The sequence below is a fragment of the Mauremys mutica genome, chromosome 23 (genome assembly GCF_020497125.1).
Source record: "Mauremys mutica isolate MM-2020 ecotype Southern chromosome 23, ASM2049712v1, whole genome shotgun sequence".
NCBI classification, from domain to species: domain Eukaryota; kingdom Metazoa; phylum Chordata; order Testudines; family Geoemydidae; genus Mauremys; species Mauremys mutica.
The window spans coordinates 5,345,397-5,417,485 of NC_059094.1; positions in this window are offsets into that span (position 1 = coordinate 5,345,397).

Genomic DNA, 72,089 nt, shown 5'->3' on the forward strand with positions numbered 1-72,089 from the left:
CCCTCTCCCCTCAGAGCATCGCTTATTATAAGCTTTCAAAAATGAATACTGCATAATGTGGCATTGTTCATTAGCGTTAATACAGGGGGGTCAGAGGAGATGATCACAACGGTCCCTTCTGGCCCGGGGGAACCTATGAGCAAGGAGGAGGCTGAGAATGCCCCCAGCTCGCAGGGTCTCTAAACGTTCCCAGGCTCTGAGGACTTCGCCCTCCGGGGGGGACTCAGGGGCATGGAGGGCGGAGCCGGGCTCTCCCAGGGAGCAGGTGAGGATCTCCCTGGGGATCAGGGCCGGCTCCCCGCATGGGCACAGTGCCATGGGGGGCAGGGGGTAGTCGGTGTTTGGAAGCGGCACCTGCGCCAGCCCTTTCCCCTCCGTCTCTCTGTGGGGTTTAGTTTCACTTTCCCTCACCCCAGGAGGCAGCTGCGCCTGGCCCCAGGCGCGGCGCGTTGGAGGGCGAAGCTCACCTGAGCTCAGGACCGCGTCCTGCCTCCCCCGACGGCTCCATCCCTCGGCCACGCTGGTCGCCGCGCCCGGCCGGCTGTCTCCTCCTTGCTCCACCGCAGGCTCCCACTGACTGTCCTGTGCGGTGCCCCTCGCTGTGGGGGCGGGTTTGTTATGGAGGCCTCGCTCCCCACCCTACCCCACCCAGCTGACTCCTGTGACGCCGGACACCGGTGCCCCCAAATCTTGGTGCCCTAGGTGGCCGCCCAGTTCGCCTAGTGGTTACACCGGCCCTGCTCTTACCCCTCCCTCTGTCCAGTGCGATAGCTTAGGCTGTTCCCGGGCTGCGTGCTAACCCAGTGCACAGGCAGGGCGTGGGGCCAGAGGTGTTAACATAACCCAGCCACAGTCCAACATCCACCAGTGTTAAACAAGGTCTGGGGTTTGATATACGGAGACCGCAGCCTGCTTGGTACCATGGCAAAAACCCCAATAAAATCCTTTTTAATCTTTTACTAAACAGACAAAAAAGAAGGAAAAGAGTGAAATCGTTTGCAACGTGAAGCATTAAGTGAGGCTTTCATTGTAACAACATTTCTTGTTCCCTTTCCCTGTAGCTGGAGAAGTTCTGGAAGGAAACCTCCTGGTCTGATAATCTCTTCAACGGTGTCCTTTTGGGGAAAAGAGAAGTTAGTTGAGACGGGCTGGAGATGCTGCTGGTGCCATTCCTGTCTCATACCAGGTGGTGCCTGGGATTCAGCTGGAGCTGGTAGTGGTCACATGGGACCCTCTCTCTGGCCCAGTCTGGTCAGGACACCTCAGGATTAGGGTAATGAAGGATTCAAGGAGATGGTGTGGGTAGCAGCCATGATGGTGAAGCTCACCTCAGTAGCATCCCTCTGTTCCTCTATCTGCTTTTTCCCTCCCCAAGTCTCTCTCTTTAAAGACCCAGCAGATGCGTGATGGGTGGAGTAGCCCATCCTCTTATTACGGTGCCCACCAATTAGGCTTAATATCTAACACACCACTTTTGGTTCATTAAATTCTGGCACCATATCATCTGTTTTTAACATGCATAATTTCAACAGTTTTTGGATTATATCAATGTGGCCTTTTTGGTTTAGACTAATCCAGTTCCTCTGTCTGGTTTCCTTGCATCTAATCCCATCAACATCTGTTATTACAGTTGTGACATTTTGTGAACATGTACTCACTTTTTAAACCCACAACTAGGGTAAAGTTGTAGGGCCACTTGTCACAACAGGGATCACTCCTCCTGTGTTCAGTCACCCAGGGTTAGCCATGTAGAGAGCTGAACAACTACACAGCGGATTAAAATGAAGGGTGAACTTTTCAAAGGTGCCTAAGTGATTTAGCACTCGAAGTCCCATTTCCAAAAGTGACTTAGGCACTTAGGGACTCACAAATGCATTCAGGTAGTTAAAGATGCAGATATTCGGGTTTTCAAAAGGGCCTAAGAAGATTAGGTACCTCCCATTGGAAATCAACAAGACTTAGGCTCATAAGTGCCTATGTCATTTTTGAAAATGATACTTAGGTTCCTAAGTCACTTAGATGCTTTTGAAAATTTTACCACAAATGCATTACATGCAGAAAACCTGTGCTGGCTCAAGGACAGTTTTCTGGGCTGGCTGTAGGAATCGCTGGGTGGGAACTCTGGCCTGGATTCTGCAGGAGATCAGACTGGGTGAGCAGAATGGTCCCTTGAGGCCTTGAAATGTAGGAATCTCTGTCATTTAATAAACTGATTGCATGTAAAATACAACTCTCACTCCTGAAGGCAGGCTAAGGTGCTGAATTGCTATCAGTTCACAAGAGAATATCTCCTAATGGTATACAGGGCTAGCGCAGTTTGTTTATGTTCTGGAACATGCATTTGGAGTTTGGGTTTTTTTCTTTTAATTTAATTGCACCTGATTATGTATTCTTCTTTTAGCTTCTAACAGTGAAGAACAGCAAATTTCTCACTAAAATACTGCTGTTCATTGACACACATTACACAAAGCATGACTATAAAAGTGCGTATTGCACTGTTGCTATTATATTTGATTCTGGTTTCTATGTGACCTCACTGGTCACTTATGCAGGACAATTATGCTGGAGCAACCTTTGGGACTCAATTCAATATTCAAATAACCAGTGTGGAGTGGGATTGCAGGCAACCTAATTGGACAGATCAGGACCATGTGACTCTTATGCACATAGGCAGATTATGCAATTACGTGATGAACATTTAACTGGAATACACAATAATTTCCTGGCTGGTTGCATTTTCTTGAAGGGAAATGAGTGAAAAGTGGGTGGATATTTTGCTAAAGGATCTGCTGTAGTAATTATTTTGGGGCAGGTCTCTGGCCTGAGCTATACAGAAGATCAGACTAGATCATCACAATGGTCCCTTCTGGCCTTGGAATCTAGGAATCTGATCAGCTGACTGAGAATGGGATCTAATCCCATTCACCTCTAGGTCAAACCGGCTCAATTCCTCTTTGTAGTGATTGGGCTTGTTTACAGGCCAGAAGTTCACCAGTTTCATTAAAATCAATGTAGTGTGAGCACTTTACAATTGGCTTATACTGACTTAGATCAATGATGTAACTTTTTAGACCAGGTCTAACTGTTGTTTCCAAGTGAGAGGAGTCGTTATCGGAAATGAATACGCAGGTTTCCCAGGCCAGTTCCCAGGAGACAGAAGCCTCTCTCGCAATCCACCGGCCACGCTGACATGGATTGTCACCCTGGCTGACAGCCTCAGCAGAGCTTTGAGCAGGGTTTGAATAGACTTGGAGAACAGACATGCTAAAATACATTTGTTAGTCTTTAAGGTGCCACAAGTACTCCTGTTCTTCTTTCAGCCCAGGTAGGCACTGATTATGGAGGGGACACTCAGAGCGCCATGAAATCCACACACACAATGGACCACTCCCTAGATTCATGGACTCCCAGGCCAGAAGGGACCATTGTGATCATCTAGTCTGACCCCTTGCCTAACACAGGCCAGAGACCTGCCCGGCAATAATCCCTAGAGCAGAGCTTTTAAAGAAACAGACAATCTTGACTGAAAAATTGTCAGTGATGGAGAATCCACCACGACCCCTGGTAATCTATTCCGATAATTAATCATTCTTACTGTTACAAATCTACACCTTCTTTCCAGGCTGAATTTGTCTAGCTTCAGCTTCCAGCCACTGGATTGGGTTAAACCTTCCTCTGCTAGATTGAAGAGCCCAGTATTAAACATTTGTTCCCCATGTAGCCATTTATATAGTGTAATCAAGTTATCCCCTAACCTTCTCTTTGTTACGGTAAATAGATTGAGCTCCACCAGTCTATCACTAAACTGATGGCCTCCCTTTACTCACAAATCTCCTTTGCCTGACGCGTCAGACACTGACTGGGAGGACCCAGCAGACTGAGAATGCTGAGGATTGTCCCAGTTGTATCTTTCTAGCAACACCGTGGACCCATGTTTTCTCCTGCAATCTGCATAGTCCTAGTGTCATCCAATGCCCAGCCAGAATGGCCTCTGGTTCGTTTGTGCCTGGACTCATTCCTGAGCTAGATCTCCTGCTTAGTATATCGCATACTATTGCTAAGCTAATGTTCAGCCTTTTCATTACTTTCCTACACACCCTCGTGTGTCCCCATGACCAAATCCACAATGCGACCATAGGGCAGGAGCTACTGCGAACTCCTATTTATTATTATTATTATTATTATTATATACACAATTGCTAGGAGAACCTGAAAAGGTCTGGCAGTTCTGTTTAGATACACACTCAACTGTTCCTTAGAACCTTCTCTGGATCTCCAGTTACACACCAGACTGGGCAGACTGGATGCTCTTTGGGACAGGAACTGTCCTTTTGTTCTGTGTCTGAACAGCACCTAGCATCACCAGGTCTTGGTCCAGGGCTGGGGCACCTACGTGCTACCATAATTCACCTAATAGCAATCCAGGTGTACAGAACAGAACAGAATGGATTTCCTGGTCCATGACTGGAGCTTTATAGGTCCTACCACAACAATGAGGATAGATCACTCTCCCCAGTGAGCATCATAATTGTTTTATAATAATAATAATAATAATTCACTTCTATACCTCTTGTGTCCTGAACATCTCAGAGTGCTTTACAGCATCAGTTGATGAAGCCTAATGACCTGGAAATAACTTTACAGGAGGGGAAACCGAGACAGAGAGTAAGCAAGATTTGCCCAAGGTGTCACAGCAAACAAGTTGCTCGATCTAATCTATCTATCTATCCTCCCCCACATCCCTCTCTTCCTCTTCCTCCGTCTCTCGCTTGTGCCCATCACTTGGCAGTTAGGTGCCTGCTGGACTAGCTGAGCTCCTAGAATACCAGCGCTCTGTTTCCCAGGCCTTGATCTCATCTCTAGAGGATGGTATCCCAATTTTCAGTGCCCTGTTTTCTGGGGATTTTCCAGGTTATCCCGAGGCCTCTGCCACCATAACCAGAGCCTCTGAGAAGCAAAGCCTGGCTTGGCATCCTTGTACACCAGGGTCTCTGCTTGTCTTGCCATTGTCCACCTCTTGGGGCCCAGAGATGGGAGGCATCACTGGGGCGGTGGGAGGGATTCATCGGCACAGTCCATCGCTACTCATTAACGGGGGACATAGCATCACCTTTGCTTAATGCACCAAATGGCATTTGTGCTTGTGTGTCTTCCTAGGCTCAGAAATGAAGCTGTAAAGGGGAATATATGAGGATGGGAAAGAAATTGCCTCAAGCCTCTGCTCCCTGCCTCTCCCCCAGCCTCGGTGATTGATGGCTGAAACGGTTAACGAAGGCTGAGTCAGCTCCCAGGTGACCTTCGCAGAATTCTTCCAGGTCCCCAAATTCCCCATCTGTTGCTCAGTGTCACTCAGGCTCAGCAGATTGATGGCAGCTCACGGTCAATTTCTCTGATGCACTTTAGCTGAGAGACACTCGTACGTCTTCCTGGTGTCGTCTCTCCATATCTGAGGTCAGGCTTTCAACAGGCAAGAAATGTTCCGAAATAAATCACCAGCCGTCCCCCTCCGAGGGCTCTGCTGGCATGGAGAGAGAGCAGCTCTGTGTGGGGAAGGGGCACGCAGAGGGGGGCTAGTGGGGAATGGGACCCCAGGCATTAGAGTACAGGACACTGCAGAGCTGGAATGACACTGCTGGATCTGAGACTTGTGCAGAGCATGAGACAAGTCCCCAGCGAGGGTACATCAGCAGAGCTCCAGTGTAGTCACTGCAGCTAAACTGATTTCCTCCGTCTGGGGATCTGGCCCTGTGTTCCCAGGGGTTTCTCCGAGGTCCCTCACGTGTGGGATGGGGCTGAGCTAAATGGCTGGCGCCACTCTGGGGCCAGCGACCTGGGGCCAGGTTTTCACACGAGCTCAGCACAGAGGGTGCATGAGGATAACCTGGGCCCCAGTTGTGGGTGCTGAGCCCTTGGCCTGAGCTTAGTGCCCACAGCTTCAGTGATGGAATATCCAGCCAGGGCCTCCACTTGGCATATTGCACCCGGCCACTCCCTGCCAGTCCCATCCAGGGTGTTCGTCACTGTGCTTCTGTTCCCTGCTAATGAAATGTTGGCTGCTTCTGAAGTTCTTCTACCAAAGTCAATGGGCCGGGGCCCTATTTGCCTCCTATGGACCCACAGTCTCATCACTGGCCCCAGGAATTCAAAAATCACGAGTCAGGCCCCCCAGAACGTGGGTTTTTTAAACACAGTGTGTTGGGGGCTCTTTGTATCTGCCTCCAGGTCCTGAGCTCAGGACGCCTGTTCCAGGGTGACTCCGCTGACACTGCGCCTGATTCACAATGGGGTGAGCAAGAGGGGAATCCGGCCCTGGGGTTATTCTTCGCCAAGACCTGATGGCAACCAAAGGGCCTAACACGGAGAATTTCACTGCGTCTTACTCTGCTTCAGGTGCTTGCACGGTCATTAGGCCAAGTTCATCAACGGCCTGACTCCACTGGCTGCACTGCTTCCTGATTGTCAGTGAGGGATTCAGATTTCTGCCCTAACTCCTGTTGCACAGCCCTGGGCTATCCAGTGGCCAGCTCCGGAGCGCGCTAGCCAGACAAGATAAACCAGTGGAGGCCCCCCCCCCCCGGCCCTCTCCCAACCTAGAGATGGTTGGCTGGTGTACGCTGCCCTCCCCCACCCCCCAGGAGGGCCAAAGCCAGGAGTCAGCTGCTCCACTGTGCAGCCAGGAGATGTCCCAGCCAGGCCAGATGGAGCCACTAACTGCGGCTGCTTGTATCATTCTCGGAGCCCCTCCTAGCGCCCCTCCCACCTGCTTCTGTCTCCTTCACTGGTGCTGCTTCCCCCCTCGATGATAACAACAGCCAGCGCAAGGGCTGCCACATGCACCATCTGCCTGCCAGCCTCTGCCTTTAGCTGGGTAGGTGTTTTCGAATGGGTCCAGCATCGTGGCATCTTGGCACCTTCAAAGGGTGGGTGTTTGTGAAGGCTGGCGCTGGCCCCCCGTGGGAGGCTGGGTGCTGGGAACAGCGAGGGGTGCTGGACATGAGAGGTGTGGGGACAGGAAGGGCAGAGGACTGGCTGGCAGCGTCTCCCCAGGAGAGGCTGAGCGGGATGTAGCCCCTCAGGAAAGCAGCCCAGGGCAGCTCGGCTCTTTGGGGACAGTTTGCTGCTGTCTGCATTTCTGCTGGAGACGCCTATGTACTATATTGGCTGAAGATGGACAGGCAGCCTCAGCTGGCACCAAGCCCCCTCCGACATCACTCCCCCTGCTCTGCGTGTGCATCAGGGGGGTCCTGCCCCCCCCAGCATACCCCAGGCATGTGCAGTAATTTGTGAAACTTTAAGGAAAAGGAAAAGGAAAAGGACACCCCCGAGAGCTGCCTTCACTTCACGCCGCGGCTCCAGTGCTGGTGCTGCTGTCCCAGTGGCTGACTGTCCTGCAGCAGGAACTGTTCTCCAGCGGCGCACCCTGCAAACACTCCCAGTCCCGCGGGGCCTGGGGCTGGCTGGAACCCAGGAGTGACCAAGAGCAGTGCCCATCAGCACAGTCCAGCCCAGAGCCGTGAGACGAGAGCGTTCAGGAGTCTCCGAAATGGCCCCCGAGCACACTGTCTCCTGCAGGCGCACAGGTTAGGGCCCGAGCCTAGGACAAGGGAGACGGGTTGAAGTCAGCAAACGGGGGTGGGGTGGCACTGCCCTCCCTCCCTGGGGTGCTGCGAGGCTGCGTGTCTAGAAGATCGGCAGGTGCCCGGCTGCACTGGTGTAAGTATGGTGCACGGGTGTGAGATGCGGTTACTGGGACAAGCAATGTAAGGCATGAACTCCAAGGATGAAACACTGGCTCCCACGGGGCTGTTCCTTGCGGTAGGCTTGGCACCTGGCAGTAAGTGCCCGTGGGCTCAGCCCCAGAAAGTAACCAGTACAGGAGGCCTTGTCTCTGTATGTGCTCCAGAGAGCCTGGGCATGTTTGCTGCACTGTCTAAACCCCGACCAACACTTTGCAGCATCTGAGCGGCAGAAGCTGGCTGATCTCCACTCATGGCTGGGAGTCCCAACGGGAGCTACTGAGTTTAGGGAACGACGCCTGTGCACGCAGCAAGGGCGATGCATTGCAGCCCGCATTTTGCTCAGCGTTAGTCCCAGTGGCTGGGGTATGCTCAGAAAGGTGCTGTAGTTTTTGTTCGGGAAGGGGAGGGAAATCTCAGTGCCAGGAGACCATGTGGCTTTACTGCCCATTAAATCTTTGCTGAGCAGCGGGGAGAGGCCACCAACCCGCCCTGTGGGTTAGAAGGCGGGTGGAGCAGTGCATTCACTCGGGTGTTTAAACCAGCCTGCGGGGCAATGATCCAAGCCCGTGGGATTAGCATGGCGGGACTGCAGGCCTCTGGTGCCGCTGCCATGGGCTGCGGAGGTAGCTGGGGAGTTCCAGCGGCACCTGTTGCTCTTGCGCGTACTCTGAGCCTCAGTCTCTTCCCACCCCCTCCACGTGCATCTGGTTGTTTTGACGTGGCAGGTTCTGGGAAACTCTGTGCTTTAAATCACGGGCTCCTGGAAACCTCCGGCATGCGTCCTGCACTCAGCCCTCCGCTGCCGCTGCACTTGCAGCTGCCTGCCCTTTTGATACACTCACAGTGCCCCCTGGTGGGGCCAGCTCAACACTGTTGCTTCTCCTGGGCCCAGGCAGCTGGCCCAGGCTGAGTTTGCTCTGAGAGCAGCAGCTGGCCCAGCTGCGGGATTTGCCTTCGTAGTCTGTGCTCTGGGAGCTCATTTCACCCCAGCCCTGCTGGCTGCCCCTCGTCACTAACCCCCCTCCCGCCAGGGTGGGAGGCTCAGCAGCACTGGCTGCTGTCTGCAGTGGGGCCCAGACAGCTCGTTTGCCTCTGGCTGGCACCGGGCAATGCTGTATTACTGCTCCATTGCTCCATTGCTGCAGACTTTTATTTGGGGGTGTCTGGGGGTGTCCATCTCACTTCTCCAGCGCCTCAGGGCAGCACCCGTGTGTCTCACACCCTGGTCTGAATAGCCTCTCTCCACCCCACTGCCCCCCTTGCACCCGTTCTCCCCCTCCTCTGAAATCCCACAGTGCTGGCTCAGGAAACGCCTGCCAGAGCCCAGGTGGTTTGTACCAGGACTGGATCCGAGAGACAGCTCCTCAGCCAGGTTCCTACTAGCATTGCCTTTCCGTACTCTCCTGCCATAGCAATGAAATCTACGACACCTGCACTCGCTCTCCCAGATTTAGAGAGTGTCTACGGCCCAAGTGCAGGCTTAGGTGCTCACTCCATGGGTGCTCCGGGGCTGAGCACCCATGGAAAAAAATTGTGACTGCTCAGCACCCACCAGCCACAGCTGTTCGGCGATGCCACCAAACAGCTGATTGGCAGCTTGGGGAGGGGTTTGGGGGAGGGTGGAGAGCAGCGAGTGGTGGACAGGTGCCTTGGAATGGCCGGAGTGGGGTGGGAAGAGGCGGAGCGAGGGCGGGGTCTCGGGGGAAGGGGCGGAGCGAGGGCGGGGTCTCGGGGGTGGTAAGAGGCGGAGCGAGGGCGGGGTCTCGGGGGAGAGGGCCGAGTGGGGTGGGAAGAGGCGGAGCGAGGGTGGGGTCTAGGGGAAGGGGCGGAGCGAGGGCGGGGTCTCGGGGGAAGGGGCGGAGCGAGGGCGGGGTCTCGGGGGAAGGGGCAGAGCGAGGGCGGGGTCTCGGGGGAGGGCGGAGTGGGGTGGGAAGAGGCGGAGCGAGGGCGGGGTCTCGGGGGAGGGGGCGGAGTGGGGTGGGAAGAGGCGGAGTGAGGGCGGGGTCTGGGGGAAGGGGCGGAGTGAGGGCGGGGTCTCGGGGGAGGGGGCGGAGCGAGGGTGGGGTCTGGGGGAAGGGGCGGAGCGAGGGCGGGGGCTCGGGGAAGGGGCGGAGTGAGGGCAGGGTCTCGGGGGAGGGGGCGGAGCAGGGGCAGGGCCTCGGGGCCTCGGAGCACCCCCGGGGAAAGCTAGAAGTCAGCACCTGTGAGTGTGGGTAACAAGAGCAGTGAGGACGTGGTGGCACGAGCTGCGGCCTGAGCTAGCCGCCCCAGGACAAGCCAGTAGGGACCCTCGGGACGTACTCTGGTTGCTGGTCTGTGCTGGACTCTGTGCCAGCACTATTGCTACGCATGATTAAATTACTCATGCTAGAGTAAAGCTATTGTGGGCATGCCGCATCGCTGTTGCCAGCTCTCATGATTATAGCATGAGTCTTGCAATATTTGCTGCTTTTCATAGAGCTGCTGGGATCATGTGATCGCAGCAGACTCTCAGCTTTTATTTAAAAGAAGTCACTCCCTAGCCCTCCTGGTTATGGAGAAAAGCTTGGAAATGTGAAGCGAATGAGACCTACCAGCTCAGAAACCCAGGAGGCAAAGGAAAAGAACACAGCATTGAGTCTGTGTTGTAAAAATCTCATGATTTTTAAGCCAATCTCATGATCTTTGGGGCCTAACTCCTAGTTTCTGAATGCTGGGTGTTGGCCATAGAGTAAGTGGAGCCTTTCCTGTGATTTGTAGATTACAGCCAGGCAAATTGTACATCCAGCAATTTCCCCTCTTTTCTGTTATCATCAAAACAGCTAATATTATTCCCAGGTGGATTCTATTACTATCAGCCTTGTACCCGCTGAGACTGGGGCCTCGTGGTGCTGGATGCTGTGCAGAGTCAGCCCCTGCCTGGAAGAACTTACAGTGAGAACACAGACACAGGGTGAGAGGGGAACCAGAGGTTCAGAGAGGAGAAGTGACTTGCCCAAGGTCACTCAGGAGGTCAGTGGCAGAGATGGGAACAGAGCCAAGCTTTCCTGACTCTTAGTCCACCTCTCCTGGCAGTCAGTATTATCCTGTGAATAACAAGTGCCCTGCAGATCATCCACAAAGCAGCTCATTGTGAATATTTGTTCACTGAAATTCGAGCTTTGCTGGTTAGTTTTGCCTGGATACAAAGATCAAATGGCATAGTTCTGTTTCTTGGTTGGATAAGCATAACTCATAGGTTTAAATGTCTGGCATGAGTGCTGTGTAATGGTTTGACACCATCTGAAGTTTTTTCTTGCATAGGTATAACCTGTATGGAACAGTTTCTAAAAAGAACTGTACCGCAACTAACAATCAGTGTTTCTCCAAGGCCTAGCTGCCTATATGTTCAGTTATACAGAACGGGACTGTCTGTAATAGTGCCATCTGGTGCCTACAATAATATTACAGAGTTGAATTTACAAATTGAAGATGTATTTTCCTTGTACTATGTTCTCCAGCAGCTGTGGCGCCGGTCGGTGAGCAGTCCTGCCTGTGAGTCGCTGGCTGGCATGTGAGCAGAGGGCAAATACAAAAGGGACACGAACACCATCAAAGTGAGATTGTTCCAATAATCTCAAACAAATGTGCAGAAAACACACTGCAGCTTTTGCCCAGCTCTGGAATCAGAACAGGCCAGACATGGCTGATGCAATCGAGATTCTGTTAATGGGAGACTCAGACAACTAGAATCTCTCCACGAGGTTGCAGTGCTAGTAGCAGCTGTTTGTTTAGCACACAAGAGGGAGCGAGCTGAGAAGGCCCAGGGGTGCCATCTAGGCAGAGCCAAGGGGTAGTTGATACCAGAGACACTTTTCTGTCTATAGCCTTACAGAGAAGGACACAAGGACTCTGTGTCTGCGGGGGCGAGAGGTGCTTCTCGGAAATCTCCTGAGGGGCTTCTCTTCAGTCAGCTGGAGGTGGGATGAACTGGGGAAGGGCTAGTCACTCCTAATAATGGCTCTGAGCTTGAGTCGAGATACCAGCAGTGTATGGCGAGCAGTCGGCGTGCTGTCCTTGGACGCCCCCAGGACAATGCTGGCGTCCTTCGCATGTTCCCGTCAATTGGTGTTAGAATTAATGATCATTTGCCCTCTCAGGGCACCTTTCACCCAAAGATCTCAAGGCACTTCAGAGACATTAACTAACGACTCCGCCCCATTTCCCTTTGAAGTAAGCAAAGGTAACAATCATCAGTGACGCCAGCCACTAGCCCCGTCAGAAGACAGAGAGGCAGTGTTGCCCAGTGGCTGGGACTCAGAGCCCTGCTTCAGTTCCTGGCTCTGCCACTGATTTGTGACCTTGGGCACGTCACTTCACCTCCGTGCATTGCCCCTTTGCTGGGGATCCAAGGGAAGAGGCAGAGGTGGGCTCCTTCCAGTCAGCTGGAGACGCAATGTCTAGTCACTCCTAACAATGGAGCTGAGCTTGAGTCAAAATGCAGGCTGTGTGCGGAGAACGACTCACCCTGCGCTGCTGAGCTAGCTTAGCCCTGTCCCAGAAGACGTGGCGGCGTGGCCTGGTGGAACGAGCACAGTGGCAGGAATTGGGCTGGCCTCAGTTCTGCCTGGGTGACTCGCCTCATTTCCCCATCAGTAAAATGGGGAACCTCCCAATCCCCTCCCTTCCCAGGGTGTTGGGAGGGTTCATCTGCACAGGGCTTTGAACACGTGGAGGCTTTCTGCCTTCTGGGGGGTGTTACTAAGAGAGGGAGGAAGCAGTGTCCATACCGGCGTGGGCATAAGGCCAACTCTTCTCCTGGCTGGCTGTGCGCAGCTGCTGCTCACTCTGGGACTCATCCTTCCCAGCTGTACGACGCCGAGAGTCCTGCTGGTGACGGGGGCTCCAGCCAGGCACAGAAATCTCATCCCGTGGGGGGAGCTGTAAAAGGGTGGTCACAGAGCCCGAGATACCAAGGCCAGAAGGGGCCACTCTGACCATCTAGTCTGACCCCCCTGCATAGCACAGGCTGCGACCTGCCCCACAGGCATTCCTAGAGCCGAGCTTTTAGACAAACATCCCAGCTTGATGTAAAGCTGGTCAGCGACGGAAGAGCCACCACAAACTGAGTAGGTTGAATTTTAAGAGTTAGAATTGTATTTTATCAGCAGTTTTAAAAATGGTTTTCTCTCCTGTCTATCACCCCCCCACACACACCCCAAACTCTCAGTCTCCCAGAGGTAGGAGCGCTCTGCATACTCCAAACAGGGCATTCTTAGCATCTATTTGCTAGAGAGCTGATCCCAGAGGTTTTATCAGTGTCCCACAAAATGTCAAAATCTCTTGTTGATTTTCCATTCCCTTATCTGGCTCCCATAGTACATGAGCACCTCACAACCTTTACTGTACGTATCCTCACACCAGCCCCACGAGGTAAGGCACTGCTATTCTCCCCATTGTACAGATGAAGAACTGAGGCACAGAGAGTCTAAGTGACTTGCCCAGGGGCACATGGAAAGTCTGTGGCAGAGCAAGGACTTGACCCCAGGTCTCAGGATAGTGCCCAACCCACTGAACCACCCATCCTTAGCATGCTCATACAGTCCAGGACAAAATGAAAGCCTCCTTGAAAGAGTGCAGTGAGGCTACCTCCTGTATAACAGACTGCAGCAGCTCTGAGAACAACATGGCAGCTGGGTCTGCTCACAGGAGAAGCGCTCAGCAGGGTAAAGCTGCATGGTACAGTAAACAAAAGGTTCATACACCCAACCTAGGGTGACCAGCTGTCCTGATTTTATAGGGACAGTCCCAGTTTTTGGGTCTTTTTCTTATATAGGCTCCTATTACACCCTACCCCCATCCCGATTTTTTACATCTGCTGTCTGGTCACCCAACCCCCACCTAAGCCTGCTTGTATTGGGCACGTCTGAGCTGGTTTGGCTGTGAGCACCAGGACCCTCTGCTGGATGGAATCACACAAGGGCGAGAATCGCTTTGGCTCTCCTGGCTGCAGGCCAGCAAGACGGTACTTCCAGAAAACGGGAGGCTGCTGCAGCTCAGGTGCAAAGCTCCCGGGCTCCGTTTGCCATCCTGCAGGCTTCCCACCCAGCTCGCGTCTGCGGATAAGCAGCCAGTGACTGTGCTAAACATGCCAACAGCACCATCGTGGGGGACCCCGGCTGACAGAGCCAGGACTCTGCCTGCTGAGGCTGATTCCCAGCCCATTAGGCAGTTCAGGTCGGGGGACATGCTTCATTCTCCCAGCCGCTGCTTGAGACACGGCTGCCTCTGGCCCCCTCCTGTGCCAGGGGCCTTCAGCGCAGGATCACTTACAGCCGCTTAGCTCTGCATCGCCCCCCGCAGCGGGTGGGAAGCAGCAATTGGATTTTCTTGAAGTCACCGTGTGAGGATGAGGGGGCAAAGCACCGATCGATAGTTATTCTGGGATTGATTATTCCGCTCCCAGGCTGCCAATCTCTCCCCGAGTCTCTGGGCAAAACGGAATCAAATAAAAAACAGAAGCCCCCCAAACCCCCAGGGTCTGAAGGGTCCAGCCCCACAGCCATCCACTGGGTGCTAGGAAGATGCTGGCCAGAGTGCCATCTAGCGGCTGGTCCTTCCCGGAGGGCCCACGCCGCTCTCCAGCAGAGAGGCGCCAGGCACCCCTGAGCCTTCGCCCATCCGCCAGAATTTTAACCAGTCGGAGGAGGGTTTTGAAGTTGGTTCAGTGAGACGCTGTGTCTCAGACCTTCTCTCAGGGCCTTATTAAAATGCAGACTGCAAATTCAGATACTGTAAACAAGGTCACTGGAGAATGAAGATCAACAGAGTGCAAGCACAAGTAATGCAGAGTATTAATATTCTGATGCGCGAGCCCGTCCTAAATATTTTATCAGGCTAAGCTTTTTTGTATTGAGGCATCCTTCCCTGGCTCTTCCTCCTCCTCCTCCGGCTTATTCATCTCTTTTCTCTCGCATTCAGCGCCATTTCACAAAAAGCACTTTGTACTTCGGCTAAGGCTTGAAATGTATGCAAGTAAATAAATAAATAAATAACAGAGAATAAAAACCCTACCCCTCTTCCAGTGGCGGGGGAAGAGTTCCTGATGGGATTTCTTTTGTTTGTGTCAATGTCTCAGCTTTTCAGAGGGCGAAGGGAGTGGGACAATTTACTGAACGCTGTCTGTGTCTTATTGCCAGTGCCCTTCCCTCACAAACTGCAGGGATCCCGCCAGTAACACAGAAGGCGTGTGGGGCACACGTCCATTGTGTTTGCATGTCACTGTTAAGGAGGGCGAAACGTTTCACATTACAGTGAGCTGCGATCTGCTCTATGTTATTTTGACACTAGGTGTGATCCAAGATTCTGTGATCTGGTCTCAGGTCATGGGGTCAGAGTACTTAGCCCAGCTTTTAACAGTCATTAAAACCCCAACGCTTCAGAGGAATGTGAAAAGAAAATCCCACCTGTGCAATAGTGTGCAGAGTGGGGAAAGGGTCCTTCCTGACCCCTGAAATGATCACCTTGTGCCCTGAAGCATAAGGTTTGATTTTCCTTATCACTTCTTTAGCTGCACAGGTACTAATGTCAAATGGTCATGAATTTATCTTTAAAAATCCAGCTACAATGTTTGTCTCCATTCGCTATGGGCCCAAACTGGGAAACGTGGACCTGGATTTCAATTCCCCCTTCACTCACTGCAGGTATATGGGGGAGTTTAGGCTCTAACAGTGCTCCCTGTGTTACCATTTGATTCACAATATTTCCATTCAGTTTGCTGTGATTAGTGCGGTTGTGTTATTTGCTGTTTGCGGTTATTCAGCTGGCGGCCACGGAATCGTGAAAATGTATCCAAAGTCTGAAAGTTTCACAAATTTTAGCCTGGACAACTTGATTTATTCATCAAACTATTCCATCAGAAAGTGTATTCGTCCTTATTTGCTGGTCACTCTTCATTAGTGTCTCTTGTTAAAAGAAGACTATTGTCCAGTCAGGAAGCAGGACTAATCCCATATGATTTCAGTGGTCAAAAACACAACTCAGTACACAGTCAAGGGTTGAAGTGAACAGTTTGGGAATAGCCAATAGGTTGAAAATTATTCATGCAAACTATATGGTGAATTCCTACAAATATCAAATGCATTCCAAGAAAATAAATGCATTTATGTAATGTTAGTTAGTTAGTTAGTTTAGTTTAGTTTAAAAACATAAGAAAATGATTACTGGGACTAAAAATTGCAAGATAATTAAATCATATATTTTCCCAGCACAAGTTTCCAGAAAAGTGGTAACATTTTCCCCATAGGTGCATAAACTGGGTTCCTGTTGCCTGGAAAGGATCTCTTGTGCATGAATCAGAAAGGAGAGTTTGGCCCAGAGTGAGCATTTAAAATGTAATTTGGATTTATGGACTGGCTTTTTAATAGGTGAAATGTTGGAGCCTGTACAAATTGACCTGGTCGATCATAAATAATCGTACACATTCAAAATCGGTTTATAATTGAAATGTCCTGGATATATGAGTTTCTTTTCAATGTACAGTGTGGATGTGTTTTTTTAATATAAAAATAATGTGTCCCAATAACATCCCCAACACCTGCTCAGGATGGTGTACAAAATACACAAATAAACATAAACATAAACATTAATAATAATAATAATAATAGCTTCAATCTGACACATTCATCCCCAGGTCTATGGGGACCATATGGTAATCTGTGTTTTGCACTCTGACACCTCAGCACCTATCACAGGATTTTTGTACATTTTTTGGGGTGAGCATTTCTATAAGTAGCATGTTGATGAGCATAGTATACAGGCTAAGTAAATAAGACAGACAGACAGATAGATAGATAGATAGATAGCAAAAGTTTTCAGAAGACGTATAGTACAATGAGAGAGCTGCCAAAAGGGGGACAGGACTCATGCAGGCACTAGGAAAGGGGACGTTTTCCAGACCAACTTTCAGTCCGGAGGAGCAGATGTCAGTTTTTCTGCTACCTTCTGTGTGCAGCCAGTGCATTCCAAGTTCTCCTCTCTCAGCCGTATTTCCTTTCCAAACTTCCGTCCCTTGAACTTTGGAATCCAGATTGTCATAGCAGCAATGACAGCTAGCCGGCCAATCTGATTGCTTTGTCATTCAAAAGCTGTCTGCCAGCTGGGCACACAACTCCCTATCTAGCTCTGAGACTCGCTGATATTGGGATGGCTCCCCTAGGGGGAGGGAGTTGTCCTCACAGGAGGCAAATTTTCAAATACAGGCACCTAAGTTGTGCAGTGAATCATGCAGGTACAGGAGCCCAGAGGCAAACAGGTGTTTACATGCACAAAACCACAACCCTCTCTCTCAATAGGCTCCCTCTCCTTCCCCAAACTTTGGGACAGTTTGGATCCAGATCTGGATCCAAATTTTGCAATCAGAGCTCGACTCATCTTATTCTAGGGAAATACAACTTAGATGGAGCTACCATAAGATGGGTGCAAAACTGGTTGGAAAACCATTCCCAGAGAGTAATTGTCAGTGGTTCACAGTCATGCTGAAAGGGTATAACGAGTGGGGTCTCACAGGGATCAGTTCTGGGTATAGTTTTGTTCAATATCTTCATCATGGCATAGAGATACATTTATAAAGTTTGCGGATGATACCAAGCTGGGAGGGGTTGCAAGTGCGTTGGAGAATAAGATTAAAATTCAAAATGATCTGGACAAACTGTAGAAATGGTCTGAAGTAAATAGGATGAAATTCAAGAAGGACAAATGCAAAGTGCTCCACTTAGGAAGGAACAATCAGTTGCACACACACAAAATGGGCAATGACTGCCTAGGAAGGAGTCCTGCCGAAAGGGATCGGGGGTCATAGTGCAGGGTTTCTCAAACAGGGGTCGCCACTTCTGTAGGGAAAGCCCCTGGGAGCCGTGATCGGCCAGACCTGTGGACGGGGCAGATAAACACACCGGCGTGGCCCGCCAGGGGCTTTCCCTACACAAGCGGCGACCCCTGTTTGAGAAACCCTGTTCTAAGTCCTATGTGTGTTTCCCTCAGCTCTACCCAGTGTTTTTAAAGGGAAATGTAAGAAGCAGCATGTACTGATCTGCCACCACACTCAGTGGGAAGCCACATGTGCAGACACAGAGGCCTGTTTGAAGGAGATTCTTGCTCAGCTTCTAGGATGACTAGGCATGAAAATAAAAATCAGGCAACTCACCCTTTGCCAGAGGCAGAGCGAACTCAAACTTCCAATAGCTTGAGCTTGCTTCAGGAACCTGAGTGCCCCCCATTCTAGAGCTGGTGCTAATTCTTTCAAAAACAAATCTCTCCTTCCTTCCTTTGCTGCCAGAGGTAAAAAGTGTGACTGAGACTCCCCTTTGTTCTCCTTTGCCGCCAGGGCGGCTTTAGGAAGCACGGGGCCCAATTCGAACAGTTTCCGCAGGGCCCCAGCAGGGATGACTTAAAAAAAAAGTGTAAAAAAACACCTGGGGCTTGTCCTCACCGGGTGGTGCTCTGGGTTTTCGGTGGCACTTCGGCGGCAGGTCCTTCACTCACTCCAGGTCTTCGGCGGCACTGAAGGACCCGCCACTGAAGTGCCGCTGAAGACCCGGAGCGAGTGAAGGACCCGCCGCTGAAGACCTGGAGTGCCGCCAGGTGAGTAAAAATTAAAAAGGCTCCTCTAGCCAGGGAAGGGATTCTCACTGGGCACGGGGCCCTCTTAGGCACGGGGCCCGATTTGGGGGAATTGGTGGAATAGGCTTAAAGCCGGCCCTGTTTGCAGCGCACTCAGAGCTGGCTGGAAGGTGCTGACAGGCAGCTCCTCTATTTATCCACAGAACTCCTACATCAGCGGTGGGCAAACTACGGCCCACGGGCCATATCCAGCCCACAGGACCCTCCTGCCCAGCTCCTGAGCTCCTGCCCTGGGAGGCTAGCCAAAATGTTTGCCTGCCCCTGTGCTACATCATGGGTAATAGTGCAAGCTGCTCACACATGCCCGCCCCCTGAATGCATTAGCTGAAGCTTTTTGGACTCAAATAAAGTCTCCTGTGTCCCTCTCTCCTTACATCATGAATAACCCTGAGGGCAGACGGGGTGAATTCAGTGAAGGCTGCACAGATTCAAAATAAAGAGTGTTAAAACTACAGCGTTTCTCTCTACTTGAGCACCTTTTCTTTGGCACATGTGTGTGCTGGGGTTCCTAGGAACGATACAGGTGGGGGAGTTCGCGTATCACGTTTGCCAGCCACAGGAGTGACATTGGGGCAGTACAAATATCCAGTGGTCCTGTACGTCGGACCGGTAAGGTGTTTATAGCTGGGACGCCGAACTGGAAAGACACAGGAGGAGCAGAACGTGGGGCCATGTGAGACTCCACACCAGCAGCTCCTCCGGTGCGGCTGTACCGCCCGGCCCAGCCCTGCCACGCAGCTGCATCTCCTGAGTCCTGTCTGGGGTCTGTACAGCAGCCCCCCCCCCGGAGCACAGGGCTGGGGGTGATACAGCCGCACTGGAGGAGCTGCTGGCGGGTGGCCCCATGGTCTGCTCCTTTCGCTGCTGCAGTAGACGTCTCTGGTGCAGTGGGAGGAGGACAGAGACCCCCCCCCAGGTAACGGGGTGGGGAGGAGTCACATGGGGGGCCCCTGGGGAGCTCACGTGCCCCCTGTTTTAGCTGGTGCAGCCCACCGGTAAGAAATGAATTCTACTTGCACCACTGCAAATCTCTTGTGGTGCATTAGCATTCCAGATAGATAAGGGCACATCACAACCCGCGCAGGGCAGCTAAGTGCCGCAGATAGACGGGAAAGGGCGTAGACCCGCCATGCTCAGCGAGTGCTTGATATCGGAGTCCAATTCAGGCTGCTGTCTTCATACAGGAGAGTGCCCCTTTGATATACTATCCCCCGGAGATATGATATACACCTGTGCTTATCCTGACTCGCAATCCCATGTCATGCGCTGCCCTGAGCCGGCTCAGCGAGCGGCAGCATTATTTATCGGGCAATAAACAGCCTTCAGCCTGCAAGCCATGGGCTTCGGCGGGGAAAGTAATGGGCGGTTTCAGCTCAGGTGAACCTGGCGGGGAAGGGAGCGTGTCCCCGGATCTGAGTGAGAGATGCCCTGTGACTCCTGCCAAGGGTGCTCTGACAAGACCACGGCAAGGACATGCCAGGCTTGTTCTGCTCTCACAGGAGCAATGAGCCAGCCGCAAGGCTGGACTGTTTCAGTGCTGGGCTCATGCAGGGACTGTCCTGCCCCATGGACCGCCAGAAAGGGCCACCTAGACTTTCTCTGGGCACAGGAGCTGTTAGCAAGGCCCGGGACTGGCCTCCCCCTCACACTTTCTCCCTTTGTCCCTGTTCTTTCTCCTCCTGGTGCCCTTGCCCCTTGCCTGAGCTTCCTGCCCCTCCACCTGCAGCGTGAGAACTGTGTGTCCTGCCCTGCAATGGGAACTTAGTGGTAGCAGGAGCAATGTGAGCCAGGTTCCCTCCCCCACGGTCAGACCTGCCAGGGGCTGGGCAGCACCTTAGGGACCCTGGGAATTGCTACGGGTGCATCGAACTCACTCTGCTCCTCGGCACAGGAATGAATTTCACCCAGACCTGCAGGGTTTATTCACCCTGCCCTGGGTGGGTCTGGGATGACCAGGCTTGGTTTTCAGCAGTGAAGGGGTTAACACCAATGTACTCTGGGGCAGGAGGCAAGCGGGAGACTTGGAAATCATCAACTGATGGGCCATTGTGCCATTCCCCTTCTGCAAAACCGGGCCAATGGTACTGACCTCCCTTCACTGGCCACAGATGAAACGGGCTATCTAAGAGGTATCGTACTATTACTAGTATTCCCTAGTCAATCCTTCCACCTGGGATTGCTGCACAATGGAGCTGCTGGAAAAATGTTTCTTTTCTAACCACAAAGATTGGCTTTTTGACTAAACAGAAATTCTTGCAAGAAAATTTCCATTTTCATTGACCTAAGGTTTCCAGCTGAAAACTGAAACACTTTCCATCCCCCCCAAATGTTCCATTTTTGGGTTTTCTTGTTTAAAAAAAATCCACAAAAAATTTCAAGAAAAACAACCCAAACCAGGTCATTTTCTCAGGTGTGAACAACCAAGTATGATTTTGACCAACTGTACTGGCAAGGAAGCCAGAACCCCATGAACCCACCGGAGAGGGGTGACCCAGCTCAGGGGACAGAGGAAATCACCCAACCTCCACCACTTCTGGGGGTCTAGGATTGGTCAGGTGACTTTGCTCACTTGAGGAGAAGGACGATCTGATGGCTAATACACTTGCCAGGGGATCTGGGTCCTCTTCCTGACTTTCTGGGTGACCCAGGCTAAGTCCCTATCCATGCAGTGGTGAGAACAGCGATTACCTTTCTCATAAGGCACTGGCAGGGTTAATTAGAGTTGGCTCAGTGCTTTGTATAGGTAAAGTGCTGTCTAAGTGCAAAGTGTTGTGATTAATAATACCCTGCCTGCTAAAGCAAAGCACTTAGTGGGATTCCACAAGGGTTAGACATTCGTATGAATATACGGAATTGCTACAGTTAAAAAGTTACATTAAATAGGATAAAAATCTGCGTGGGATTGAAACCCGCATGCTTCAGGGCACTAGCTGCCTGGGGTTAGGAGGAAACTTCTCTGTGGGCAGGTTAGTGCATATCTGTTCACCCTGTTCTAAGAAGCACCCAGTGCTGGCTGCTCAAGGACAGACCCTGGCCTAGAGGGACACCTGGTCTGACCCAGGTGGGCAATGCCTTTGGTGCTGTTATGTACATTGGTACCTTCCTCATATTATCACAAAACCCTTCCCTGCTCTTCTGAACACATCCACCCAGCACTCACCATCACGGCCATTCACCTGCTCCTGTAGCCCGTCACACCTCCTTCCCCAGGCCGTTCGCTCGCCACCCTCCCACACGGGTGCCACTGGGGGGCACTGCAGCTGCCCTGAGAAAAGCCCCCTCTCACTGCCAGCCGGCAGATCCCATGCTGACACTCAGTGCCACGTCACCAGGCCCAGCAGTGCTGGGCCAGGAGACACACGGTCCTGCTGTGCCTGAGGGATGGACACTCCTTTCCCCATTGGAATGACAGGCCAGACTAAAACAGGGAGCCCAGCCCCTTTCTCCCACCCGCACCCACTGCAGCTCTCAACAGCGTGGGTGGACGCTGGTGCCTTTAACACATTGCAGCATCTGTAAATCACTCGTGCACTCACGTTGTTGCTTAGTTCGGAGTCCATCAATAATGATGCCTGGCTGCGTTGGTATAAATACCCCCTCTTCTCCGGGACTGGGTGCATCGCGGGCACTCATTCCTATCAAAGAGCGAATCTTCCTGTCAGGACCTGGCCCTTCCTGGACACACCCCTTGACCCCTCTACATTTCCTCCCAGGACACTTGCCTGTAAACACAAGGCGATCCTGGCTGCTGAGCCTGGCTCTATTTCAAGGACCCTGCCGAGCTCCTCAAAACCCACCAACTGACTTGGCCTCTGCCTGCTGGGTTTGAAAAGCCCTAAACTTATAACAATAACCCTCCCCTGCCACTAGGGAAAGCCTGACCCGACAGAGCGCAGCCGGGTTCCCTTCCTGATCACAGCCTCGCTCCCCAATCCCCGCTGTGATCCAGCTGCCTCTCTCCTCAGGACGATCGTTCCCACTGAACCCACACCCCGAGTTCCAGACGAGCTGTCTGGGTCGTTTCCAGCCCGGAGTCCCAGCCCCGGTGTCTCCATGTGCCCAGCTTTGGTCCTCATCCCACAACACATCCCATCAGACCGTTTGGCGTAACACTTATCCTATCACGACAGCTCAGATTAACCAATTTCAGGTGAATGTAGTCCCCTCCCCACACTGTCTGGTGAGTCATTGTCTGCAAGACTTAAGTAGTGCTGAGGCCTGGTACTGGGCCTGTGTCCAGGGGTGACTTTCATGCTGATTGAGTAACCCTGGGTCTGAACATTGCAAATCTGGTGAAAAAAATCTTAAATTTCTACATTTTTGACAAGCAAAGGGACTCCCCCCCCACCTTGAAAATGTGCACAGGAAACATTCCCATCTTTCAGCTAGCGCTAGTCTATTGTTTGCCAGCAGTTAGCAGCAAATGCTCAATATTCAATTTTTCTTCATTATTTTTACTTTCTCGCCTCTGCATTTCCTTTTGGAAGTGAAAATGCCTCAGGAAAGGCTGAGGTTTATGCTGGTTGGTTTGTGGTATTTTGAGCCCACGTGGTAAGCAGGAAATACCCAGGGTGGGGAGATTAGCCAGGTCATGACACAAGAAAGTTAAAGACAACACATTTACAGTTGGTAAAAGGAACTGTGTTTTTATACCCTGTGTTGTTGGCCTGTGGAACTCATTGCCACAAACCATTTAAGAAAGGTTAGATACATCTGTGATTATCATCATCTGCAGTTACCCTAGTTAAGGTTAAAGATCAATGAGGCACGTCGACGCTCATGCTTCATGACACAGACTGAGCACTAGCTGCTTACAAAGACATTTCCCATGTCAGCATCATATTGCAAAATTGACCATGAACAAGCCTCCTCTGAAGTATCTGGCACTGGGCACCGTCAGGGACGGTGATCTTCTAGGGCAATTCCTACATTTCTGTGATGTCTACAGCCCAGTTTTTGCAGGCTCAAGAGGCTGGTATAAGCACATGGGCCTACATTTCCAAAAGCGCCTAGTGATGTGGAGTGCCTCTGTTTCCCTTGAGGCACCTTTACAACAGCCTGCTTTTCAGAGGGCAGGCGCTTGGCACTTTCGGAAAACCAGGTCTCTTTAAAGTATCTCATGTTGGACCCCAGAACATAGAGGCACCTAGAACCACCCATCACTGTTGAGCATTTAGAGCGAAGCCCAGAGTGAATTCAGATAGCTCTCTGTGACGGGGACATCTGCCCTGCAGCTGGGAGTTGTAATTCCCAGCTTGGATAGACACACGCACAGGCTTGCCCAGCTCCGTACCTGCGACTTGGGATGGGATTGTACTCAGGTAACTAGCCCAAGCGGCTGCCCGTGCTGCTGAGGACACATTGTTACTTTTACAGCTGTGAATCACACCTCCAGCTGCAGCACAGACACACCCTGAGGATGTATTTCACCCCTACCGGCCCCTGCACCCTCCTGCCCTGCTCTGAGGGTTTAAGTGGGACTTAAGTGGCACATAGGCCTCGTGCTGGTGAATTTGGCCCTCAGAGCTCACTGCCCCTTCAGGAACAGGGGCTCATTGTCTCTGGACAAAGAACCCAGAGTACGTGTGTCCTCCGTGTATTTCCCCTTTGCTGCACTCCTTATAATAACAGGGGTGTATTTATTCACAGAGAAAGAGCGATGCCCAGTTCGTGTCATTATTACAATGGAGACTGGGCAATCCAGTTAGATAATGGCAGAAAAGGGTGGGGTCTGATTTCACTTGACTTTCCTTGCTCCTAGTGAACACACGCGCAGTCACAGGCTGTCCTGTAGATGTCCCGAGGACTCCCTTTGTGATGCAGCATCGGTTAAGTACTGGTTAATGTGCACTTAACATAAAGTGGTACCTGAAAAGGCTCCTCAGTAAGATGGAGTAGACACAATGCAGTATCATTTATTTCTTGAGAATAGCATCCTTCATAGGCATTATAACAGCACATTTTGCAGGGAGACAATTGTGAGCTGCAGCAGAGAGGAAGGGTTTAAGAGGAGATTTAAAGAAGGGAAGCCAGTGAGTGTCAGCAAGGAATGGGAGACGAGAAAGACCTGCCCTTCAGCTGTGCAGGGAGCAAGGGGAAGAAGGGAGCCCAGGATTTAGGGAAGCCTCAGTCTTCATGGCAGATATTCCCCTTTGTTCAGGGGGCTAGCAGGGGGGGAGAGGGGGCGTAGTTTCAAGATGGGTAAATTTATCATTAACCAAGGGCTGATCCCTCTTCAGGGACCTTCCAGCAGGTTTATATGAAAACTGAAATAAGCTCTACAGGCAAACGCGTGGCTTTGCTGGTATCTGCCGCGCCTTGCCGGTATAGTGTACCCGTATAACCACATCAGCAAAGTGCTCCTCGTGTAGAGATTTGGGCTAGCTTCCTAGTTTGGCTTGTGGGTACCATTCACCCCTGGGCAAAGGCCTATGAACCACTCCAGTGCCACTTGAACCCTCAGTAATAACAGCCCACTGTCATATGGCAGCACTCTGTAGATCTCCGGTGTTGCATTAGCCTGCTGATGGCCCTTGTAAAGGCCTGGATTTCCCTTTGAGTGGGTGAAAACATCGGGGCTCCTCAGTGTCTGTAGTGACAGCTGAGTGTGAAGGCCTCCCAGCCTATTGTAGAGAGGCCACCTGTGGAGGCTTAGCCGTGGGTGCCTTGCTAAGCAAGCCAAACGAGGGGCGCTCTCGAGGGCACTCAGCGTGTCTCCGACAGAGCGACTGATGACCCATCTCAGTTTATCAATGGCCAGGCAGGCAGGGCTGGGCCAGCAGGTGACAGCGGGGCTGAAAACATCAGCAAGTGTCCAAAGACCCTGAGGAGCGCGCTGGGGAGAGGCCTAGGAACGGTCGATGAATTTCACTAGAGGACAATGCAAAGCGATGTCTCACCTTGTGCCCATGCAGCCCATTGCAACCCTCATCTCAACATACTCGGCTTCCAATGGCACTTACGCCACTTTGACACCATCGTTACCCCAACGACTTCACTCTCAATTTACACCACTCGGAGGGGAGAGGAGAACCAGGAATTCATGCCAGAAAACCAGATGAGGAGAAGGAACCCCCCACTGTCCCCATGTCGTCTCCCCTCTCCTCATTGTCCCTGTGCACAAAGCGGGTGCTGAAAGTGTCTGGTAACCTGCTGCTCCCCTCTCCTTCCCACCTGGCAGGAGGCAGCCGCCACCAGCGCAGCTAAAGCCACACTTATAAATCCTCTTTGCAATTTCATTCATTTCAAAGCTCCCTGTTACCAGCTCTAGCCCTTAATCTCACACTCCATAAATCAATCAGCCAGGGAGCTGGGTGGAATAGGAAATCAGCTCCCTTTGCCCAGAGCCCTCTTCAGCTGAGCAGAGCGGGGCAGTGAGTGACAGCGTTTTGTGTGTGTGTAGTGGGGGGGGGGGTCTCCTACTGCCACAGCCCACCCTTTATGAGAGCTAACAGGCAGTGGAGAGGGAGCAGGGGCACGTGCAGCATCGCTAGAGAGCGGGAGTGGGTTTCTCCAGTCCCCAGAGCTAGCCCTGGAGTTGATTTGCTGAGACTAATTAACTCTCCCTGCTCTTGAAGTATTGATAATTGGAAGGCACTTAGTCATTTTTAGTATAAATTCCATCCCAGCTGAGGTGCACAGGCTGCAGCGTCTCTCCCGCCCGCGAGCAAGGCTGAGCATGCCCAGCCATCAGCCTCCAGAGCTCACCCTTAGCGCTTCACACTTGCTGCGGTGATAGATTTGCTCCAAAGGAAAATGCCCCTTTGGCGCCCATTAAATAGACACATTGTTTAGATATGTGCTGAGGAGTTTTACAGCTAGGCTGGGGCTGGCAGGGAAACAGGGCTGATGGACTCGGTGCGGCTCTCAGAGAGGAGAGGCCAGGTGATTTTTGCGAGTAATGCACAGGGATGTTATTGCAAAAGGGCAAGTGATTCAACGCTCCAGCTGTGAGGGCAAGGCTCACGGTTCCAACAGGAGCACGAGCGGGGCAGCGATGCATCCTCTGCATGTTTACTGGGGATGTTCTAGGACATACATGGTGACATACATTCAGCCACAAACATCAGGCACAGGAGATGGTATTTATCTGCAGCACATATGAGTAAGGGGCTCAGTGTTTGTGTTTCTTGACTCTTTGTAATGCTTTCTCTGCAGTGCTGGAATCACCATGTAATTTCTGAGGCTTTGTAAAAGACAGGAAACCCAGTGAAATGCAAGGAACATCCTGCTTGCTAAGGACAAGGCGGGTAGGTCGCACAGTGTGGATGGCTGCAGGCCGCACAGCAGGAGCTCTGAAAAGGCTCTCGGGGTCATGGCGGGTAACAAACTGAGCACTGTGAGCTCCCAGTGTGACCAGTAGGTCTGCTACTATCCATAGCTGTATCTCAAGCAGCAGTGGGGAGGTGGTGTGACCTCTTCATACAGAATGAGTGAGACCATCCCTGCCTCCCGTGCCCAGTTCTGTGCCCACACTTCAAAAAAGATTTTGAAAAACTGGAAAGAAGTTGAGAGAAGAGCGACAAACACGATTCAAGGTCTAGAAACCTGCCTCCGGCGAGAGAGACTGGGAAGCTCAATCTATTTGCTTGTCAAAGAGAAGGACAAGAGGTGAATCGATCACGGTCTGTAAGTACCTACCTGGGGAGAAGGTTTCTTACTCTATCAGTGGCTGGAAGTTGAAGTGAGGCAAATGCAGACTGGAAATAGAATTCAGGTGTTTAGGAGTGAGAGTGATTAGCACTGGACCAACGTAAATGAGGCTATGTTGGCCTTTCCATCCCTTCGAGTCTTTCAGCCCAGGATGGACGTCTCTTTCTGAAAGATCTGCTCTAACTCAACCAGAAGTTCTGGGTTGGACGGGAATCAATGAGTGACGCCCTCTGGCCTGCGTTATAGAATCAGAATCATAGGATTGGAAGGGATCTCATGATGTCATCTAGTCCATTCCCCTGCACTCATGGCAAGACTAAATATTCGGAGTTATATAGGAGGCCAGACCGGGTGATCATAATGGTCCCTTTCAGCCTTAAACTCTCTGAATCCAAGAAAAGACAAGACCAGTTGCTCTGCTGGTCATGGAACTCACCAGTGTCATGGAAGCTGACTCGGGAAATGCATCTCTCCTCTTATCTCAGTCCCAGTGTTTATATTGTGTGTGCGCGTGTGAGACACGCACACACATCTGTCACTCCCACCTTCACCTACAACACGATGGTCCAGAGAACAGTGCAGCCAGCCTGCCTCCATCTCGCAGGTTTCCCGTGCACAAGGTGTTATTGAGGAGTGCTGCCTCGGAAGCACCGTCTCTATGTTACCATCTCTGTGTGAGCAAATGGCTGCCTGGAGGTGAGTTTAACGCCTGTGAGCGCCGTGTCTTGTGCTTGTGCAGCCATTTGTGCCACACCCAATGAGAAAGGGAGAGAGTGTGATGGGGCGGGGGGGTTCTCCTTAGCGGCTAAAGGAGAAGGGAAATGACCTGCCTAAGGGGTATTCAGATAAATCCTGTCTCTGTTGTGTAACCTGCCAGTTTTCCAGCCCCCAGGACACATACACAGAGCATTCATATCCCCAAGCCCACAGCAAATGGCTTCTTGCTCACGTTCACATGAATAACTGGGCATGAGAAGGGGCATCACTCTCTTGAAGCTACCAGGGAAAAACAGGCAAGGACTGAGCTTCCTGGATCTAGGCAGAGAGCGTTGGAGTCCATGGCTACCCACTGCTGCCAGTACTGCAGGGAGGAGAGGAGGCAGCACTGGCTGAAGAGTGGAAGAGGAGATCAACTGCGGGAATGGAGCTATTGAGAGGGGAGGCTGCGGGTGAGGGGAGATCTTGTTCTGGGTCAGATTGGGCCAGGCACGGCCAGCCTGTATTGGGGACAGCCCTGAGCACAAGGCTGCTGGTGCTGCACCAGCTCTGGAGAGTTGTGGGGAAGGCAGGCATGGCCCTGGCTCCTACCCACCCCTCTCCTCTGGGGCGGCTGCCCTGGAGCTCTAGCAGGGAGCAGTCCCTTCAGCCCGAGGCTGGATTGTGCCTTGCTCCTGCAAAGGGGGTGCAGAGGGTGAAGGGACCGTGTGGCCTTTCCTGCCTCTTTACACATCCACGGGGGAGCTGGCCAAGCGCTAATCATGGGGACACTGAGCTGCTGACAGCGGGCGGCACAGCAGCCACGGTGGGTGGCCATGGGACAGAGCTTATGGCTCCACTGACCCACATGGGAGCTAACCACGAGCATGAGGCTGAGACGTCACCTGCTGCCCTCCCCTGGCTGCTGATCCCTAAGGGTGGCACAAGGCTGGAACCATCCTCCTCCCACCCCCCATCCTTATAAACGAGCAGCTTCCCCCAGCCTTGTGTTTTGCAGCCTGGTGCCGCGTGTCCTGTAGCAACGCTGCATATATCATCCTTGCCAGCCGCGCTGCTGCACTCGGCGCGCCGATCTGTTCGAGGGAGTTACAGCGCGGCGGCCGCAGCTCCCCCACCCGCCTGCCTCTCGGAAGGGCTGAGCTGGAATTACGCTGGTGCCGAATCCCAATTTCAAACTTTGCACCTGGTGTCTGTGATGCGCTTCCTGTGACTGGCTTTGGTGCTCCCTGCTCTCCGCAGCCTTCCCCCCACCCCCCATTGCCTCTGCAAAGTGCTCCTGCCCTGAGCTGCAGTGTCCTGGCTAGTGCCGGGGGAGGGGGTCTGGTCTGGTCTGGTCTCCTGGTCCATTCACCAAGGTGGGCAGGGGACCTGTACTGGGGCCGCTAACTCTTCCGCCCTGGCTCCTGAGAAGCCAGGAGGAGGCTGCAACTTCCAGTCCCGCCCAGCGTGGGATGGGGATTGAACTGGTGACCTGGAGACGACAGGCCCATCGCCCATTCCCAGTGCCTGAGTGTCGTGGATGCAGAGACCCTCCTCAAACTTAGCACAGCAGGTGGCATTTGGGGGATGTGTCTGCTCGCTCCTGCTTCGCATTATCCACCCATGCTGTGGGGACGTCTACGCAGCCCTGGCAGCGGCTGCCAGCCTGGGAGGAGCCTCGGCTAGCAGGGCTGGTGCCAGCGCTCTGAAAATAGCTGCGCAGACAGCGCTTTGAAGTTCCAGCTGCGGCTGACCTCGGGCTCTGACACCTGGGGCTTCATGGCTCAAGCTCCAGCCCGAGCTGCTCTCCCAGGGCTTTCTGCTGGTGGCCTAAATCCTGCTATTCTACCCTAGGCAAATCTTTTCTCCAATCCTTGCTGGGAGCAGAACAGCCAGCAGGCATCGTGGCCTCCCTCCCAGCTACCCATGGCATAGGCAGCTCAGCCCGTCCACCGCCTCCACCACTGGCCCAGTTCATGACACACCCACGGGCCCTGGTGTCAGACTTTCTCCACCCACTCCTTTGCCATCCCTCCCCACTCCCACTGCCGGGGGTCTCCTTGCCCCCAGCCCTGTGATGATAAGAGGGAACTGTATTATTGTTTATATTGCAGTAGCATCCCGAGGTCCTAGGCAGGGCTCGGGGACCTGGGGTGCTGGGCATTGTACCAACATCTGCTGAAAAGGCTGCCCCAGGGAACTAGCAGGCTCAGTATAAGATCACTGCTGACACCACCAAGTCACTAGAAAATATTCGTTGGAAAAGTTTCAGACCTTCCCAGGCTGTGATGCTTTTCTCGGTTTTGCAGCATCTTGCCTGTACGTGTTAAATGCTGGTTAATAAACAGTTTGCTTTAACAAGCCTCCAAAATACCCCATGCTGATCTGTGGCTGGGGAGTGAAAAACAATCCTTGCTGTGTAGTCTGCACCTACCCTTTGACCTCCAGTTTCAAATCCGCTCTCACTAGCAGGACACGTCATATCTAACTGCTCTGCTCTGCCTGGGGAGGCTGGGAGGTTAATTATTGCTATTGCTTTTATGACTCCCGTCCAGCTGTACTAAAGGGTTAAATTCAATATATGTAACGGCATCACTTACTGCGCTAACTTCTCTTTGGGCTCTAACTTGCTTTGGCTGAATATGTCCTTGGCACATACCAGATGGAAACAGCTCGAGATAGCAGTGTTGGAGCAAGTCCTGAGGGTGGGAGTCACTTTCTTGGGAGATGAGAGGTGATGGACTGCATGCCGCAGACTCTGGGCAGCACGGCTGGACAGAGGGGTAGCGCTGCAGCAGGGGACAGGCAGCTACAAATACGAGCTCACTGAGCTAAGTAAAATAGCCGGCTTGTGACACAGAAATAACACGCTGCACCTGTGACAGCTGCCATGTTGGATCCCGACTGCCGAGGCAAGGCAAGCTACGCATCCGCCTGAGAAGTGTTCATTCTGTCTTGGAGTCTGGGCAGCCATTAAACTATTACACGTGACCACCCTCTGCTTTATCATTCCCACTTCCCTTATGGCCAGTGCAGCGTGCAGCTAACCTGAGCAAAGGCGGGATTTTGTGCTTTCCCCCTTTAGTCACTCACTCACGGCTGTCATCTTCCTGGCCACCCACCTGTGGCCTTTCCCCCTGAAAAGGAGGCTCTGTTCAAATGCCAGCAGCAAGGTCCTTCTGCTGCCCAAATATGTCCCAGAATCCTCTACAGCAGCGCTTCGAAGGAGTTTGGGCAAATGATTCTAGGGTGTGTCTGTAAACAGGTGCCCACCATACACAGCTGAGCAGAGAGAGAGCAGGCAAAATTCGTGCCCCTAAATGCAGGCCCCAGGACCTGTTTGCTGGGGACTGAGTAGGACAGTTCAATGGTTTGATGAACGCACTGAGAGGTCACATTGGAATATCTCTTCCTTGACCGGATAAGTGTAACACTAAGGTCTTGCTACACAGGGAATGTTACCAGTCTAATTACCATCCAGTGCTGGTCTGATGCTGCCCCCTTACGTGTGACACCTGGCTTTCTGTGTGCCTAACACTGTCTCTGGTGCTCTCACCTCTTCCCCAGCAGGGAGACAGCCAGTCAGGTGGCATTTTTTCATCAGAATATTTTTTTAATGAAAATGAAAATTCCCACGGGGTCCTGAGGGTCTGGGTCATGAGTGTTCTTTGGGGTCCAGAGGAACCTAGGGCTGGATAAGGAAGGAATTGAGTAACTGTGTGCTGGGAGGAGATCCCGCAGTCCGGGGTGGGGTTAGCCCACCCTCAGACTAACCATAAATCAACCAGCAGCCCCCGTGTTCTCGCTCCTCATGAATGCTCAGTTGTGCCTCTCATTTGCAGGGAATGACTGTGCATCAGACGTCTCCTTGCCCCTGGCTCCCCTGTCAATCTGACATCTTTGTCCCTCATTGGTGATAGGGATTCAAGTGCAAAAGCTCTTTGGGTTTTTTAAAGGTTTCTTTTGCAGTAACCCTTCTTTATTCCAAGGCACTGAACCACCCAGCTTCTAAATCCTGATTACCCTGGCTCAGAGACTTTGCCTGAAGTATGACTTTGAATTAAGGATCTCAAATGTGCATTCAACTTCAGTTTAAAAGGGGTAGTTAACACATTTTATAGAAAGAGCTATTATTAAATATGTTCGCTGAAGATTAACAACTGCTGAGTGTAATGGATACATGTCTGAGCACTATGATATATACTGAATTTCCCATTATATAGGGGCTGGATGTGTGTCTGCTAGAACAGAGCTAAGAATTCACAGCGAATAATTTAGCAGCTGAGTGGAGCATGTCTTTCTGCCTGTGGAACTGTGTGGTGCCCTCAAATGCATTCTGCAGTTTTCTCACAGAGACCCAGCCATGCATGCTGGGGTGTAGTTGGCTAAAACCGCATCACACAGGGACAGCCCTAGATGTGAAGACTCCTGCTCCCAGGCCTGTTGAGCATCATGACCGCCTTCATCCTGAAAGATCAAAGCTGCCCCTGGTGTGGTGCTTCCCCTTTGAATTTGTGTATGTCTCTGACCCCTTCCTGCAGAGACGAGCACCCTGACCCCCTGCTGCCAGGACATTGCTGCATCTCTCTTCAAGCCCAGTCTGCCTGGAGCCCTGTGTTTCAGCTGAGTGAATATGTCAGGGACTGAGACATGGGGGGTCTGACCTTGTGGTTAGAGCCAGAGCCCGACTTAGTGGTTACAGACAGGAACAGGAACTGGGAATCAGAGCCAGAGGCAGAAATGGACCAGGGAGCAGGGCTGGCACCGGGCAGGAACAAGGCAGACGCAGGTTTGCAGCAAGGCTGGGAATAAGGCAGGCACAGGAGAAATCACAGCTGTGGGTGGAAGCGTTGACAATGACCTGCCACTGCTGCTGCGCTTAAATACAGACCTGCCGGCTCCTTGAAGCCAATCAGGTGGATGGGCCGAGCAGGCGATTCTGCTGCAGCCCAGCTGGGCTCACTAACCGGGCCTGCGGGTGAGCTGGTTAGTCCGAGGCTCGGCTGAGGGAACTCTGGCACAAGGTTCCTGACAGAACAACACAAACTTTTCCCCTTCTGATTTTTATCTAAATTTGCTTCCTGGTGCTTTGCCCTTTCTCCATTTGTCATCCGCGAATGTCTTGGCAATGAGTTGGTTGCAGGGAGTTGGCTCATTTGAAAGGAATTTTGCAGGATGTTTGCAGAAAGCAAACTCTGAATTAGCATCCCAAGCCTATGCATGGAAAACCTGATTCTCAGGGCTTGTCTCCATAGAGAATTTTGCTGTTATAATTATATGGGTATAACCCATTGGGGTGCATTATACCAACAGAGTACACTCTTACTCTGGAATAACGGGAAGTTATATTGTTTAATTACAGCAGCTTAACTACACAGGTATAATTATAATGGTAACGTTCCTTGTAGCAAACGCTTTGAGTTACACTCAGCCAGTCGGGGAAGAGATACATGCATGTTACCTACCTGTGCAGCCAATCGAATCAGCTTGAATTTCAGATCTGGAATAGCGCCGAGCTACAGGTCACGAATTATCCATATAAATTACTCAGCGAACGTATCTGTGTAAAACCAGGAAAACTGTAGCATGTTGGTGGACAATTTGCAAAGAGATAAAGAGATGCTGTGGCTGAATAAATTGCTGTGAAATATTTGCCCAGTGTGGCCTCATACATCTTGTTTTTCACAGTAAACCTGCATTGATTTGTGAGGCCTATGGAAAAGAAACAAATAATCCATCAAGCACCTTTCTGGATCGAGCACTTGGAAACCTGACCCAGATGTGCCTGACAGGGCAGAAGGAATGACCAGCAGTGTCTCTAAAAAAGGAAGCTTTCTACTCCTGTTACTGCAATGGCAGGAAGCCAGGTCTGTTTGCTAAGCTACCCAAAAACAGTGCCAGGGGCTGCCAGACTCATGGTGGGTTGATTTAGCTGAGAAATCAGTTCCCTTTTTTGTTTTGTGCAACCTCAGATTATCTTGCTGCTCAGTAATTTCTTCCTCTCCTGCTATCCCTGGCTGGCTTTGGCAGTTTCTAAGCTCTCCAATGGGTGGGTGGGTTGGGAGGATGTCTGACAGTTTCTAAAAGCAATTCAGAGATGCCATCGCAGCTTAGTGGGAACATAACACGTCTACCAGGTTTGGATAGTTCCTTCCAACTGGAGTAGGGGAAATAAAATACCCACTTCTCTCCCCCCCCCCACAAAATAAGACTTAAAAAGGATTTCAGATTAAAATAACTAGCTCAGGCGGGTCCTCTGTACTGAGAAGATCAAGTGCTAACGATGGTTCTGGCGTGTCGGTGACAGTTTTGTCTGTTGTATGTATATATATTTAAACTGTGAGACCACATGGGAGGTTCTTTATGCAGGCGAAGTGCCTACGACAGCCGCTGAGAACACATTGGCTCCTTTCTGCTGGCAAAAGGCTCATCCCATTAAAGGCTGTCGATACGGGGAAGGGAAATGACAAGGGTGCTTGGGAAGGGAGCGAGGCAGCAGGAGGAGACAGGAGCTGCCACCACCAATGTCATTACCGGGAAAGAGAACGAGCTTTGGCATAAATGTACCATGTGTTTTCATTAGCGGCAGCGGGGAGTGAGCCACTCGGAAGAGGCAGTATTTATACCACGGAAGGGAAAAAGATGCCCTACAGTATCACGTGGACTCCAGAGGGATTCACTGGCTCGGCATGTGAGCATAGTCCAGTCCCCTTTTTGTCCCAGGCCCGGGGGCTGCTGCACACCTAACCTGCGGGGGAGAAAGCTCCTGCCAAGCTCCAGGCCATCTCACGGGAAAGCACCTTCCTGACGCTTCGCTGTCAGCACGACCTGCCAGCATGGAGACCTCACATTCAGGCCTCACGGGCTACTGGCTCAGGACGTAGATTGTGCATGCGCTTGCTAGGCAGGACTCTCCCAGCCTGTGGCTGGGCTGAAGCGACAACTCGTCAGAAACAAGAGCTGGTCCGAGCTCTGGAGACGGGTTTTTGGCCAGGACTTGCGTAAAGGCAGTTCTTCCCGGAAACAGTCTGATTCCCAACTCCTGCTGCGACAAAGACCTGGCTGAGCCTGTCAGCCAGCGTGCACAGATCAGGGTCTCTTTCCTCACACAATCTATTTATTATTGTTGTTGTTGTTATTGTAAGCCCTGTGGCCACAAGCCTTAGAGAGTAGGGAGTTCACTATTGATTGTTGGTGAACAGGGGGAAGAGCAGCCCAGAGCTGCTGCGAATGCCAGATGGGCATAGGCAATGGAGCTCTCTGCTGCCATCTGTTGGTGAGCAAGGGGAAGTGAGTGGGCCAGGCCTCATTTGCATTTCAGTTATGTGACAGTTTGGGCATGTTGATCAAAATATAGTTAAGTTTTGAGTTTGGGGATAATAGAACATTGTCATCCCTGTTGTGTAAGGACAGGGCAAAAGAACTCCACCAACTGTGCCTAGGTTAAAGGGTCACCCTGACCATGACAGTAGGCTGGCTTGGTTGGGTAGCAGAGCAAGACACATAGGCAGGAAGGATGGACTGCACTCATAGAATATCAGGGTTGGAAGGGACCTCAGGAGCTCATCTAGTCTGTCTCTCTGCCATGCTAAATGCAGGGTCAATACCCAACTAAATAATTTCACCCAGGGCTTTGTCAAGCCTGACCTTAAAAACCTCTAAGGAAAGAGATTCCACCACCTCCCTAGGGAAACCATTCCAGTGCTTCACCACCCTCCTAGTATAATAGTTTTTCCTAATATCCAACCTAGATCTCCCCCACTGCAACTTGAGACCATTGCTCCTTGTTCTATCTGCCACCACTGAGAACAGCCGAGCTCCATCCTCTTTGGAACCCCCCTTCAGGTAGTTGAAGGCTCCTATCAAATTCCCCCCTCACTCTTCTCTTCTGCAGACTAAACAATCCCAGTTCCCTCAGCCTTTCCTCATAAGTCATGTGCTCCAGCCCCCTAATTGTTTTTGAGTCTTCCATGTCAACGATCTATCTCTGAAAACATTACAAAGAAGTAGCTTTTCCTGATGCCATAGGGGGCAGTAGTGCAGCTGAAAATTTCTAGTGAGCCCCCTTGCTCCCATCCAGCCATCTATAATACCTGCAATTATTACGTCTGGGTAGGCGGTAGAGTCCCCTCAGCAGAGCAGTCAGTGTTTCTCATGATCTGGCGATAGAGCTGTCTGACCCCTGACTCTGCCAACCCTGGATGACAGTGAGTGGGGATGCAGAGTGGTAGGGGGAAGTGCCTGTTGCAGGAACACGTTGCTGTACGGAAGGACTGCGTTTAAGACTATTGCCAAGACACCTTGGGGCATGGTGTGGGTGGAGTCTTACTTAATAGATATACAGATATTGTTGGTTTGTAATTTCTGGCTTCCCCAAGTTTATTCTGTGGGCCCTTCTTCCCCCAGTAAAGTTTTTTTTTTGGTTTTGTACAATGGACTCAGTGCTTGCTGGAGGGGAAGCATTGTCTGGCAAGGGCACCCAGGGGGTATTTCATCTTCCCAGGTTTCCGGGTTCAAGCCAATGTTATTTAAGTTCTCAGAAGGGACCCCCTAGGTAATTGAACCCAGTCCTTTTAGCCATCAGCAATACCTGGCCAAAGGGTGACATTATTATTACTGGTATCAGAGGGGTAGCCGTGTTAGTCTGGATCTGTAAAAGCAGCAAAGAGTCCTGTGGCACCTTATCGACTAACAGACGTTTTGGAGCATGAGCTTTTGTGGGTGCATCCGACGAAGTGGGTATTCACCCACGAAAGCTCATGCTCCAATACGTCTGTTACTCTATAAGGTGCCACAGGACTCTTTGCATTATTATTACTGGTAGCTTTGACCAGCCCTAACTGAGATCAGAGCCCCATCGTGTTGAGTATTGTACCTGTGAAAGAGACAGTCCCTGCCCCAAAGAGCTCACATTTGAAACAGACAGGAAGAAGAAGTAATATTATCCCTCTTTTACTGAGGGAGAACATACTCGCTGTGGCGTTGCACTCCATATGATTTTATGAAAATATGCTAATCATAGAATCATAGAATATCAGGGTTGGAAGGGAATATAATGTAACTGGAAAATGCTTCATGCAAAAGGTCTCTTGTAAGGTATCATTACAAAGTTTATAATCTACTGAGTGTGTTCATCCTATTTGTATAAATGTACCACTCTTGTATCTGAAACTAGAAATATGAAATATAACTCTGAGGCCTATTGTAATTATGAAAGTGTGGGCCATTAATGGTGGTTTGGAATCTTGATGACTCCCATCAGCCAGGCCAATGGACTGTGGATGGCTCAGTTTGCAGGCAGGCCTTCCTGTGAGTCAGGCTGGGAGGAATATGATGAGGTTCAACAAGGACAAGTGCAGAGTCCTGCACTTAGGACGGAAGAATCCCATGCACTGCTACAGACTAGGGACCGAATGGCTGGGTAGCAGTTCTGCAGAAAAGGACCTAGGGGTTACGGTTGACGAAAAGCTGAATATGAGTCAACAGTGTGCCCTTGTTGCCAAGAAGGCTAATGGCATTTTGGGTTGTATAAGTAGGGGCATTTCCAGCAGATCAAGGGATGTGATCATCCCCCTCTACTCAGCACTGGTGAGGCCTCATTTGGAGTACTGTGTCCAGTTTTGGGCCCCACACTACAAGAAGGATGTGGATAAATTGGAGAGAGTCCAGCGGAGGGCAACAAAAATGATTAGGGGGCTGGAGCACATGACTTATGAGGAGAGGCTGAGGGAACTGGGATTGTTTAGTCTGCAGAAGAGAAGAATGAGGGGGGATTTGATAGCTGCTTTCAACTACCTGAAAGGGGGTTCCAAAGAGGATGGATCTAGACTGTTCTCAGTGGTAGAAGATGACAGAACAAGGAGTAATGGTCTCAAGTTGCAGAGGGGGAGGTTTAGGTTGGATATTAGGAAAAACTTTTTCACTAGTAGGGTGGTGAAGCACTGGAATGGGTTACCTAGGGAGGTGGTGGAATCTCCTTCCTTAGAGGTTTTTAAGGTCAGGCTTGACAAAGCCCTGGCTGGGATGATTTAGTTGGGTTTGGTCCTGCTTTGAGCAGGGGGTTGGACTCGATGACCTCCTGAGGTCCCTTCCAACCCTGAGATTCTATGATTCTATGATTCTATGAATGGAGGCTTGGGGTCTCACAGGAAATGTGACCATGTCACCTGGTACTGAAATCCATCTTAAACCTGGGGTTTTCTATTTAGAGGGGGGTCGGGTGGGGACCCCGAGAGATAAAAGATTCCCGCCTTGTGCCAGAGCTATATAAGGGGGTGGAACAGAACAAAGGGGGCTGCAGTCATGAGAAATCCCCGAGCTACCACCTGAGCTGGAACAAGGGCTGGACCAGGGGAGAGGATTGTGCCCAGACTAGGAAAGCGTCCAGTCTGTGATAGAAGCTTATTGAAACATCTCTGAGGGTGAGATTTTATCTGTATTTAGTGTTCTTACTGTATTAGCCTTAGACTTGCTTGTTTTAGTTTATTTTGCTTGGTAATTCACTTTGTTCTGTCTGTTACTACTTGGAACCACTTAAATCCTACTTTCTGCATTTAATAAAATCACTTTTTACTTATTAATTAACTCAGGGTATGTATTAATACCTGGGGGAGCAAACAGCTGTGCATCTCTCTCGATCAGTGTTATGGAAGGCAAACAGTTTATGAGTTTACCCTGCCTAAGCTTTATACAGGGTAAAACAGATTTATCTGGGTTTAGACCCCATTGGGAGTTGGGCATCTGAGTGTTAGAGACAGGAACACTTCTGTGAGCTGCTTTCAATTAAGCCCACAGCTGTTAGGGGACGTGGTTCAGAGCTGGGTCTGGGTTTGCAGCAGGCTAGCGGGTCTGGCTCAAGCCAGGCAGGCCACTGAAGTCCCAAGCTGACAGGGAAAGCAGGGGCAGAAGTAGTCTTGGCACATCAGTTGGCAGCCCCAAGGGGGTTTCTGTGATCCAACCCATCACACTCGCCCCTTCACCTGGTCTCATCTATGCTGAAACTTGGAATACAGTGATTTGGGGGCATGATCCCACTGGCCACCATCATGCTGGAAACCAAATTAGTCCCCCTTTGGTTGAGTCTCCCCAGGGAATTGGTGGACAGCCTATTGCTTGAAGGGTCGAAAAGCTTCTCATATTCTGCAATGGGAGAATGTCCCAGAATGTTGCAATTTTCCAAGTGGTAGAGAAGCTAGAGGAATGGGGGGAGGGGAGGATTTGGGGTGAACTCAGTTAAGGGCTCTGCATGTTGTGATGTCTGGGAAGCCCTGTTTCCTTTCCTGCTAAGCTAAAGTTGAGTCCACAATTTATTTATGAGCCCTAGGTGCATTCACCTAAAACCCCAGGAATCCCCTTGGGCAGCAGGGGGTTCTGACTTCCTGGAGTGTGTGTCGCTGTCAGCCATGGAGCTATTCGCTCTGCTGTGCCTGCACCAAGGCTGAATGACAGGAGCGTGCACCCAGGCAAACTCCCTTTCCTTTCCCTTCCCCCCGCTCCCCAGAGATGAATTTACCTAGTTTTTTCTGCCCCATGGCCCTCTGCCTCTTCATCTGAGTCCTGCTGGCTCCCCTATTTCAGTGGGTCATGTAGGAATTGTGGGGCACGGCTGGCATCTCTGGATCCCCATGGATTTCAATTTCCATGCTTATTTGGCTCTAGAATCAGCCCTCTCTATATGTTCTTTATGTGCCTCCCTGGGGGAGCAGAGGCCCGTTCCTGCTCCCATTTAAATGGCTAGGAGTCTGCCCCTGAATTCAACGGAAGTAGCTTGCTCTGTTGACATGTGAGGCACACATCTCCCTAGATCCATAGATTTTAAGGGCAGATGGAACCACTGAGAAGATCATCTAGCTGACCTCCTGCATAACAGGCCATTGACTGTCACCCAGGAATTCCTGCTAGGGGCCAGGTCCAGAGTATCCTGAGAGGATGATATAAAATCAACATATGACTCATTAAATGGATTAAAAATTGGCTAACGGGTTAGGTCTCAACATGTGATTGTAAACAGGGAATCATCATTGAACGTTTCTAGTGGGGGCCCACGAGGATCAGTTCTTGTCCTTACACTATTTAATATTTTTATTAATCACCTAGAAGAAAACATAAAATCATCACTGATAAAGTTTGCAGGTGACACAAAAATTGGGGCGTGGGTAAATAACAAAGAGGACAGGTTACTGCGCTCTGGATCACTTGGTAAGCACAAGCCAACCATATGTGTTTTAATAGCGCTAAATGAAAATGTCTACATCTCGGAACAAAGAGTGCAGGCCATGCCGACAGGATGGGGGACTCTATCCTGGGAAGCAAGGACTCTGAGAAAGATTTGGGGTGGGGGTGGATAATCATCTGAACATGTGCTCCCAGTGCAACACTGTGGCCCAAAGGACTAATGCGATCCTTGGATGCATAAACAGGGGAATGTCATGTAGGAATAGGGAGGTTATTTTACCTCTGTATTTGGCGCTGGTGCAACCATTTGTTGAATACGGTGCCCGGTTCTGGTGTCCACAAATGAAGAAGGATGTTGATAAACTGGAGAGGGGTTCAGAGAAGAGCCATGAGAATGATTAAAGGATTAGAAAACCTGCCTTATAGAGATAGGTTCAAGGAGCTCAATCTATTTAATTTAACAAAGAGAAGTTTAAGGGTAACTTGATTAAACTCTATAAGTATCTTCAGGGGGAACAAATATTTAATCGTGGGCTCTGCAATCTAGCAGGGAAAGGTCTAGCATGATCCAAAGGCTGGAAGTTGAAGCTAGATAAATTCAGACTGGAAATAAGGCGCACATTTTTAACAGGGAAGATAATAAACCACTGGGACCACTTACCAAGGGTCGTGGTGGAGGCTCCATTGCTGGCAATTTTTAAATCAAGACTGGTGTTTTCTAAAAGATTTGCTCTAGGGATTATTGTGAGGCAGGAAGGTCCTCAAGGAATCAATCCTGAACCACTTAAAGGAGGGGAAAGTGATCAGGAACAGTCAGCATGGATTCACCAAGGGCAAGACATGCCTGACTAACCTAATTGCCTTCTATGATGAGATAACCGGCTCTGTGGATGAGGGGAAAGCAGTGGATGTGCTATTTCTGGACTTTAGCAAAGCTTTTGATACGGTCTCCCACAGTATTCTTGCCAGCAAGTTAAAGAAGTATGGGCTGGATGAATGGACGGTAAGGTGGATAGAAAACTGGCTAGATGGTCGGGCTCAACGGGTAGTGATCAATGGTTCCATGTCTAGTTGGCAGCCGGTATCAAGTGGAGTGCCCCAAGGGTCGGTGCTGGGGCCGGTTTTATTCAATATCTTCATTAACGATCTGGAGGATGGTGTGGACTGCACCCTTAGCAAGTTTGCAGATGACACTAAACTGGGAGGAGTGGTAGATACGCTGGAGGGTAGGGCTAGGATACAGAGGGACCTAGACAAATTAGAAGATTGGGCCAAAAGAAATATGATGAGGTTCAACAAGGACAAGTGCAGAGTCCTGCATTTAGGACGGAAGAATCCCATGCACTGCTACAGACTAGGGACCGAATGGCTGGGCAGCAGTTCTGCAGAAAAGGACCTAGGGGTTACGGTGGACGAAAAGCTGAATATGAGTCAACAGTGTGCCCTTGTTGCCAAGAAGGCTAATGGCATTTTGGGTTGTATAAGTAGGGGCATTTCCAGCAGATCGAGGGATGTGATCATTCCCCTCTATTCAGCACTGGTGAGGCCTCATTTGGAGTACTGTGTCCAGTTGTGGCCCCACACTACAAGAAGGATGTGGATAAATTGGAGAGAGTCCAGTGGAGGGCAACAAAAATGATTAGGGGGCTGGAGCACATGACTTATGAGGAGAGGCTGAGGGAACTGGGATTGTTTAGTCTGCAGAAGAGAAGAATGAGGGGGGATTTGATAGGTGCTTTCAACTACCTGAAAGGGGGTTCCAAAGAGGATGGATCTAGACTGTTTTCAGTGGTAGAAGATGACAGAACAAGGAGTAATGGTCTCAAGTTGCAGAGGGGGAGGTTTAGGCTGGATATTAGGAAAAACTTTTTCACTAGTAGGGTGGTGAAGAACTGGAATGGGTTCCCTAGGGAGGTGTTGGAATCTCCTTCCTTAGAGGTTTTTAAGGTCAGGCTTGACAAAGCCCTGGCTGGGATGATTTAGTTGGGTTTGGTCCTGCTTTGAGCAGGGGGTTGGACTAGATACCTCCTGAGGTCCCTTCCAACCCTGAGAGTCTATGATTCTATGATTCTATGACATGGACACAGAATTCTGTCAAACCGCGGGCCCCTGCGCTTTGGAGATCCTGCTGGTAATGGGGCAGGTTCTAGCCATTGAACGCCAATTTTGGGCCCAGGAAACAAGCACAGACTGGTGGGACCGCATAGTTTTGCAGGTTTGGGACGATTCCCAGTGGCTGCAAAACTTTCGCATGCGTAAGGGCACTTTCATGGAACTTTGTGACTTGCTTGCCCCTGCCCTGAAACGCCAGAATACCAAGATGAGAGCAGCCCTCACAGTTGAGAAGCGAGTGGCATTAGCCCTCTGGAAGCTTGCAACGCCAGACAGCTACCGGTCAGTCGGGAATCAATTTGGAGTGGGCAAATCTACTGTGGGGGCTGCTGTGATGCAAGTAGCCATAGCAATCACTAAGCTGCTGCTACGAAAGGTTGTGACTCTGGGAAATGTGCAGGTCATAGTGGATGGCTTTGCTGCAATGGGATTCCCTAACTGTGGTGGGGCGATAGATGGAACCCATATCCCTATCTTGGCACCGGAGCACCAGGGCACCCAGTACATTAACCACAAGGGGTACTTTTCAGTGGTGCTGCAAGCACTGGTGGATCACAAGGGACGTTTCACCAACATCCATGTGGGATGGCTGGGAAGGGTTCATGACGCTAGCGTCTTCAGGAACACTACTCTGTTTAAACGGCTGCAGCAAGGGAATTACTTCCCAGACCAGAAAATAACAGTTGGGGATGTTGAAATGCCTGTAATTATCCTGGGGGACCCAGCCTACCCCTTGATGCTATGGCTCATGAAGCCATACACAGGCAGCCTGGACAGTAGTCAGGAGTTGTTCAACTACAGGCTGAGCAAGTGCAGAATGGTGGTAGAATGTGCATTTGGCTGTTTAAAGGCGCGCTGGCGCACATTACTGACTCGCTCAGACCTCAGCCAAACCAATGTCCCCTTTGTTATTGCTGCTTGCTGTGTGCTCCACAATCTCTGTGAGACTAAGGGGGAGACCTTTATGGCGGGGTGGGAGGCTGAGGCAAATCACCTGGCCGCTGATTACGCGCAGCCAGACACCAGGGCGATTAGAAGAGCACACCAGGAAGTGCTGCGCATCAGAGAAGCTTTGAAAACGAGTTTCGTCACGGGCCAGGATACGGTGTGACTGCTATGTTTGTTTCCCTTTGATGAATCCCCCCCCCTTGATTGACTCATTCCCTGTAAGCAACCCACCCTCCCCCTTCGATTACAGCTTGCTTAAGGAAATAAAGTCACTATCGTTTAAAAATCATGTATTCTTTATTAATTCATTATAAAAAGAGGGAGAGAACTGACAAGGTAGCCCGGGTGGGGTTTAGGAGGAGGATAGGAGGGAAGGAAAAGGCCACTAAAAAAATTTCACAGTAATGACAGTCTTTTGGTTGGGCTGTCCACGGGGGTGGAGTGGGCGGGTGCATGGAGCCTCCCCCCATGCGTTCTTACACGTCTGGGTGAGGAGGATGTGGAACATGGGGAGGGGGGAGGGTGGTTATACAGGGGCTGCAGCGGCACTCTGTGATCCTGCTGCTGTTCCTGAAGCTCCACCAGACGCCGGAGCATGTCAGTTTGATCATGCAGCAGCCCCAGAGTTGCATCCCGCCACTGCTGATCTTCCTGCCGCCACCTCTGATCTTCCTGCTGCCACCTCTCATCTCGAGCGTCCCTCCTGTCCTCACGTTCACTGGCATCTTTCCTGTAATTTGATACCGCGTCCTTCCACTCATTCAGATGAGCTCTTTCATTGCGGGTCACTTCCATGATTTCCAAGAACATTTCGTCTCGTGTCTTTTTTTTCCACCGCCTTATCTGAGATAGCCTTCGGGATGGAGTAGGGAGGCTTGAAAAATTTGCAGCTGCATGAGGGAGGGAAAAAAGGGAGAGAAGTATTTAAAAAGATACATTTTACAGAACAATGCTTATACTCTTTCACGGTGAACAACACTATTCATTTTACCTAACACGTAATTTCACTACAAGATCGCATTTTGCATCTTAATATTGAGTGCCTGCGGCTCTGGTGTTAGAGATCTCACAGACGCAGGTCCGGGCAGCAGACTTTGGCTTGCATGCGGTCATGGTAAGCCATTGTCTTTCGGCTTCTGCAGCCTTCATATATCCAGCGCCCTCCTTTACCAAGCAAAGCCCATTCAGTGCTGCTTCTTTCCTGTTAACATGCAGCAGCAGAAACCCCCCCCCCATCCAATTCTCTGGGATGATCGCTTTACCCCTCCCCCCACCACGTGGCTGGTATCATGGAAGATCACTGCTAAACACCCCGCTCCCCCCAGACCGCGTGGCTGGTAGCAGGGAAGATCCCTGCTAGCCAAACGCGAAAAAGCTCAGCGTCAATCACCCGCCCCCCCTTCCGCCTGCTTGGCTACCTGCAAGGAAGGATTTCTTTTAAGCAACAGGCAAACAGCCCAGTAGGAATGGCCATCTCTGTCCCCTTAATTAAATTCCTGAATTTCAACAAGGTTACCATGAACGATATCAATTTCCTGAGGATAACACAGCGAGATAAAGAATGGATGTTGCTTGAATGCCAGCAAACACCGGGACCATACACAGCTAGGCTTTGTCATGCAATGATACCAGATTACTTGCTACATGCATGGCGTGGTCAAGTGTCCTACCATGGAGGACGGAATAAAGCAGCGCTGCCCAGAAACCTTCTGCAAAGGCTTTTGGAGTACCTCCAGGAGAGCTTCATGGAGATGTCCCTGGAGGATTTCCGCTCCATCCCCAGACATGTTAACAGACTTTTCCAGTAGCTGTACTGGCCGCGAATGCACCCCAAGTCCTCAGGGCAAATTAATCATTAAAAAACGCTTGCTTTTAAACCATGTTTTATATTTACAAGGTACACTCACCAGAGGTCCCTTCCATGGCTTCATTGTCTGGGATAATGGCTTGGGAGGGCTGGGAAGGTAATTCCTGGCTGTTGGGGAGAACGGAGTGCTGTGTGCTCTCTGCAAGCTCGTCCTCCTCTTCCTCCTCCTCATCTTCCCCGTCCGCAGAATCCTCAGCCATGGCTGCGATTACCACCCCCACCTCGGAATCCACGGACAGGGGTGGGGTAGTGGTGGCGGACCCCCCTAGAATTGCATGCAGCTCAGCGTAGAAGCGGCATGTTTTCGGCCCTGCCCCGGACCTTCCGTTTGCTTCTTTGATTTTCTGGTAGACTTGTCTGAGCTCCTTAACTTTCACACGGCACTGTACTGAGTCCCTGGTGTGGCCTCTCTGCATCATGGCCTTGGAAATTTTTTCAAATGTTTTTTCATTTTGTCTTTTGGAACGGAGTTCTGTTAGCACGGAATCCTCTCCCCATACAGCGATCAGATCCAGTACCTCCCGTGCGGTCCATGCTGGAGCTCTTTTTCAATTCTCAGGAGACTGCATTGTTACCTGTGCTGATGAGCTCTGCGTGGTCACCTGTGCTGGTGAGCTCTCCACGCTGGCCAAACAGGAAATGAAATTCAAAAGTTCGCGGGGCTTTTCCTGTCTACCTGGCCAGTGCATCCGAGTTCAGATTGCTGTCCAGAGCGGTCACAATGGTGCACTGTGGGATACTGCCCGGAGGCCAATACCGTCGAATTGCGGCCACACTAACCCTAATCTGACATGGCAATACCGATTTCAGCGCAACTCCCCTCGTCGGGGAGGAGTACAGAAACCGGTTTAAAGAGCCCTTTATATAGATATAAAGGGCCTCATTGTGTGGACGAGTGCAGGGTTAAATCGGTTTAACGCTGCTAAATTCGGTTTAAACACGTAGTGTAGACCAGGCATAAGTGAAATAAGTGTATGTGTTTAGGTGTGTGTGAGAGCGGGGTGGAGCATCGCTGGGTGCTAAGAGGTGGGCAGGTGTGTGCAGGACTCAGGGTCCCATCTGGAGATGTGGGTGTGTGACCCAGACTGCTAGAGAATTTCACAGTGATAACCATTTCGGAGAAGCCTGCAATAACCTCTGTTGCCCTGCTCACATTGTAAAACACACAAAAGCACTCCGAGAGAGCACTGGGCCAGATCCTTAGCTCCAATCTATTTCCAGGAAATTAAATGTGAAACCGAACAGGTTAAAAATGAGAAACTACAATATTGTAAACAACATGACAAACCAGCGGGCCTGCTTGTGCTCTCACACCAGAGCCATCTCCCCTGGCCTGATCCTCCTCTTGCTTACACAAGTTGCTAAAGTAAATGGATACATGTACAAAGGTGCTGACGTTATAATTCATCTGACTTCTAGTGATACAGAAGAGACCTAATCAAGCTCTGTGATGGGGTGTACAAACCCCACACTGGACAACAAGGGGTTAAGGGATTATTTTGGGCTCATCTAGCCCCCCTCTTCCCCCCCCACCTCCCTTGCCCGGCCAAACCTGCAGCAAATGCACCTTCTGCTGGAGGAATTAAAAGACACGGAATTAGCGCATTTGGGTGGTAGAGCGGGAGGTGAGGAGAGCCAAGCCTAACCTAACCTGAGACTCTGACACAGCTGCCCAAAGGGGCCCGCCCTGAGGGAAGGGAGGACCCACCCCAGAGACTGCCTGAGAGGGAAGTATCCTGTGGAACTTGGACATGGGTAACCCCCTTTACTTACTGTAGTTTGGGTTTCCACACCAGGGGAAAGCCTTGGACTAAGCTGACCCTATGGGGGTGAACGAGAGGAAGAGGCCCAGGGCTGTCGTCTTAAGCAGCCTTGGTTGCCAGACTACGGGTAGCCCAAAGGCCCCTGGGTCAGAGCCCGGTGGAGTGGGAGGGTCCAGGCTCCCCTCCCCACATCCCCCTTGGCAGTCAGGAGTTGCAGCCATGACCAAAAGGCCCCACTGCCGAAGAGAGGAACATTTCAGGCTCCCATTCAAATCAAAGGCCAAACTCCCTGAGGATCTGATTCTGATCTTACTTATACTGGTATAAAGCACCAGTGATGTTGCTGAAGTCAGTGGAGTCGCAATGGTGACTTCAATGGGCTCCAGAGCAGGCTGAAAGTGTCTGTCTTAGCAATATTTAACCACATCTTGTAGCTGAGCACAATAGTGCTTCCAAGGGGGGGATAATTAGCTGTCACAAGGGACACAAGAAATACCCAGGTCTGCAAATCTTGAAAGTTCAAGGAGTCACAGAAGAGTTCCTGCAGAATTAGCTGTTTTTCTGCAGAACCTAAATTTTCATTCAGAAATGATTGGTGCAATTACAAAGCAGTGGTGTAATGAGTTCCCAGCTGGAAGCGGGTCCCTGGCACAGCTCCTGCTGATGTAACCCTGGTTGGCCTCAGGACTGGGAGAACAACCTTCCTCCACCAAGTGCTCTGCTAGACCCAGGGATCCGGCCCACTGGACCTAATTCTGAGCTCAGTGACACTGGTGTATATCAGGAGTAATTCCACTGAAGTCACAGAGAGCAGAATTTTACCCTTTTGCCCTAGCTCCCACTAACACCAATGGCAAAGCTGACATCAGTAGGAGTGGGCAAACTCAACGTACAAGAACGGCTAGTTGCAGGAAGGGAGCATGACATATTCTGTAATGCTGCTTTGTAATATTAGTGTAATGCAGGGGTAGGCAACCTATGGCGAGCTGATTATCAGTGGCACTCACACTGCCCAGGTCCTGGCCACTGGTCCGGGGGGCTCTGCATTTTAATGTAATTTTAAATGAAGCTTCTTCAACATTTTAAAAACCTTATTTACTTTACACACAACAATAGTTTAGTTATATATTATAGACTTATAGAAAGAGACCTAAAAACGTTAACATGTATTACTGGCATGCGAAACCTTAAATCGGCGTGAATAAAGACTCGGCACAGCACTTCTGAAAGGTTGCTGACCCCTGGTGTAATGTGTGAGACGTGGGCCAGACATACCAGTATACCACTTGCACTGCTCTGCTGACACATGTCAACTGTTACCTTGGGTTTAAGATGATTTTGCACCATTGGAGCGGCACAAAGCAGCCTGTGTGGATCAGTGAGTCTGGCCCCATATGGATGCAATCCTCAGTCTTTTACTCTGGAAAATCAGCTACGCATTGGCCAAACCAAAAAATGCAAGCAACAACTTTGCCCATTTACAGGGTGAATTTCACAAGTTGTCTTGCCTGTTGCACACGCATGTAAATTTTTTTGGCCCAGTGCATGGTACATTTTTTCATACACTTTAAAAATTAAATGAATTGATATTTCCTTGTAATATTTTCTAACCCTTTGCAATTACTGAACAGATAAAGCCATATCTCAATAATAATTATTTGCAGTACCAAAGCACCTGCCATCCAAGGATCTTGCAGTGATTTACATGCATTAGGACCCTGATCCTCTAAACTCTAAAGCATGTGTGTATTTATAGAACTGAGGCATAAATGCCAAATGCTGATGTTCTTCATTAAGCAAAATTTCACTGAAATCAGTGAGAGTTTTGGGCAAATGAAAATACCAGTATTTTCCCTAATGGTCTGATTCTGATCTCAATCCACGGAGTTACTCCTGACCTGCAGCAATGTAAGGCTCTGATTCTGCAGCTGGTAGCGTGTGGGCAGATCTCTGCATGCATGAAAAGCCCCACAGAAGTCAACGGGGACACTTTCATACAGGCACAGAAGACTGCCAACAAACAGTAATTTGTTGGATCAGGGCCTAAATGAGAGCAAAATCAAAACTTGATAGTGCATATTAAGCAGGACCGGCTCCAGACCCCAGCGCGCCAAGCACGCGCTTGGGGCGGCATTTTGCCAGCAGGGCGGCAGGCGGGTCCGGCGGACCTTCCGCAGTCATGCCTGCGGGAGGTCCACCAGAGCCGTGGGTCCAGTCGACCTCCCGCAGGCATGACTGCGGAGGGTCCGCTGGTCCCGCGGCTCCAGTCAACCTCCCACAGGCATCACTGCGGATGGTTCGCTGGTCCCACAGCTCGGGTGGACCTCCCGCAGACATGCCTGCGGATGCTCCACGGGAGCTGCGGGACCAGCGAATCCTCCGCAGCTGCGGGAGGTCCCCTGGAGCTGTGGGACCAGCGGACCCTCCGCACTCATCCCGCGGCTCCGGTGCACCTCCCGCAGGCATGACTGCTTGGGGCGGCCAAATTCCTGGAGCCGCCCCTGATATTAAGTCTTACAAATCCCCATGCCCTAGGTCATTTTTATTATGGGTGGGAAACTGAGGCACAGAGAGTTTAAGTAACTTGCCCAAGATCCCACAGAGTGAGTCAGTACCAAGAATAGAACCCTGAAGTCCTGACTGCCAGTGCAGTGTCCCTGAGACCCTCAGAAGCTCTCAATGCAACTGGCAAAGCATTCACTGCTCTGTAACAGCAACTCATAACAGGCCTGACACATGCACCACATTGCTGTCATAGCAGTTACTTGTAAAGAAGGTTGTGTGAGATATTAAGTGACAGTTGATAGCATACTGATTGGCATAAGCATTGTGAAATGTATGTATGAGTATTATTCAAGAAGTTGCATGTATGTATTAAAATATGTTTGACCCTCGTAACCAGGCAGGGTTGATCCATAAATAAATCTTTCCCAGACAAAGGAATAGTGGTTTACCTGACTGCCTAGGCCCCTGTGTAACTGAACCAGAGTAAGTCAAACACAGTGGGAGGCCATTTGCATTGGAGGTAAACAGGAGAGCTGGATAGCAGGTGGGTGAGAAAGCAGCATGGTGTCAACACACCAGGACACAAACAACGGGAGAGAAGGCTCTTATCTGGGGTACACATCACGAGGATACACTTCAAGGTTTGCTGGACTAGAAGAAGGCGGAAAAAGAATCCTGTTGGTTATCCATCGCTGAGGGAGCAAAAGGGACAGTGCTTTTAGGATTCCTGATCACTGAATCCTGGTGTAACCCACACACCTCCTGGGGGTGGTGTTCTGTCCCATCTAGTGGCACCAAGACATATGAGAGAGAGAGAGAGAGAGAGAAAGAGAGAGAGAGAGAGAGAGAGAGAGAGAGAGAGAGAGAGAGAGAGAGAGAGAGAGAGAGAGAGAGAGAGAGAGAGAGAGAGAGAGAGAGCAAATGAGTCTGCTCTACAGCCTTAGCTAACAGCCAGTTGGCTTTTACCTCATATGGCAGAGGCTCATGCACTAAGCTCCAGTGGTCCCAGGTTTGATCCCGCCTGTTGATGTTACACTGGTCCTAGGGCTGGTGACGTGGAGAGGTTGCTTTAGGTGAGAAGCCTGTCTGAGACAAAGGTTTTAGCCTGCTAAAGTTATGATTAGTCTCTTAGAAGAGTGCTAAACTTGTGTTTTGTTTGTAACCATTTGTTTCCATGATCCTCGCTTTCTATCACTTACTGCTCTAGCTTTGTTAATAAACTTCTCCTTGTTTTACCATAAGTACAGTTCAGTGCTGTAATATTAAGCAAGGAGTGATGTCTGAGCTCAATCACACAAGCTGGTGTGTGCCCTGTCTCTTAGGAGACAGCAACGTCTGTAATTGCTGCGAGTGTCCAGAGACAGGGGCTGGATCCTCCAGGGGAACGCTCTTCCAGGGGACTTGGGAAGTGGGGTACACCACGTGTTACCTGCAAGGCACAGTAAAGGCGGGCGGAGCTATGGAGGCGATTGGTTGGGTGGCTAACTGAGTGTCAGGAAACTGGTACACAGTTTAACATCAACAAGTCTGAACTTTGCTCAGGCTGAGGGGTAACATATTCCTGGGTGCTCAGCAGACCATTCCCCCTCAGCCTGCACATGCACTGTTGCCACTAACGATGGGTGGGAATGGTTATGTGACACCTAATAAACTTGCAGACACGATGATACCTGCTCAGCTCACCTGCAGGTAAATTAGCACCCAGGGGGCCAGGAGATGCTGACAGGACTAAGAAACAGCAGACTCATTAAACTGGTGATGCAACCCCAGCCCTCAGTTACACTGTGTTGGGAGGGCATCCCTCAAAAAGAGGCTTTATACAATTCAAGACACCTGCTGCTGCAGGAGCAATGGGAGACATGGCCTCTTGTTACTAATTTTATGAATCCTAATGAACAGTAATAATCATCATCAGAATTACACTGTGCCATTTACCCAGAGCACATCAAAGTGCCTTCCAAAGTGAGAACTCAGAGGAACAATAAAGTAACAACAATAACCCTCAGAACTAACAAGCCTCCCTGCAGACAGAACCATTTGGCCACTGGCTTTCATTGCAACACAAAACGTTAGGACTATGTCATCTAGAGGAGAAATGACTGCAAGAGGACATGTTAAAGGTAAATCAACCAGTGAGTGGTGTAGAGGAGGTCCATTAGCTTGCTTACTTATCCTCCCTGATAATACTAGAGCAAGGGGACACCTAGTGCAATTAGGAAGCAACACATTTAAAAGTGATAAAAGGAAATACTGCTTTAGTTAGAATACATGTTCAGCCTGTGGAACTCATTGTCACATGGTTTCACTGAGGCCAAAAGCTTAGGAAGATTAAAAAACAATTAGACATGTATATGGATGACGTGCACATCTGTAATTATATTATCATAAACAATTTAGAAGGGTTATAAATCCTCATGCTTCAGCCCCTAATCCAACTGGTGACTGCCTGTGGTCAGGAATAATCTCCTCCTGGGGCAGGTTAGTCCAGAATAGCCCATTTGGCAGGGGGGTTACATCTTCCTGTGAAGAGTCCTGTGGCACCTTATAGACTAACAGACGTTTTGCAGCATGAGCTTTCGTGGGTGAATACCCACGAAAGCTCATGCTGCAAAACGTCTGTTAGTCTATAAGGTGCCACAGGACTCTTTGCTGCTTCTATAGAACCAGACTAACACGGCTCCCCCTCTGATACCCTTCCTGTGAAGTGTCTGATGCTGATCTTCGTTGGAGACGGGGATACTGCACTAGATGGGCCATGGGTCTGAGTTGCTCTGGCAATTCCTGTTTTCCATGTCACATCCCTTCCTGAACTCTGCATGTGTTTTGTCTATTTGGATTGTTAGCTCTTTAGGACAGGGCTTATTTTCCTTGCATGTCTATCCTGAGACCAACCTGGGTACAATAACACTACCAACAACAATGTAAAGCACCACACTTGCCAACAACATGAAACTAAGGGTGGGCCTTCATAAATGCAGCCACCTCTGGATCAGAACATAGAACAGTTTAACAGCACATAACACCACCACCACCTAGTATGTTTGGAGAGAAGGTGAAGAAGAACAGAGTCTCTAGCTGATACCGTGACAGGACCTGCAGGTTGGCAGGGTGCGATAACCCCCACTGCCATGTCTCCAGCAGAGAGAAGAAAGGATGGAATAAGGGAGAAAGGAGACTTCGGGTCTTGGCTATGGGGATGAAATTTCTGGGATCCAAAAGTGAAAGCACTTGAGCTGCTTCTCAGGGGCCTGCAGCAAAGAATCAGAAGTGTGGTTGGAATGGTAAAGATCACCTCTGAGCTGCCTCCCCCACCATCTGTCAAAGCAATAACTTTATTTTAACGAGGGGCTGAGGTTTCAGCCCACAGGGCCAGAAGCAAACAAAGCAGGGACTGCTGCACTGGGAAAGGGGAAAATAGAGGCCACCTCTGGAGCCAGAACTGTGCAGGCGGGAGCCCTGCACTCTGGCGGCATTAGGACACAGGTGGGAATTCTCCTCCCCCCGCCACGTGGTCTTGGGACAAAAGTGCAGAGAGGCACCAGGTGAGTCTCCAGGGTTGGAGCAGGAACAATGGGCCTGCACAGAACCTCCTACTGGGGCATAGCTAGATGTGGAGCTCTGGGCGGGCCTCAGCTTATGGTGGATGGGCCCACCTGTCTCTGGGGCCAGTCTGGGGGATGGAGACCAAACTTCTCTACTCCTGCATGGGAGGCCCTACATGGCAGGGTGTCTTCCTTTTGGTCCAGGGGTGTAGCCATGCATGGGCAGTGGAGCAGGGAGCATGGGGGGGCAGAGAACGGATGTGAAGGTAAGTGTCCTGAGCTGCTGTCTCCATCTGGAGGCAGCTGAAGCACCTGCCCTGCGGTGAATCCTTGCCCTGTCCCCAGGGCAAGTCCAGGGAATGGGAGAGGCTGTGCCTGGCACTTTGCTGCTAAGTGGAGGCTGCACCTTCCCACACCACACCCAAGTGCAGGATTCACCCAGGAGCCAGCATAGGATCCATCCTTCCTGCCCTGGTTCTGCATCTTCCCTGCCAGCCATGCTCGGGAGCTGCCCCAAGCCCAGCCAAGGGGAGGTTCCTGTGCCTGCACTGTAGACAGATGCTCGCTAGCTCTGCTCAAGCCAGTGCAGTGTAGCCGGGGGGCGGCTCGGGCCAGCTGCCTGAGTACAAACCCGCCTGCACCTCCTGGGTATATACGAGGGCAGCTTGCCTGCACCACTGCCCAGGCTCCCCTCGGGCCAGCTCTTTTTAGTGCACTAGCTAGAGCGGAGCTAGCGTGTCTTCCTTTGCGACACCCTCACGTGCCCAGAGTGTGCAGGGACACAGCCTGGTTCTCCTCTCCCCTAGTCTACGCCTGCACTGCCATCAGGGGAGGCCAGGTGGTTGATTACAGCTCATGTAGCCACACCTGAGCAGTGCAGCGGTGGCAGCATGAGATTCAGCATGGGCAGGCCCTGGGTAGGTAGGCGGGTGGCTAGCCCACCTTGAAGTCTGTTGTTGCCGTGTCTTCCCTGCTGTTGGTGCCAAGGCAAGCTAGATTACAGCTAGCCCAGGTGTGTCTACCCGGGCCACAGTCACACCTGGACATACCCACAGACAGCTGCAAATCAAGAGGGGCTCCCTTGATAGCAATGGAATTGCACTGGGGTAAGTGAGAGGAGCTTGGACCCAGGTTCCCAAGAGGTGTAAATCAGCACCACTCCATTGATTTCAATAGCATGACACTGAATTACACCAGCCGAGGATGTGGGCCCTGATTTCAAAACACCTTGGAAATTGTGAGGTACCTTCTCCAAACCCTGTTCATATCCTCTTCTCCGCACTGAGCCGCCCTCTTCTCCATAGCCAGTCGGCTGATTAGAGGAGGCAAATTCTTTCATTAGAAGAGACGTTGTTATAATCAGGTGAGAAATTTGGGACTGACATGATGCTGTTTAAAAAAAAGCAACCTTCTGCCTGATTTTTTTTTTTTTTTTTGCCGGCCGTGTGGCACGATTGCGCTTTGTTAACATAAATAAAAATAATCATCATAATTCATTGCAAAAAATGCAAAAGGTCACCGAGATATTTTGGGAGACGCTGGTGAATCAAAACAAATTGCATTTTCAGCAGCTGGCATTTCCAGCTCTCCACACAGTGCAGACTGATAGGCTGGAGGAGGAAATAAATGGAGAGGCAGAAAGATAAATCGAGAGCGCCAGAGAGACGGGTTTATGTGTGTTTTCATGTATCATTGTTGCGTGACACAGGGTGAGTTATCGCTGTAATTTAGGCACTGCCCTCTTGCCAGCAGCCTGCTCCCAGGACCTGGGCAGTGCATGTGCCAGCAGCTGCACTGCTCCTGTGGACTGCTCGAGCGGCAAGGCAGAGGGCAGTGATCTCACACCGGGTTGGAGGAGTCCAACATATCCCCTGTTATTAGGGCTAGTTGGGCTGGGACTGACTGCTTTTCTAGCCCCTAGGTCCCACTCCTCCCTTTGCTCCTTTAAAGAGAGACACAGACAAGGATTTAACAATGCAGCTTCAGCCGTAGGGCCTGCGTCTCCTCTTGCCTACCAGTGGGTGTAAATCAGGAGTAGTAACTCCAGGGAAGGCCCTGGGGTCACCCCGCTGTAAAACAGACAGATGTGAGATACAATTCAATGTCATTTCAGTTTGAAAATTCCCAAGCAAAGACTGATCCAAAATCCCATCCTTGACTCTGGACAATGTACATCAGGAATTTTTGCGCCCGAGGCAAGGGCCGGCTCCAGGCTCTTCGGCGGCGGGTCCCTGAGTCCCTGTTGGAGGGAAGGACCTGCCGCCGATTGCTATAGAGCTGCGCCCCTCCGCTTTGCGTGCCTCACTCGCCTCGCCCTTGTTATGGCACCGATACACATCTTTAAATAATCAACAGTAAATCAATGTCTTTAATATTGAATAAAGGAAGGCAGTGTTGGTATGGAACGGCTTCCATCTGAGGAGAGATTAAAAAGATTGAGACTTAGAAAAGAGACGACTAAGGGGGGATATGACAGAGGTCTATGAAATCATGACTCGTGTGAACAAAGTGAATAGGGAAGAGTTATTTACCTCTTCACATAGCACAAGAACCAGGGGTTCCCCAATGACATTAATAGGCAGCAGGTATAAAATTAGCATGAGGAAGCACTTCTTCACCCAATGCACTGTCGAGCTGTGGAACTCATTGCCAAGGGAAGCTGTGAAGGCCAAAAGTATAACTGGGTTTGAAAAAGAACTAGATAAATTCATGGAGGACAGGTCCATCAAAGGCTATTAGCCAAGATGGTCAGGGGCACAATCCCAGGCTCTCGGTGTCCCTAAACCTCTGACTGCCAGAAGCTGGGCCTGGGTGACAGGGATGGATCACTCGATAAATTGTGCTGTTCTGTCCATTCCCACTGAAGCATCTGGCACCAGCCACTGGCGGAAAACACAATACTGAGCTAGATGGACCATTGGTCTGACCCACTATGACTGTTTTGATATCTAGTTTGTAGCACTCTGGACTGGGACTCAGAGGATGTGGGTTCAATTCCCACCTCTGTCACTAGCCTGCTATATGAACTTGAGCAAGTCATGACCCCTTGCTGTGCCTCGGTTTCCCCATCTGTACAATGAGGCTGATAATACTGGCTGCCCCTTGGTAAAGCAATTTGAGATCTGTGGGTGATAAGGCCTGTATAGGAGCTAGGCATTATTATATTAATAATCTATACCAAATATGGTTACAAATCTATTACAAATACAGTTTCATACACCATCACCTCTCCAGTAAAAGCACAGGGAAGCAGATGGATATTACACCTGTGCATTTGATTAAGAAACTCAGGCAGGATAGAGGGAAGTGAGCTGTAGTGTCCAGTTCCCCATGAGAAACTGGAGATTTGTTCTGAAATCAGTAACATACAATTCAATAAAGACAAGTGCAAAGCACTGGTGAGGCCTATGGGGCAGTACCGTGTCCAGTTTCGGGCACCACACTTTAAGAAAGATGTGGATAAAGTGGAGAGAGTCCAGTGAAGAGCAGCAAAAATGATAAAAGTTTTAGAAAACTTCACCTGTGAGGAAAAGTTAAAAACTGGGCATGTTTAATCTAGAGAAAAGAAGATGGAAGAGGGACTTGATAACAGTCTTTAAATATTTTAAGGGCTGTTATAAAAAGGACAGTGATCAGTTGTTCTCCATCTGAAGAAGAGGTTTTTTACCCACGAAAGCTTATGCCCAAATAAATCTGTTAGTCTTTAAGATGCCACCGACTCCTTGTTGTTTTTGTGGGTACAGACTAACACGGCTACCCCGATAGTTGTTCTGCATGTCCACCGAAGGTAGGACAAGTAGTAATGGGCTTAAGGGAGATTTAGGTTTACTAGTAGGATTTTTTTCTAACCCTGAGGCTAGTTAAGCACTGGAGCAGGTTACCTAGGGAGGTTGTGGAATCCCTGTCACTAGAGGTGTATAAGAACAGGTTGACAAACACCTGTCAGGGATGGTCTACGTTTACATAGCCCTGCCTCAGCGCAAGGGGCTGGACTTGATGACTTCTCCCAAGTCCCTTTCAGCCCTATATTTCTGTCATTCTATGCTGAGAACACTTTGCCAACAGAGCCCAGATGTGCAGGAGTGCCAGGCAGAGCAGATCAGTTCCTGCAGGAAATGGCAAGGGAAGGCATCTCGCAGGTAGGTAGGGCCCAGACCTTATGGGGAAGTACAGCCTGACCCTGCAAGGTTGAGTGTGCTCAAATCTCAGTGAAGCTACTGAGAGGAGAAGGTGCTCACCATCTCACTGGAACAGCCCTGAAAGATCAATGTCAACGGCTAGAATTGCACCCGAAAGCCAATGCACCCTGCAGAGCAGCAGACTAGTGATTTCCTGGTGGCTAGCATCCCTCTCCACTCACCCTACTGCATTCTGCATCAACTGAGGCCTCCCAGTGTCCACCAGTGATAACTCCATGTTGGGGATATTGCAATAACCCAGCCTGGAAGTCACAAAGGTTTGGCGTATTGGGACAAAGTCCACATGACAAGTAAAGGACAGCAAATGCCCAAGCAAGCACAGACCCCAAAAGACCTGGGGCTCTAAGAGCCACAAGGGGCCCACAAGTATCCCTTATCTGTGGACTATGGGACAATGAGCTCATTAATAGGAGCAGGCCCCATTCCCAACATACACTCCATGCCACACCATCTCTGGAATGTCGCCCTAGCCCCAGTCTGGGGCAGGCAGGTTATTGGTTTCGCCCAAGGGGCCAGAACTCCGAGAACCAGCCTCCCACATTGGTTACGCAGAGATACACAAGTATTTGGTGGGGAGGGGTGTGTGTAACAGAGCTAGTGGGGTGGTTCTGAGGGGGCTGCAGCCATTTGATCTTTGGGACAGAACGTGGTGGGAGCCTCTTTGCTCTAGACATTCCAAACCAGATGACAAAACAGCTTGTGCTGTAGGGAACAATCCTGCAGGGGTCAAGATGGACTGGATGGGCCAATAGCTCTTCTCTACCTCTCGTTCTGATGTGCTTCTAGAATGGAGCAGTAGCACATCCCCTACACTGCATGTTTTGGGTGGGGGTTTAGAAAGACACAGTGGGGGAATATCTTTTTATTGGACCAACTTCCATTGGTGAGAGAGACAAACTTTTGAGCTTCTTCAGGTGAAGGTGAGGGGGTGCGGTAGTTGTGGGTTGGAAGGTTGAGGCAGATAGACCCAAAAAGGCAGGCTGTTGTACAGAGGACTACAATTTAACAGTGAACCACTTGTCTGCATGGGAGGGGCAGCAGCAACGGACTTGCTGGCAATAGTCCAGAAACTGAGTCTTTGGTGCGAGCAGACCCCAAGTGCTCTGACTGTGGGGAGCAGAGCTTCTGAGGGTGGAAGAGGAATATGCCATTGCGCTCTGCAAGGGTGGAAGAACTACTGATCGTAATGGTCCAGATGGGCCAATAGCTCTTATCGACTCTCGTTCTGATGGAGCAGTAGCACATCCCCTACACTGCATATTGAGGGTGACGTACCCTTAGTGTTTGCAGTGTATACAACAGAGTATATAATAGCATCTGTAACTGATTATAAAGCAGAGGACGGGAGGAGCTGTCACTCTGGGTGATCGCTGGGATGACTGTTTCTCAGGTTGGCAGGCTGGCAGCTGGCACTCACACCGTGCTCCGTGTTTGGAGAGGCGCTTTTCCTGAACAGAGCAGCAGCTGTGACAGAGGAAGACAAGGCATCAGCATACCCTCCTAGCCCAGGTCAGAGCCACCTGTAGAACATGTGAGGATTTTGACTTTCCCCAAATCCTTCGCTTAGACAGTGTGGATAGAAGTCCCCTTGGTCTAACTCTGCTTGCACTGAAGCCAATGGTAAAATCCCCATTGACTTCAATGAGAGCAGAGTCAGGCCAATGTGAGAGCTTCTGAGCATCCCACACTGGGGAGTACGGTTTGGCTAATGAAACAGCTTGGTTTGGTTATTGTATTCAATTGGCTTGATGTTTTGATGGCTGAGGGGCAGTAGTGACATCTGGTAATTCCCTTGTTCTCAAGTTGCTATGTAGCATACACTGTTATATCATGGTACCACCACCAGTTCTAGGTACCTTGGGAGATATAGATGTTTCACCTTCCTTTAAGCATTGAGTGTTGAGGATACCAGACTCCAATGGCATTGAGGATACCAGACTCCAATGGCCTGATCCAGAATGGAAAATCTTGTGTTCCTCTAAAGTAGGTACAGAGCAACATGGAAAGTCAGAACAAACTCAAGAATGGCTATAGAGCTAACAGTAACCTCCATCCCTGCATGCCCAGTATACCTGTGCTGCATGTCCCAGAATAGCAATACCATAGACATGCCCCATACCTCCTGGTATTGCACTAGCACCATGGGGCAGTCCATGCACAGAGTGTCAGTGTGGATTCCAGAGCCCCATGGACTAACAGAGGAGAAAAGATTAAACACACTTCTCCTGCCATTCAGATCCGTGAAGTTAATGGGATGTTTCTGTTGGCGAGTTAGGTTAGACTGAATGGCTGACAAACATTCCCTCTCTCTTTTACACATTGACAGGATCTCAGTGCTGTGGGGACAGGGGCTCAGATTCACTTCTGTCTTGCCTGCAATTACTTTACCAGTCAACAACTGAAGCTCTGGAGAAGCCTCCTCACTCCGGAGAAGGTCTGAAGTATCCTTCATGGTTTTGCCTGAGCATCCAAACCTCCGGAGCGGTCACCCAGCAGTAATGTTAGGTGACCTCAGAATAAGACACACTGTTGCATTCCCTATCTTGTCTGCTTTTTGTCTTGGACTAACAGAATTTATCTTCAATCAACCACATTGCTGTTTGTTGCATTTCCTATGCTTGTTTCCCTGGACACTTCCTCTTGAACACAACAAGCCACCCCCTTTCTTCTAGAGAATACAGCTCTGGACATCTGAGCCCACCGTGAATTGGGAGTCATCGTGGCTGCTTTTAAGTGCAGAAGAAGAAAGGAAGACTCTTCCCAACCACACTAGCTTTCATTCCCTGAAGTCTGGGCCCAGCAGTGTTTCAAGAAGGGAGAGTTGCCATTGCATTCAACATCCAGAAAGTCAAATCCTTCCAGGAAAAAGTAATCACTTCACATGAGCAGAGAAGCAATGAAGATGAGAGCTCTGCGGCTACAGAGCCCAGAGGCCATATGTGTTTAACAGATCTCAGTGATCTGAATGGAGTGAGAAGCTGGCAGCTTCCATTAATGCTGCCACTTGCCTGAAGGTGCCCCATGACAACAGAGGGATATTGCAGTGGCCCAAACTCTGCTCTGACATAATTATACCCCTTTGTGCTTGTTAAGAACCAGCATTTTCTAAGGCCTGGTCTACACTAAGAAGGGGGGTTGAACTAGGGTACGCAAATTCAGCTACGCGAATAGCGTAGCTGAATTCGAAGTACCCTAGTTCGACCTACTCATCCGTCCAGACGCGGCGGGGTCGAACTCCGTGGCTCCCCCGTCGACTCTGCCACCGCCGTTTGCAGTGGTGGAGTACCGGAGTCGACCGCAGCGCTTCCGGAGTTCGAACTATCGCGTCTAGATCAGACGCGATAGTTCGAACTCCGAGAAGTCGAACTCACCACGTCGACCTGGAAGGTAAGTGTAAACCTACCCTGAGACTATCGCCACAAAAACTTAAGTTCTTGAGGGTTGCGATGATCACCACATGCATGATTTTACAAAAATGGAAGAATAGGCTTCTGGCCAGAATAAAGCAGTGGACCTGTCTGAGTTAGCAGCCAAAGAAAGAATTATTTATTGCTATAGAGCACAGTTACCTGAGTCTGAAGAAAATTGGACCCTGTTTCTAGATACATTTGGATAAAAAAAAAGTTGAGACGGCTCAAAGAATGCCAGACCTCCTAACCCCTCCTCTTTTTCAATCCCCCTCGGTCTCCTCCTTCCCTCCTCTCCCAACATGTTCAACTTTTCCTGTTTTATTACTGTTACCCCCATCCTAACACGTTATGTCTGTGTAGTACTGTCTGGTTTTCTATTGTCTGGTATTGCAGCTTTTAAAAGTTGTAAAATGGTGCAACTGCATAATTGTACTGGAGATCCCATGAAGCGTGTGGTATTCAGAAGCACAGAATCATAGAAATGTAGGGCTGGAAGGGACCTCAAAAGGTCATCTAGTCCAGCCCCTTTGCTGAGGAAGGACCAAGTAAACCTAGATTAATAGATTCATAGATTCTAGTACTGGAAGTTTAAGCCCATTGCTTCTTGTTCTATCCTTAGAGATAAGGTGAACAAGTTTTCTCCCTCCTCCTTATGAAACCCTTTTAGATACCTGAAAACTTCTATATTGTCCCCTCTCAGTCTTCTCTTTTCCAGAGTAAACAAACCCAATTCTTTCAGCCTTCCTTCATAGGTCATGTTCTCAAGACCTTTAATCATTCTTGTTGCTCTTCTCTGGACCCGCTCCAATTTCTCCGCATCTTTCTTGAAATGCGGTGCCCAGAACTGGACATAATACTCCAGTTGAGGCCTAACCAGCACAGAGTAGAGCAGAAGAATGACTTCTCGTGTCTTGCTCACAGCACACCTGTTAATGCATCCCAGAATCACGTTTGCGTTTTTTGCAACAGCATCACACTGTTGACTCATATTTAGCTTGTGGTCCACTATAACCCCTAGATCCCTTTCTGCCGTTCTCCTTCCTGGAGAGTCTCTTCCCATTCTGTATGTGTGAAACTGATTGTTCCTTCCTAAGTGGAGCACTTTGCATTTGTTTTTGTTAAACTTCATCCTGTTTACCTCAGACCATTTCTCCCAAGTCGTACATACAACACTCCCATACATACCTAGACCATTCCTGACGGGTATCTGTCCAACCTGATCTTAAAAACCTCTAATGATGGGGATTCCATAACTTTCCTTGTTAACTGATTCCAGTACTTAACTATCCTTATAGTTAGAAAGTTTTTCCTAATTTGTAACCTAAATCTCCCTTGCTGCAGATTAAGATGATTACTTCTTGTCCTACCTTCAGTGGACATGGAGAACAATTGATCTTCATCCTCTTCATAGCAGCCCTTAACATATTTGTTATCAGGTCCCTCCTCAGACTTCTTTTCTCAAGACTAAAATAGCTCAGTTTATTTAACCTTTCCTCATAGGTCAGGTTTTCTAAACCTTTGACCATTTTTGTTGCTCTCCAAGTTGCCCACATCTTTCTTAAAGCGTGGCATGCAAAACTGAACACTGCTCCAGCCAGGGCCGGCTCTAAGCACCAGCGCAGCAAGCTGGTGCTTGGGGTGGCCCATGGAAAGGGGCGGCACATCCGGGTCTTCGGCAGCAATTTGGCGGCGGGTCCCTCAGTCCCTCTTGGAGGGAAGGACCAGCTGCGAAATTGCCGCCGAAAAATGAAGTGGCATGGTAGAGCAGCTGCTGAAGTGCTGCCGATCGCGGCTTTTTTGTTTGGTTAGTTGGTTGATTGGTTGGTTGGTTTTGGTTTTTTTTTTGCTGCTTGGGCAAAAAAGCTGGAGCCGGCCCTGACTCCAGCTGAGCCCTCACCGTGCCAAGTAGAAGACAGTTGCTGCCCAAGTCGTACATACAATACTCCCATACATCCCAGAACGATAGGCCATTTTCGCAGCTGCATCCCATAGTTGACTGATATTCAATTTATGATCCACTCTAACTGCAGACCCCTTTCAGCAGTACTGCTGTCTGGGGAGCACCTCTACTGCCTTCATGTGGCGCCCCCGTCTGTAGCAAAACGAAGCTAAAGTAGATGAAATGCAAAATCAGAGCTTGTTTTTGTCGTGAAAAACAAAAGAAAATGCAGCCTAAAGGAATCATTGTCTAGTGGGGCCTCTATGAGGGCCAGCATTACAAACCTTAGCACTGGGGCTGGGTCCCAAGGTGCTGCACTTCAATACGGAGGGGATTTCAGCAGCCAAGAGGGACATCCTGCTCCAGCTGGCTGTAGAACATGAAGTACGTGTCATCTTGCTTCAGGAAATACACTGTACTGCTGACACTCTGTGACCCCAGGTACCCCTTAGTGCCAGCTGTTGAGGGGCACAGCAGGGGTACAGAAGGGTACAGAGCTCTCCTGGGTCTTGCATGTACATTCTGGTTCACCAAAGAGTGTCATGCGTAGTCTCAAACAAAAGCCGGTGGCGTGTGTGGATATTGTGTAAGGAGTTATGTATATACACTGAAAAGTATATCCTTCAGGACTGTGTCTAGGGACTGATCACCAGCAAAGGGGAAGACCAGGTTTTCTGTCAGGCAAGAAGTGTTTCTTTATCTGGCTGAGCACATATAAGTTAAGTGTTGTACAGCTCACAGTGGGCCTCATCTCACCAGTGTGAACCGAACATGAATGAAGGATTGTGACAACTTCAAAGAGAGAGAAGTAACAGAGAGAAGTAAACGGCAGGGGAGGGGGTCCCTATCTTGAGGCGCACATCAAAGGTTTGCTCTTGTGTATTTGGGGGGCAAAGAAGGCACTCCAGCATCCTTCACCTAGGAAGTAAACAGACCGCGGGTACGCTTCATGAAAGAGGGCTCTGGACCAGATTTGGTTGAATGCCCTGGAGAGAACTTTGGGTGAGATAAGCTTCTTTAGACAGGACATTAGTTAAGCTTAGTCTCTAGAAAGTGTGTTTTGATTTTGTTTTATATGTAACCATCTGTCTCCATCTAAGGGCCTGAATATGGACACAAACCTGATGGCTCTTTTTACTGAGCAAGAGTTCTACCTGGTTCTATAACAGTTGCAGCACATCGATTTCAGCCTAACAAGGCTCCTGGTCTAGGTAACAGACACATCGAGTTGGTCTCTCATTTTGGGCCAGTCACCAAAAGCTAATTGATTCAATTTCTGAATTGTTCCCACGATTACAGCATCCCAAAAGTCTGGGGCGGAGCAAAGGTTTTAGCTATTCCCAACGCAGGGAAACCCAGGGAAACCAAAGAGCTACTGACCATTTTTTTCGCTTGTGTTACTGTGAGGGGGTGTGCACACCCCAACACTAGCCAAGACAGGCTTAAACCCACACTATGGACAGTGGAAGTCCCACCCCCTAGGCCAGACTGGGCATACTCCAGATGCTGCAGTAGTATAAAGGGAGGAATCCCAGCTCATTGGGGGCTGGATGCCAGAGGGGAAGGACCTGTGCTGGGAGCTCCCTCTGAGAACCAGCTACAGCCCCTACCTGCAGAGACCAGAGGCCCCAAAGGCAGGCTTGGACCTCTGCGACCAACAGAGCTCCAGGAAGTGACCTGTGCAGCAGAGCCTGGAGACCCTGAAGCCTCAGGGAACACCACACCAGATAATGGGTGCTGTGGTATACCCTTTCTGGTGGTCGGCACGCATCTGGTGAAGGTCTTCGCTAGGGTGGGGATACCCAAAGAAATCCTGACTGATCAAGGCACCAATGTGTCCTCTAAACTGATAGCAGAGCTGTGCCGTCTCCTGAGTATATGGACTCTCAGGACATCGGTCTACCAACCCCAAATGGACGGCCTAGTGGAATGCTTCAATAGTACTCTGAAGTCAATGCTATGAAAATTTTTGGAGGATGACCCCCCCATCATTGGGATACACTATTGCCAGCCCTACTCATCGCCATAAGGGAGGTGCCTGAAGCCTCAACTGGGTTCTCTCCTTTTGAGCTTCTTTACGGCCGACAACTGAGGGGGATGCTTGACCTCCTGAGGGAAGACTGGGAGGCATGAGAGATGCGAGCCTGTGGAACCACCCAGTACGTGCTACATCTCTGGGAGTGACTCCAGACCTTGGGTGCCTTCGCCCAAGAGAACCTGATACAAGCCTGTAGCAGGGTGGACCCCTGCTCCTGCCCTGAGGGGTTTAAAAGCGGCCTGGCAGGGCTCGAGAGCTGCTGCTCTAAAAGCTGGGCTGATTGGGGAAGTGGCTGCAGCTGGGCCACACCCCAATCAGGCCACAGCTGGCCCCTATAAAAGGCCAGGGAAGCCAGAGGCAGTCAGTCTTCCTCTGCCTGAAGAGGGAGAAGGGCCTGGCTGCAGGGAGCTACAGACAAAGTACCTGAGTGGAGCAGGGCTGGGGAAAGGCTGAGGAGCTGGGGAGCTCCAGCCTGGAAAGCCCCAGGCTGCGGCCTAGCAGAAGGCAACAGGTACTAGGGGTTGCAGAGGGCAGCCCAGGGGTAGGCCAAGGCAGAAGGTCCAAACCCTCCTTGCCAGTGATGAGTGGCTGATACTGCAGTCTGCCCCAGGACGTGGGGCTAGACAATGACGGGCAGTAGCCACATACTGAGGCAAGGTGGGGATAGAGGGTGAGGGTTCCCTGAGGAGGGGAGACCCAGAGAGAAAGGGGTTACTGCCAGGGGGGCAGCACCCCATGTGAAAGGGCACCGGGGTCCAGGGAGGGACACGGGGGCCAGAAGACAGGCGGATCACTGGCCTGCAGAGGGCGCTCCAGGGCTGGAACAAGCTAATTCCCGGAGTCACCAGCAGGAGGCGCCGCAGGGGTGAGTCCGGCCCGTCACAAAGCCCCAAAGACCCAAGAACAGCAATAAAACAGGGGAACCAAGATACATAATTTTGAGCTGGGGGACCGGGTTTTACTCTTGTTGCCCTCTATAGAGTCAAAACTCCTGACCAAGTGGCAAGGGCCTTTTCATAGAATCATAGAATCATAGAATCTCAGGGTCGGAAGGGACCTCAGGAGGTCATCTAGTCCAACCCCCTGCTCAAAGCAGGACCAAACCCAACTAAATCATCCCAGCCAGGGCTTTGTCAAGCCTGACCTTAAAAACCTCTAAGGAAGGAGATTCCAACACCTCCCTAGGGAACCCATTCCAGTTCTTCACCACCCTACTAGTGAAAAAGTTTTTCCTAATATCCAACCTAAACCTCCCCCTCTGCAACTTGAGACCATTACTCCTTGTTCTGTCATCTTCTACCACTGAGAACAGTCTAGATCCATCCTCTTTGGAACCCCCTTTCAGGTAGTTGAAAGCAGCTATCAAATCCCCCCTCATTCTTCTCTTCTGCAGGCTAAACAATCCCAGTTCCCTCAGCCTCTCCTCATAAGTCCGAGGTGTCCAAGTGTGTAGGGCCAGTGGATTATGAGGTCCAGTTGCCAGGACCATGGAAGGAGACTTGCACGTAACACGTGAACCTATTGAAGGCCTGGAAGACCAGGGAGGCCTCGTTTATTGCACCGACACCCACTGACCCAGAATTAGGGCCCCAAGTGGGGGATCCCCCAGACCCAAAACCTGCTACGCCTGGGGAAGTCCTTACTCCTACTCAACAGGAACATGTACAGTAGCTCATAAGGAACTTCCTGGATATTCTATCGACCCACCCCGGAAAAATCAATCTCACAAGCCACCACATTGTGACAACACCAGGGCAGAGGGTGAGGGACGACCACCGCTCACTGCCCTGGAAGATGTGGGCTGTCGTATGATGGGAACTGGACGTAATGCTTGAGATGGGGGTGGTTGAAGTGTCAAAGAGTGAGTGGTGAAGCCCAATAGTTCTGGTCCCGAAACCCAATGGGGCCATCCGGTTTTGTATCGATTTTCAGAGGGTTAATACCATCTCCCATTTTGATGCATACCCAATGCCTCATATCAAAGAACTCCTAGAATGACTGGGGGGAGACAGGTATCTATCAACCCTGGACTTAACCAAAGGGTACAGGCAAATCCCCCCTGACACCAAACCCTCCTGAGAGAAAACTGCCTTCCCCAAACCATTCAGCCTCTTCCACTTCATAACCATGCTGTTCGGCCTACTGGGGCCGCCACCACCTTCCAGCGACTGGAGAATAAAGTCTTGCAACCCTAGTATGTGTCGGCCTATATAGACAACATCGTGGTCTACAGCGGGAAATGAGAGGACCACCTGCAACACCTCGCTGGTGTGCTCCAGGTCCTTCGAGAAGCCGGCCTCACACCAACCCCACAAAATGCCATCTTGGACAGGAAGAGATGACATATCTCGGGTATGTGATGGGAAGAGGGAAACTGCAGCCACTAATCACTAAGGTGCAAGCTTTTGTGGACACACCTCTGCCAAAGACAAAGAAACAGGTACACCAATTTTTAGGATTAGCTGGATACTACTGACGCTTCATGCCAGATTTCACGACAATCACCATCCCCCTCTCTGACCTGACAAAGAACTCTCAACCCCGGCAGGTGTGATGGTCCGATCAGCGCAAAGAGGCTTTCCGGACCCTGAAAGAGCGGCTGACACAGGAACCCATTCTGAGACACCCCGACTTTACAAAAGAGCTCATACTCCAAATAGACCCCTCTGAGGTGGGCTTAGGGGCCATGATATCCCAAGAAGTGGAGGGGGAAGAACATCCTGTACCTGTACCTGTACCTGTACCTGAGCTGCACATTATTCCCCGGGGAACAGCACTATTCGATGATTGAGAAGGAGGCTCTGGCCGTAAAGTGGGCTATTGATGCCCTATGCCAGGGGTCTCAAACTCAAATGACTGCCACACTAGAGACAATGGTAGGAAGTGACCTGGGGATTGTGGGCGATGGAGTGGTATCTCCCACCCAGGTAAGCTCAGCATGTTTCAATAGGATTCCCCACTGAGCCAGTGATGGACTGCTCTGCCACTGCTAGGGCCCTGGGTTCGGGCCCGGAGGAGTCGGGTGGGCCTGGGCCCCCCCTCCCCTTTTGCTGGCATCCCCTTGGGTACTGGCTCTTAGGCCATGCTGCCCTGCACCAAAGGGCCACTCTATTGACTCTGGCTACTAGGCCCTTCTGCCCTGGGCATTAGGGCTATTATCTTTGCTCTCGTCCTTAGACTCCAGGGTGGTAAGGTCAGAGACAGACAACCAGACTTAACGGCGGTGTCCACATACCTCCTGCACCCCCCTTTCAGGACGGGTTGTGCATACATCACCACAGTTACCTATAAACTGATGGAGAGATTAATATTGATGTGGATTAATGAGGGTTTCAAACCTCAGCTGCCTTGCATTCAGGCTGGATTCAGGAGGGCACCATCCATACAAGCTCAGATACTCTGTCTGACTTGAGACACCGAAAATACATTTGAGTCAGGAAAGAAAGTTGGTGCTGTCTTTATTGATCTGACAGCAGCCTACAACACTGTCTGGTACATTGGGCTGACTGCCAAGCTGCTGCAAGTTCTTCTTTAGACTCATAGACTTTAAGGTCAAAAGGGATCATTGTGATCATCTACTCTGACCTCCTGCACCTTGCAGGCCACAGCACCTCACCCATCCACTCCTGAAATAGACCCCTAACCTCTGGTTGAGTTACTGAAGCCCTCAAATCATGATGCAGCTCATCCCAAAAATGATTAATAACAAAACTTCATCCTGAAAGTCGAGGAGAAAAAACAGTCACTTTAAGCGCCTCCGCAATGGCCTTCCACAAGGGCCAGTTTTGGTTCCCCTTTTGTTCCTGAAAAGCAAGTCAAGAATATGTGTCTGCTGATGACATCAGTATTGCTGACACCGGAAATGATTTCCATAGGATTGAAGGGAATCTCAGCCAAGACATGGATATTTTGACCACATTTTTCCAGCAATGGAAACCAAGAAAATGGCAACTACTTTCCAGCTAAACAACCATCTTGCCAATCAATGCACCTTGAGCCACTTACCAGGATGATTACTGCCATTTCAACCACCTGACACAGACTTCACAGTAAAACTTTATTGTAGCCTGACATATCAGCTATCACAGTTCAGGGAAACGGCTCTTTCTAAGCAAGCACATTTATTATTGAGGTGAAGGTCTTACAGAAAAAAACATTTAAAAAAAAACAATAAAAGAACCTAAACATCTCCTAATAAGCTTGCCAGAGATTACTCGCCAACTCCAGGGAGGGCTCTGGTAGGAGTCAGTCCTCCAACCCCACCAAGGGCTTTTTATGTGGTTACACAGTCATAACGGCTGTAGCTTGGAACAAGGACACAGACTGCGCAGATCAGCCCTGTATCTTTACATAGCTTGGGCCTTTGATCTCCAACCTTTGGGAACAGGTGATGAGCAGATAATTGCTCTCTCAGAGCATAGCTTCAAAAAGTTGGGTTTTTGAATAACTAGGGTAGGGGGTATGTGGAAAAATCTGCATTGACTTCCCGTTAGATATTTCCCAGGAAATCCACTTCATATGTATTGTCCCAAAAGATCATTCTTGTCTGCCACATTCTTCAAATATAGTCTTTTGTCATCCAGGCTCACAGCAATACAGAAACTTTGAGTTTAATACAAGAGACTCCAAAGATACTTAAACTTAATTCAATGAGGTTTTCCAAGGATATTGCAGGAGATTGCCACATCGGTCACATTGGCCTCACCTGGGACACATGAAAATGAAGATTTCTTCACATACCACCTTCATACAAAATGAATCGGGAACCTCAAGAGTTGCAGAGCGTTCAGTCCTCCATACCTCTGTACTGGCCCTGGGGTTTGCTGCATGTGAATACTGCTCTGCAATCTGGGGATGCAGCTGCCACACTCAGCTTGTTGGCACAGAGTTGAATTCGGCCACTCGTCTTAGCAGATGCTTGAATTCTACACCAACCTCCAGTTTGTATGTGCTAGAGCAGGGGTCGGCAACCTTTCAGAAGTGCTGTGCCGAGTCTTCATTTTAGTCACTCTGATTTAAGGTTTCGCGTGCCAGTAATACATTTTAATGTTTTTAGAAGGTCTCTTTCTATAAGTCTGTAACACATAACTAAACTATTGTTGTATGTAAAGTAAATAAGTTTTTTAAAATGTTTAAGAAGCTTCATTTAAAATTAAATTAAAATGCAGAGCCCTCTGGACCCGGCCAGGACCCGGGGAGTGTGAGTGCCACTGAAGATCAGCTCGCGTGCCGCCTTCGGCACCCACGCCATAGGTTGCCTACCCATGTGCTAGCGCATAGCTCCGCCAGGCCTTGGATGAGATGCCATTACTGTTAAGTCTGCTTGCAGAGCAGTGACAGAGGAAACCAACTTATTTCAGCTCTGGTTGACTGATGCTCTATTATCAGACAGGAAACAATGCACAGTGCCAAGCTAGCGGTTGGCTCACATTCATGAGAGGAATCCCACTCCTGCCGACTTGGGTGTGACATGTGACTGATCTCTTGACACCGCTTTGCTATAGCAGCTCACGTGCTACTGACAAGAGCACGACTGCCTTCATGCCCAGATGATGAGCACACTAGGGAGATGCAGAGAATGGAAGCATGGTAGGAAAGACACAACGTTTGGCTCGAGCTGCAACTTCAAAGCGCTGTCTACACGGTTTTTAGAGCACAAGTGCAGGGCCCACTTAGCCCAAGTCTGTCAACCCAGATTGGGAGGCTCACTGCCGGGATGCGTAAACATGCACTAAGAAAATTCATGAGTCCATTGCTGCCTCCTTGTCCACTTGATGGTAGATGCTGGACCAGGCTCAACAGGCTACTCTCTGGCTTTTCCAGAGTTGTGCTACTGGTTTCTTCTCCATACTGTGACTGTGAGGCAGCATCAGACAATAACTCGTGGTGGAAGAGTGCCCACCTTGACCTCTGGAGGGCGGTTTACATCGCCTAACCTCCCCAGATACAGAGACTATCTTCTGGTTATGGACTGAGCTCTAATGTCTGCAAATGAGAAGAAGAGGAAGTACTGCTGCTTACCCAGTTACTCCCCATGTTTAGCTGTGCATTTGATTTTTCCTTCCTAAGTGCACTTGTCTTCACTGAATTTCATTTTTCTGATTTCAGCCCAATTCTTCAATTTGTAAAGGGCATTTTGAATTCTAATCCTACCCTCCAAAGTGCCTGCACCCCCTCCCAGCTTGGTATTGGTGACCCACACAGAATCCCAATGCCAGAAGGCAAGGGGCTCACTCGTATCTAGTAATGAGTGCAGCTAGACTGACCAGTTCAGTGTGCCCCCAACTTATTAAAATTATAATCATACTCTCCACTCCATTATCAAAAATGTTGGTACGTGTCACCTAAAGTATCATTGGAAAACTAATCACACACTGATCATTTTTATTCTTGCATGATGTATGTATGGTAAACCCCCAAGGGACCATACAAATAGGAAAGAAATGTGGAACTAAAGTGTGTTTACCAGACAAGTCTGGGGAGCGGCTAAACAGGTTTCTCCCAGACAAAAGACAGAGTGATGCCTCCAGCCAGGAGTCATCAGAGTTGATTACAATGTCAAGTGGCCATTAGCAAATACCAGCATGGAATTTCCTTCACCAGCAGACTCCATGTCTCCTTCCTCTTAGTTTGAATGAGCTTTACTTTGGGGGACACCATCAGAAGAATCCATTTCAAAGGTTCACTGGACCATAAAAGAGATGGGCAAAGAACCCCAGGTGATCTTTCACCTAAGAAGACAAAGGAACTGAGCACTTTGGACTTTGTGGGAGATCCTGACCAGAGTGGTGGCCAGCCATCTTGCTGGAAGGTAGATTGATAAGGAACCTACCTTGAACAAAGGCTGTAGCTTGTTGTGTCTTATCTACTAGAAAGTGTTTTTCACTTTTTCTTGCTTGTAACCATTTCTAACTCTACACTTTAAATTTGAACTCACTTAAAATCCTATCTCCTTTTGTTAATAAAACTTGTTTCACTTTAATCTAAACCATCCCAGTGCTGTGTTTGAGGTGATAGTTAACTCCAGTTACAGTGATAAGCTGTGTATTTTCTCTCGTCAGAGGAGCAAGCAAACTTTATTATTCCCGTGAATGGTCCAGGAAAGGGCTGGACATTGCAGAGCACATGGTTTTGGGAAAATTCAGGACTGGGGGTGTGATGGGTTGTCACCCCTGGGGTGCAGTGTAGGAGCTGTGGGAACCCCTGCACCCCTCTAACCACCCAGCTGGGCTGGCCCTGCTCACAGGTGCTTTGTGGGAGATTTACAGCCAGCCTCACCAGGCCCTGTTATCACCCAACATGAGAAGCAGGTGGCACCACTCACCCAAACTGAGCTACCTGAGAGTTCAAACAGCAGACACCAGCCAATTTCCAGCCATGCACCCGCCCACACACTGAAGTATAAACCCAGAATTGTACTGCACAGAGATCTGTACAATGTAATCTCATAAATAGTGGGAAATGTGGGAAAGATATGCAACAAGCCTGTGTTAACCAAGCTGAGATTTCTCCCCCAGACACTTCATTCAAAGGCTTTGAATGGACTGCACTGCTTTGAGACTCAAATTTCATTAAGTCATCACGATCAGATTCTGACTCCAGGCATGCTGGTGTAAGCCTGGGGTAACTTCACTGAATTCTACAGGCTAGATCCTCAGCTGATGTAAACTGGAGTCAATAGAGATGTGTTTATTTACATGGCCAGAGGATCTGGCTTCATCTTTATTCCAAGGTAACAGAGATCAGAATCTTGCCAGATAGATAGATAGATAGTGTGTGTGTGTGTGTGTGTGTGTGTGTGTGTGTGTGTGTGTGTGTGTGTGTGTGTGTACACTTCCCATGGAAATCTCTGACCCACATCCTGCAG